At 55.8% G+C, this 55535-nt stretch overlaps 1 protein-coding gene across 1 annotated transcript; it reads right to left on the bottom strand.

Annotated features, from left to right (window-relative positions):
• Positions 1-8835: 8835 nt before the first annotated feature.
• Parp1 (poly(ADP-ribose) polymerase 1) lies at positions 8836-35089 on the bottom strand. The gene is made up of 23 exons (XM_042701207.1): positions 34862-35089; positions 30732-30897; positions 28386-28501; positions 25842-26056; positions 24596-24695; positions 23417-23533; positions 22803-22979; positions 21627-21771; positions 20237-20377; positions 19459-19698; positions 19312-19380; positions 19042-19174; positions 18460-18655; positions 17103-17231; positions 14927-15010; positions 13979-14101; positions 13453-13581; positions 11814-11912; positions 11117-11269; positions 10433-10560; positions 9972-10033; positions 9538-9652; positions 8836-9246 (listed from the first exon to the last, which is right to left on the bottom strand). The coding sequence occupies exons 1-23, from the start codon at positions 34979-34981 to the stop codon at positions 9165-9167; spliced, it is 3039 nt and encodes a 1012-aa protein (XP_042557141.1). The 5' UTR covers positions 34982-35089; the 3' UTR covers positions 8836-9164.
• Positions 35090-55535: the final 20446 nt, after the last annotated feature.

The raw sequence follows: 55535 nt of genomic DNA, 5'->3' as shown, positions 1-55535 counted from the left end.
ATCTAGCAGTTCCATTTTTGGAATTACATCCCCAAAGAATTGAAGGCAAGGACTCAGACATATTAATTTGTACAGCCATTGCAACATAGTTGCAATCCAGGTGTCCAGTGATGGGTAACTGGGGAAAGAAAATGTAATACATACAAACGAAGGAAGAAAATGAAAATTAGGACATACAGGGTGACATGGGAAAACCTTGAGGACATGCTAAGCAACATGAGGCAGTCACAAAAGGACACCTTTTGTACGGCTCCCCCTGGATCTGTGATGCCTAGAGACGCCAAATGGGAGGCCATTGCCAAGGGCACAGCCACAAGAATGACATACATGAAGTACTTCATGGCACAACTATACACTAAAGATGGTAACTTCTATGGTATACATTTTACCACTGTCTCAGTCTGTTTTGTTATGCTATAACAGAATTCTAGGTGCTGAATAATGTGTAATCCTGTAATCCTAGTTACTCAGCAGTCTGAGATCTGAGGCTCAGTTCAAAGCCAGCCTGGGCAGGAAAGTCCATGAGACTCTTACCTCCTCCAATAAACTACCAAAAGTGGTAGAGCTCCAGCATTCAGCACAAAAGCTCAGAGACAGGGTCCAGGACCAACATATACATACAGACACGTACCACATAGCACACCACCACCGCACCACACAAGATTGGGAAGTCCAAGGGTGTTTTTGCTCCTTCATTCAGGGTGTGAGGCAGGAAGGAGGGGCTGAGCACACCCTTCCCAGGATCCATGGCCACCCAGTCACTGCACCGGTCCATGAGGACAGGGCCCTCCTGCCCTGGCCACTTTTTTTTTTTCCTATTTTCCTTTTGTTTGGTTTTGAGACAGGCTGGTGTCAAACTCCTGCCTGGGCCTCCTGAGTGCTAGGATTACAGGTCTACACCACCTTTCCCTGATCCTAAACATTCCTTAGATAGCTCTCCATCAACACTGTTGAATTGGGAAACAAGTTTCTACCGTATGACATCTGGGGACCCATTCAGACTGTATCAATCACCATGAAAGTAAATACTATTTCCTTTAAGGTTAATTTTTTCCCCAAAAGTCAGATTTCACTGGCTTTTGAGTAATCATGTTCATCTTGAATGAACCCTGGATGATTTATTAGTCACTGTACTGAAGGTAGGGAGGCCTATATTTCAAACGAGTGGCAAGCCAGTCTGTCCTCAGTTCATTCATGTAGCCACAGTGATCATTCTCCATCCACTGTCATTTAAAGTTGAGGCTTTTAAGGAAATGTTTCTTCTTTCTCTTTCTTTTTCTCATTCTCATTCTCTTTCTCGTGTGTGTGTGTGTGTGTGTGTGTGTGTGTGTGTGTGTGTGTGTGTGTGTGTGTGTTGAGAGTCTCACTTTGTGGCTCAGGCTGGCCTAGAACTGGTGATCCTGCTGCTTCAGCTTCTGGAGTGCGAGGATCATAGTATCTGCCACCACATCTGACTCTAGGCAGATGTTTCCATTAAAAAGTAATAAAAATTATCCTGTCATATATTTGATTATCAGATTATGAATAGTTTAAAACTCATCCTTGGAAGTAAAAAGTTGTACTATAACCAGAAAAAAATACTTTACTACACCAGCAATTACAAAAGTAAGAGTATTAGCATCTTTAAATTTGCTACTTGTGTTGCCAGAATTGTCATAGGTACATATTATACTTTTGTAATAGGGGCTAGCTAAGGAAGGAGGTGAGATGGGGGAGCTGGCAAGGGCGTGGAAGAAGATTGGAGCCTATGCATGTGATGGTCGATTGAAAGTTTTTGTTTTTTTCTTTTTTGTCGGTCGTGGGGCTTGAACTCTGGGCCTGGGTGCTGTCCCTCAGCTCTTCAGCTCAAGGTGAGCGCTCTACCACTTGAGCTACAGTGCCACTTCCGGTTTTCTGGTGGTTTATTGGAGATAGGAGTCTCACGGTCTCTCCTGCCTGGGCTGGCTTTGAACCGCGATCCTCAGATCTCAGCCTCCTGAGTAGCTAGGATTACAGGCGTGAGCCACCAGCGCCCGGCAAAGGCTGATTAGGCTAACCAAATTATATATTTTTTTTGGTTGTGGGGCTTGAACTCTGGGCCTGAACGCTGTCCCTCAGCTCTCAGCTCAAGGCAAACACTCTACCACTTGAGCCACAGCACCACTTCCGGTCAATTGAAAGTTTAAAAACAACAACAAAAAAGACTCACGGGACTGTGAAGGGCGAGGCAGCAATATGGTGGTGCCAGGAGCTGGTGACCTACTGGATGCAGAAATGAAAAGGCCCTATTTGCTCAGTGCATCAACCCAAGGTGGGAGAAATTGACTCCAGCTGCATTTCCTGTGGCAGGTGCAGCAAGCCCAATGGCTCATTCCTGTAATCCTAGCTACTCAGGAGGCTGAGATCTGAGGGTTGCAGTTTAAAGCCCGCTTAGGCAGGAAAGTCCATGAGAGACTTATCTATCTCCAAGAAACTACTCAGCAAAAGCTGAAAGTGGCAGTGTGGCTCAAGTGATAGAGCACTAGTCTTGAGCACAGAGAGGCTCAGGCATAGCACCCAGGTCCAGAGTTCAGCCTCAAAGCAAGCAAAATAAATAAATAAATAAAAGAGTCTCACTGACTTCCCTGCCTGGCTTGCTTTGAACCCTGATTCTCAGATCTCAACCTCCAGAGTAGCTAGGATTATAGGTGTGAACCACTGGCACCTGGCTTGGCCTTGAGCTTTTTCACTCAAGGATGGTGCTCTACCACTTGAGCCCTAGTTCCGTGTCTGGCTTTCTGGTGGTTAATTGGAGATTAGAGTCTCCTAAACAGACTTTCTTGTCTGGGCTGGCTTTGAACTGTGAGCCTCAGATCTCAGCTTCCTGAGTATCTAGGATTACAGGTGTGAGTCTCTGGTACGTCGCTGTTTTTTCAACATTTTCTATAGATTTTGATGTAATTTTTTAAATAAAATTTTATTGTTTTGATTAAGGTGTTGTAGAGGGGTTGCCATTCAATAAGGCAGGTGATGGGTCCCACTCGGGTATGTTGCTGTGGACGTCTGGATGCACTTGGCTCTGTCAGTCCAGTGCTGCAATGACCAAAGGAGAGGAAAATGAATGTTTGGTCACCTGACCTTGCAATGCCCTGCAGGCTCAACTGAGCCCTGGGGTTAAAGATGTCTAGTTGTTCTTCCTGTCCTAGGAATGCTGCCAGTCTACTTCCTGTGGCCTTTTGATCACCTTAGGAGCTGCAGGACTGTGAAGAGAAAAGGTCCGTGTTTACCTGGTGGTACAGGCAGAAGGGCCTTGTCAGCCCCAGGATCTAGGGGCTGCCCTAGAGACCTCACGCCTGGCTAGTCAAGCATCAGTGTGTCTGTGTGTCCATCCCATCCTCGCCCCTCCCACTCCTGAAGCAGACACCATGTGTCATCTTGAGAATGGACAGCAGGGCCAGGCCTGTAACCCACACTCACAGCAGCCCAGCCAGAAGCTCCTGGTCTTGATGGGGCCGTCCACTTAGTGCGATTTGTAAGGAGTGGGCCACACTGGGGCTGTGCATTGTGGGCAGCGCAGACCTGGCCTCCCCGCTGCTCCTCAGGGTGGTGGTGTGGGCTGCGTCCCTCTTCATGCTCCTGTGAGAGGCAAATCCACGGGCCCCTCCCCCACTCAGGAGCCTTTCCGGGGTCACTGTAGGGAGCAGTGGTAGTTGGCAGTCACAGCAAACATGGGTCGGCTCCGTGGGTACAGAGACTCGCCAAGTTCTTCCAGCGTGACTCCAATGCATGGGCCACCCTCCCTTCTGATTTTATTCACATTTACTTTGAGACTCAGTTTCTCAATGTAGCAATTGAACTTGAAATCCTCCAGCCCCAGCCTCCTGAGTGCCAGCATGACAGGAGTGTCCACCAGGCCCAGCTCTTACCTTCAGTTGCCCAGCAGGGCTCAGATTCTATACCCTTCCAGTCTACCTTTTGCCAAGTAGACTTTGCCTCTAGGAAACCCATCTTCCCAGTCAGAAGTGACGGTCCATCCTCTGGACTCATTCAGGCAAAACAGTGAGTGTTCCTTTGTCTTAAACCATGTAGGGGTGAGGCCAGCAGGGGAGGAGAAGGGGAGGGGGCCTCAGACCCCAAGGTCTTTCAGGCTTGTGTTGCATGGGGTGAAGGCTAGCAGCTTCTTGAGATGAGCAGGTTGCACACGCTCAGCCTTGGAGGACAGGGGTCGGGGAGGGCTTAGTTTAGTGCTGCTGGTCAGGGGACTTTGCACACAGCCCCGGCTGCTGTGGTCACACGCCACGCCTGTGCCAGGCACACCTCTAAATAGTTCACATCTCATACAGAAAAACATGCCAGGAGCTGGTAGGTCATATCCGTAATGCTAGCTGCTCAGGAGGCTAAGAGCTGAGGATTAAAGTTTGAAGCCAGTCTGGACAGGAGCGTTCATGAGACCCTTGCTGTCCAGTTAACCACCAGAAAGCCAGAAGTAGAGCTGGGACTCAAGTGATAGAGTGCCAGCCTTGAGGAAAAATAGAAATGAAACACAACAACAACAACAACAACAACAAAAAACCTTGACAGCACCAAGCCCCAGGACCAGTACAAAACAAAAATCAAAGAGCACAATTACCTGTTGGACCTCAGAACTACCAAGTTTCCTTGTAAGCCATCTGCCGGGGGTACCACAGACCAGGACCAGCCCCCTGCAAGCGGGACTCACTGCTCAGCTGGGATAGGGTGCAGTGCCACTGGGCTGGGCTGCTCAGGGTAAGGGAAGTGACTCCTTGGGCAGGTCACTTTCCTCTTGTGCCAAAATATCTGAAGCAAACAGCATGCAAGGAGAAAAGGTTTATTTTGGCGGATACATCGCCCTCTGAGTACCCAGCAGAGTCCCTGAGAAGGAAGCCGGTGTCTGTGCCTTGCAGAGCCAGGCTGGCTAGAGCCAGTGCGGGAAGTCCTGTCCTGCCTCTTCACTTCTCCCTGCTGAGAGGGCAGTACAATGGGAAGGCCCATAACCTTTAAGAGATGGGACTGCTGGGCTTGGGTGGCCCACACCTGTAACCCCACCTGCTCAGGAGGCAGGCACCTGAGCATCTTTGTTGGAAGCCAGGCTGGGCAAGAAAATCAGTGAGATTCCTTATCTGAAGATAAAGTGGGGATGTGGCTGAAAGTGGTAGAGTGCTATACTTGAGCAAAAAGGCTCTTGGACAGAGCCCAGGCCTTGAGTTCAAGCTCCATTAAAAAAAAAAGAAAAGAAAAGAAAAGGGTGGACCCTAGTGGAAGGTTTTAGGTCATTGGGGTGTGCACTCCAAGAGGATTGTGGGACCTGGTCTCTTCCTGTCTTTTTTTTTTTTTTTTTTAAATCCTAGGGCTTGAACTCAGGGCCTGGACACTGTCCCTGAGCTATTTCCTGCCAGGGCTGGCCTTGAACCACAATCCTCAGATCTCAGCCTTCTGAGTAGCTAGGAGTATAGGTGTGAGCCACTGGTGCCTGCCTTCCTGTCATCTCCTGGCTTTCTAGTTCATGAGGTGGGGATTTGCTTGGTTCACACTCCTGCCATGTTCCTCATCAGAAGTGTCAAAGCAAAAGTGCACTTGATCTTGAACTGGAACCTCCCGGACTGTGAGCCAAAACACCCCCTTTCTCTGTATAAGTAACTTGTCTTGGGCATCTGTCTTAGTGATGAAAACTGGCTAATGCAGAGTGAAGGAAAGGCTGAGAAATAGAGAAGACAGGAATTTCTTTTCCTGTCCCAGGCTTCCTGCACAGAGGAATAGCAAAGCCGGATCAAGAGCAGAGATGTGGGCCAGGGGCAAGGCTCAAGTGGTAGTAGAGTGCCTGCTTAGTCATAAATCAGAGATTGTCTTGGGCCAGTTACAAGGCTTGCAGAATACAAAGAGTTCATTTCTCAACCATTCTAGAGGGCCAGTGGGAAGAACTCTTTAGTGTTGTCCATAAAGTGTGCTTGTTCAGGATAATGTAGATGGGCTGGCTCCACCACATGTCCGCAGGGGTGTCACATGCCCTTCCTGTGTTGTGATAATCCAGAGCCTACCTGGATGGAGATGGTGTCTATCCTGGGGATGATGCTGGGGACACTGGGGAGACCAGACTTCAGGTCGACACCCGCCCACTCTGCCTGCGCCCTTCCCCCTCCCCCAACAGCTCCACACAAGACATGGTGGCTGGTCCCGGTCAGTCCCCTAGCCCTGTGCAACACAGTGGCTACAGAATTCTCACCAACACTAGAATCCAGGGACCACTGAGGCAAATGATTCTGACCTGACAAGCTGGGCTGGACCACCCCCTTGGGCAGTTTCTGGAATTCACACATGATGGGGAGAGAACCTTGATTCTCTGGGCATTTCTGAGTGTACCCATGGACAGTCTAGTGGATCTATGGACCCCCTGCCCCAAAAGGGGTGTGTGCCACCCGAGACTGCACGTTCTGTCCAGGATGTGGCAGCCACTCAGCACCTCTTTACCTCTTAAACCCTCCAACTCCATCAGACACTCCATGCCCACTCTCCCATGGCTGGGCCACGCGTATCCCAGCACCAGGCAAGAAGATCAGAAGAGAGGGGAAGGACTCTTTGGATATTGGTGCTAGGAGTTCAGTTGGCATCTTGCAACTGTGGGAAAACCAAGAGAAAGAGATACAGAGAAAGAGATAACAGGGGTGTGAAGGCAGCTTTGTAATTGCTGGTCAGTGCACTACCCGCTGAGCTCCACCACCAGCCCTCTGTCTCTCCCGACATAGATGGTGTTTTCTTGCTCAAGCAGGATATACTTAGGCTTTTCTTGTGGCTGAAAGCAGCGAAATTGACAGGCCATGCAGGCATGGAAGGTGCCCAGCTTCCTCAGTGGCTAGACATCCATCTGGAGAACATGGTGGCCGGCTGGAATGAATACAGGATCCCACTGCACATGGCTGCCACTCTGCTTTAGGGAGGGTGTGTATGAATGGCAGTCTTCTAAATGGGGGTGGCTGGGTAAGGACCAGCAAACTGGCACAAGTAGAGTGTTCCCCTACTTGGCCGGTTAGCTTGTCATGACATGAGGCTGTGTGTCAGTTGCCAGAGAAGGTCCTTGTTGGACTTGGGTTTTCTTCCTGAGGACAGTTCCGTAGCTCCCAGGGGCTGCCCGGCTCACCCAGGACTGGCCCAGCGGGTGATGTGGAATCGAGGACCGGGAGAGCACCAGGAAGTAGAGGCAGCACTGGTGTACTCTGCTCCTCACCCTCCTCTGTACCCCAGCAGCTCAGTTGACACCCGCTGCTCCACAGCCTGCTCCTTGTTGGTTCAGAGAAACAAAATCCTTCAAGATTTCATTTCTGGAATTCCTATACAGTGCTAGGCAGAGACCACAACACAAGGCTTTGTTGGTTGTGGACCAGAATGGCACGTTGGCTCATGTAGAACACTCAGCCTGCTTGCTGGGCGAGCACCAGGTGGTTAAAATTAGCCTGGCCATGTGCTGAGACAGCAGTTGGGCTATTCTGAGCCTCAGCAAACCTGCCTGGAAGTGAGGAGGGCCAGGGTCAGTGCTGGCCATGTTATGTCACGGGGATGGAGGGCAGGAAGGACTGGAAGCCACATGGAGGGTGGTTGGACACCACTGAGATGGGGAAAGCACAGCAATGTCCTCCCCTCCTTTCCCAGCTTCCTGCATGCATTCAGATTCCTGCAGGACCATTATCTACTGAGTGCTGACCACGACAGGAACCATGCTAAGTACATTCTCCACAATGCTGAGTGCCAGATTTGGGAGACTGCTTAGAAATGACTGATCGCTCATGTAGTCCTGAGAAAGTGCCAGACAGACAGGAACCAAGGCTCAGATGGTCTAGGAATGCAAGGGCTCAATCCTGCAAGCCTGATCCCTGATTTATATCGGAGTTAAGGACCCACTGAGCTAAGTGAGGAATTTGAGGGCACAAATGTAAGTTAAAGGTACTTGGGGTACTTCATAGGCATCACTGCTATTGGCAAACATCCACTGTGACCCAAATCACACTCATGCCAGCCGCTGGCTGGGTTCATGAGAACTTTCCAATGCAGACGTGGTCCTGCAACTGTTTCCCTAACTAAGAAAAAAAAAAATGCCAGTGCAACTTCTGATAGGAGACACATGCTGTTACCTCTCCTTTGCTGAGGAAGCTTCCAGAACCCACTTGCAGGTTCCCTTCTCTGGCCTGTGATTCCATCTTCTGCCTTGAACTTCCTATGCCCCTGTGACAGGCTGAAGTGACAGATGCCTGGCTTCCAGAGAAGTCCCACACAAACGCCTACCCCTAGAGGGTGTGACGGGGTGGCCCCAAACCACAGTGCACATGGCACAGTGAGGGAGAACGCGGGCGCTGAGGGGCTGCAGATCTCACGTGATGACGCACTGCCCAGGCGACACAGGTGTGCAGAAACCATGTGTGCTTTACGACTACAAACCCGTGTATAGCTTCCTCAGTTTGGTCTGAATTTGGAAGACAAAACTGCTCATAGGCAAGTGGAGAATTCCGAGTGCAACTGTTCATTCGCTACAGTATATACTAAGAGTTTCCACTTGTGGGGCTGGGCGCCGGTGGCTCACACCTGGCATCCTAGCTACTCAGGAGGCAGACTCTTATCTCCAGTTAACTACCAGGAAACTGGAAGTGGTGCTATAGCTCAAGTGGTAGAGCACTCGCCTTGAGCTGAAGAGCTGAGGGACAGCGCCCAGACCCAGAGTTCAAGCCCCATGACCAACAACAACAACAAAGACTCGTGGGAGGAAGATCTGCTCTCCTCCTGTTGTCTTCCTGTGTCCTTCACCAAAGCAAAGGATACAGAGCTACCAACCAGATAGGGCAATGAGTCCAAGATGGAAAAAAGGAAAGGACATAGTACCAAATTAGATTTTATTTTTAGCTCAAAATAAATGCTTAACAGTTTGCCAAAATCAAACTAAAGACTAATGTGTAGGAAAAGGGAGGAGGCACATTTCCCTTCGCTGGGGATCAGGGAGGCAGATGCTGGGCCCTGGTGTAGGGACTCCTCTACCTTCATCTGTGCCAGGGCAGGACACGGCCCTGGCGCAGCACAAAAAAGGCTTGAAACTCTTGGACCTGTTCATACAAAACCCTTGCGCAGGGCTGGGCTAGAGGCAGCTCTGCAGCTGCGGAGTCCCTGCACACTAGCGCCCGGCAGACAGCAGAGTGCCACCTCCCTCCTCACCACAGGGACGTCTTAAAATTGAACTTGAGCTTCAGCAGGTACTTCAGGTTCACCTGAGCGATGTCATAGACGATGTACCTGGAGGGGAGCAGGTCAAGGAGCCAATGGTGCGGTTGTGTCCCTCCCTCCCCAGAGAACCTAAGGCCTTCCAGCTCTAACCACAGGCTGGCTACTGCAGGACATGGCCGCAGTGCGGGAATGGCTCTGGTGGTCTGTGGAGAGGAGGGAGGCTCAAGCCTGGGGACCAGGCTTGCCGGCACACAGGCACCTAGCTCAGCTGGGAGCTGCGTACCAGGCATCCCGCAGAACCCGGTGCGAGCAGCCCCGGGGCCCCACGGCACTGTACTGTGCACTGGAGCGAAAGGATACTCATTGTACAGCAGGCAGGTGTCGCTGACACCCGAGGAGACCCCTGGCCCGAGGGGAACCTCCACCCCGTCCAGGGTAATGCTGGCAGAGGGATCAGGTGTTGTTTTGCCCAAACCTGCGAGACAGAGGCCAAGTGTTAGGAGCTGAGAAAGGATGTGGAAATGGCGAGCTGCAAGGCCTACTCCGTGCTGGAGCCACATGCTCCAGCCTGCAGACCCGGAGCACATCTGGAGGGCTGAAAGCAGAGCTCCCCTGCTTCCATGCTGGATGGCCCTCCGGCCATCCAGCATCACACCGGAGGCCCCTCCCTCTTGCAGTACAGTGACGTCAACACCCAAAGGCACCACATGCCTGGCTTAAACGAAGCCCCAACAACAACAGCCTTTGGAGGGCCCTGACCCCGACTCCCAGGGTGCCATGCAGCTGGACAATACCTTTGACACTGTGCTTGCCCTTGGGCAGTTTGCTGATATGTGAAGCATGCTTCAGCTCATACCTGTGGGGAAGGCCATTGGTCACACAGCAGGAGAGGCGGGGGACCGTCCCCCCGCGTGCCAGGTCCAGCAGGTGGTTCTGGCTAAGCACGTGCTGGGCCCAATGACACTGCCTCAAGGACCCTCTGAGTGGCAGCTGCCAACCAGACTGCCAGGCCACAGCCATCACATGGTCTGGCTCTTCCGGTTAGACGGGATCAGGTGGACCAGCCCAGTGCAGCCACACTGGGTTGCTATGGAGACTGTGGGTCCGAGTGGTGTTTCCTTTCACTCTAGCAGCGGGGAGGTGGGGACATCCTGCTGACCCTTGATGGTGCAGACCTATTCTGGATCCCTTCACCTAACACATATGGGGTCTGTGCTGCTGTCCTCTCTCCTCTGTCCAGGGCCAGGTGACTCACATGTTTCCCAGAGCAACCTCTCCTAGCAGGATCAAGCCGATGGGGTCTCCTTGAGACGTGTGGCAGTAGTTGGCACTCTTGGAGACCATGTCAGCGAAGTAGATACCTTTCCCAAACATGTAACCTGTCTGGAGGAACAGAAGGGGGCAGCTCAATGCTGGGGCCAGCTGGGGGAGTTCTACACGGCCACCCTCCACCCCTGTACCACCACACACATCCACCCCAGCCTGTGGGCCCATGAGGGCCTGGCTAGTGCCCACCCCCACGCGACCACCTGTAAGGTTTTGCCTGCTGAACCCTTCTAGAATCTTCAGCTGACACTGTCTGCACGAGGATTTGCTTAGTACTATCTACCCACTCTGCTGATGGCGGCCAGGACTGTTGGAAGGTCTGTTCTTTGCCTACCAACACCACCGATTAACGATCCCAGCAGCCTGGTCTGGACACTCAGTCCCTTCATGTTTTCTGACTGAGGTACTTGGGCTCTCATTTAGCTTTCTGGTTCATGGCTGGTGCTCTACCACTTGAGACGCCTCTCCTGGACACTGTTCCAGAGACTGAGGCTGGTACAGGATAAAGGACTGGCACGATACAGTGGCACCCACAGCCAAACAATAAGCTCATCTGTGGCTGAAGACCCACAGGTGGTCCAGCTCTCCCCGCATCCCACAGGCCAGCACCTACCACGGGGGCTTCAGGGGGGGCTATCCGCAGCCCCTGAGACAGGATGCCAGCGAAGTTGGTGGTCCTGGACCCGTGCCACAGCAGCCTGCGGTTGTGAAGCTGCCGGAAGGGTTTGTAGCGCTGGCTCTCTCCTTTGCGGTCAATCCTGAAGATCTGGGAGGGGAGAAGCCATGACTCTCAGGCTCCTGGACACGGGAGCTGCAGATGCTGACCGCTGCTCTTCTAGCGGGTGGAGCCAGCACTGTGCAGGGTGGCAGGCACTCCCAGAAGGATCCCCACCCAGGGCCTCCACCAGCAGGGAGTGGCTGTTAGAAGCAGCACTGGTGTGACACAGGCGCCCCCGAAGAACACTTCTCTTCAGTTGTGGCAGACTCTTACATAACCTAAGCTGGCCTCAAACGCTTGTCTTCCTGCCTTGGGCGAGTGCTGGAATCATGGGTGTGCTTTGACCATGCCTGGCTAATTTAGTCATGATAAATTAGTTCCTAATAACCATATTCTTACTCTAAAACTAGTTCTGTGGACAGTAAATATCCTTATAACCAAGTAAAAAACCACTCTCAAAGATAAGAGTAACTTTCTGCTGCCCAGTAAGCCACCTCCTCTACTTGATGAAGGCAGCTGGTGCCTCCTCCCGGGCCCAGGCTGGCCGGGTGGGAGGGAAGGCGGGAGACGAGCAGGGCGGGAGAAGTCTTACATCCACCACTTCCAGGTCATAGGCGTTGTGTGTGGTCGCATGGGTGTTCCTGACGTACTTTCTGATGATCTCGGCTTCTTCAGAATCTTTGTCCACCACCTGGAGAACAGGCCTCAAGGATTAGAGCAAGGAGACATGAGAGCGCAGGGGAACGCAGCTCAGGGGCAGTGGAGGAGGGCCAGGCGCGGGGCCGTCCACCCGGAGGCCCGGGCTTCTGCCCCACCCGCGCACCCTTCCGTCTTAAAACCCCATGGCCCAGCCAGGCCAGTCCCAGGCCGCTCAACTTTCATCCTAGCTACTCAGGAGGTTGAGATCTGAGGATTGCAGTTCAAAGCCAGCCCAGGCAGATCTCCAATTAACTACTAGAAACCTGGAAGTAGTGCTGTGGCCCAAGTGGTAGAGTGCTTGCCTTGTGCTGAAGAGCTGAGGGACAGCGCCCAGACCCTGAATTCAAGCCCCACAACAGACAAAAAATAAACTCCAGTGGCTTGAGATGTCAGTATCGTCAGTGAACCAGGACTCTAGAACAGGAGAGGGCTCATGGATGATAAAACCCAATGTGCACTACCCATGCAGAGGACAGGGGGGAGGGCGTAGGTGCCTGCCTGCTTTCTCGTGGGGCTGGATGGGACCCAGGGCTCTGGGCATGCAGCTCTACCACTGAGCGGCACTCCAGCCTCACCCAGTCTTTAGAATTCGCAGGGCCATGCATTCTGCAGCTGGCTCTAGCATGCCACAAGTGTCACAGTGATTAAGGCACATTAGATAACCCTGGGCACCGAGGGCACGCATGTGCTTGCACGCTTTCATTTTGATATGCACTCTGGGAAGCCTAGGAATTCTGGTCCTTTTCATGGTCTCTCAATTGAAACAACCTTGTTTTGGAACTTTCAAAATGGGGGCTGGGAAGGTGGCTCAGTGATAGAGCGCTTGCCTTGCATGCCTGAGGCCCTGGGTTCGATTCCTCAGCACCACATAAGCAAAAAGAAAAGCTGGAAGTGGCGCTGTGGCTCAAGTGGTAGAGCGCTAGCCTTGAGCTGAAGAGCTGAGGGACAGCACTCAGGCCCAGAGTTCAGGCCCACAACCGGACACCCCCCCCCAAAAAAAGAACTTTCAAATTGCAGTCTCTCCTGAGACCCCCAAACTTTTCCATCAGAATAGCACCAGTGGGTAAAAGCACGAGGTGTGTCCTAAGCAAGGAGCCCAGGCTCTGGGTCCGCAGAGCCAAGCGAAGGAAGCGGATGCACAGGGCTGTGAAGGGCAAAGGCGCAGCCAAGCTCTGGGCCAGGCCAGCAGTAGAGGCCCATGCCCCTGTGTGGTTGGCTAATACAGGATGAGTTCTGCCTGGTGTCCACACGCGAGAGACAACACAGGCAATAGGCAGCCTGTGCTCTGGAGAACACCAACCCCAAATACTGCTTTCCTTACACCAGCCGAGCAGTTCCACTTCAGAAAATTGAGAAGAAAACGAACTTTTGGCAAAACCCCCAAGTCTGGGCACCAAGCTCAGTAGGATGAGGGCATTCCAGCCAGTCATCCAAAGCCCTTGGCTGGAAGCCAGCCCTGCTGGAGGGTCTTGGAGCAGCTCTGGGCAAGTGGGAACTGAGATCGGTGAGCCCAGCCCAGCTGCGCTGCTAACCTGAATGTCAGTCTTGAGCTTCTCGTAGTTGACGTCAATGGGGTCCTTGCTGCCATCATCAGACCCGCCCCTCAGCAGGCTGTAGGCCACCTCGATGTCCAGGAGGTTGTCCAGCATCTCCACTTTGGCCTGGGAGACAGAATTAAGACCTTGATGAAGCACCAAGGTGAAGGAAACAGGCCCCTGACCCTTGAACAGACTAGAGACCCTGCCCCCATGTGGGACTAGGACCCTCAGGCACTGCTGGGGAGCTAGCCATGCTGCTGCCCACGGGGTGAAGACAGCAGAACTGCCAGTTTGCAAGCATGAGGATGCCAGGGGCCACGGGCAGAACCAAGGGCGCCACGTGCACACTGCTGAGCTGGGAACGCGGGCCTGTGTGGAGGTGGAACCATAGCACAGGAGTCAGGCAGAGCTGGTCTGCCCCGCTGTTCACCAGTGTAAGCTGAAACTTCCAGAGGAGGATGGGGAAGTGGCCCTGCTGCAGGGGCCGCCGTGCCCAGCCGCAGCCCGGGCCCTGAGCTACCTGCACGCTGTCTGTGTTGTTCAGGAGCGGAGGCTTCTTCATCCCAAAGTCGTGAGGGATCAGCGTGTAGAAGCGGTTTGAGAGGTCCAGGATCTGGGAGCTGTTGCTGCCCTGGGACACCACCTGGGGGAGGGACAAAGGGACACAAGCCGCCAGTGACCAGCGTCAGGACACACAAGAGCGGGGAGTGAGTGCCCCCTCGCCCAGGTCTCACCAAGGAGCTCTCAGGACAGCTCGCTCATGCAAAGGACTGCTACTACAGTCCCTGTGGCCTCCGCCCCGTAAGACCTCAGCTGGGCTGGGAGTGCGGCTTAGTGATAGAGTGCCCCTCCAGGAAGCTTAAAGGCCCCGGGACTGAGGGCTTCCACCTACAACTGCAATATAAACTCACTCAGTGTCTTTCTTCCCTTACACAGAGTCTCACAGTGTAACCAAGGCTGGTCCTGAACTCATGGTCCTCCTGAGTACTAGGGTTACCATGTCCAGCTGAGCCTTTGTGTGTGCGCGCGCGCACGTTCGCATGTGCACATGTATGTGCCAGCAGTGGGGCTTAAATTCAGCCTCACGCTCCCATCCAGCTTTTCTGCTCGTAGCGCTACCCCTTGACCACCCCTCCAGTTGCTCGTTTTTTGCTGCTTATTTAGAGATGAGAGTTTTCAAGATTTGTGTGCCAGGCTGGCTTTGATTTTAGCCTGAGTCTTAGGATTACAGGTGGGAGCCATCAGCATTCAGTCTCAGTCTAACTCTTAAGGACACACAAAACAAAAATCACATATTTAAGAGGAGGAACAATTTACACGGAGTTCATGACTTGTGGTAACTGAAGTTACTGCAAAGCTGTGGCAATCCCTGGTACTGAAAATCACCCATCCTCCCGAGCCTGTCACTGAGCAGGTGTCGCTGCCGTCCTGCGGGCGGGCAGCTGGGGGAGCCCACACCCTATCTCACCTGCTGCACCTCGCTCAGGATGGAGTACGCTGCCTGGATCTGCCTTTTGCTCAGCTTCCCCAAGGGCATCTTCTGAAGGTCGATCTGGGAGACAGAGGTCCCTTCTGAAGTGGGGGGCTCAGCAGCACCAGGACAGGAGAGCCGGACCGCACCCCTCCCCTCCAGACCCTCAGGCCCCCACGAGAAGCAACAGAAGGCCACTGAGTTTTCAAGGAGGCCCAAGATTCCAGCTCCCTTCATCGACAGTGGGAAAGGCAGCCGCAGCTCCTACTTCCAATACTTCTGAAGGCACAGTGCAACTCTGGCCAATGCCCAGGGACAATGAGGGCCTGGCCCCGGGCTCTGCATTCATGCCGCCATGCCTGGCGTCCCAGAGCCCAGGAATGTGCTACTGACAAGTGTGTACCTGCCCGGGCCCTGGAGACTGCATCTGGAGAGGCTGTGGCCGGAGGCGGGCCACCATTCTCAACCTTTGTTTCTTCTCTAGTTTGGATCTGGAGTGACCCGCCCCCCCCCCCCCCAAACCCATGTTAAAGGACTGTTGAGAGGTGATGGGGTCTCGTCACTGGGACATGACCCCAAAGTCTTTCCTGTCTCCCCTGTACAGCCACTGCACACTCTGCCCCCTAATGCCTTGTCACCACAGGCCCCAATGACAGAGCCAAGTGACCACAGATGGAGCCTCTGAAACTGCGCAGAGAAACTTCTCCTCGTAAGGTGATCTCCTCAGGTCTTCTGCCAAAGGGATGGAAAGCTAAGGAACCCCCCCCTCCCTGCCCCCATGAAGTGTCCAGCTTTCCACAGCACCCGCTTCTCCCCGCCCGTGAAGTGTCCACCACTCCAGATGCACCCCTCCCCCCCACCCTTCCTCCCTCCTAGTGGTCCGGCCTGTGCTGCCCGCTCAGCCCAAAGCCAAGACCTCTGTCTGAGCCCGAGGCATGCTGACACGCTGTGCTTCTCCAACACCCTCTCTGTGCCCCGGCCCTGCAGCCCTTTCGCAGAGCAACAGATGGCACTGCCCAGTAAGATGCTGGAAGCTTCTGGGAAGAGGTCTGGGCCAGGGACAAGTACTGGAGCAGTGAGTGAGTGCGTCGTCGATGCTGGCGCTTATACAGATGAAGGGGAGACCCAGTCGCCTCAACTAGACCTGTCAAAATCCACACACAGCCCATAGTTCTGGCAAAGGCCGCATGCACAGCACTGAGCACCTGCACAGGGCACTGGGCACATGGACGTGCACTAGCTCAGGGCTGTGGTGTAGGAGAAGCACCTGCTCCCCACGTGCCCCATGTTGCCCTCTCGTCTTTCTCCTGCTTATTAGCTTCCCACCTGTGTTAAACCAGCAGCGCCGTCGGCAGACTGCCATGGTCTGACACCAGGAGAGTATGTGGGAATCGCATGTGGGAGCAGAGCAGGCTGGGAACGGCCCTGAACTCGCCCGCTTCCCTGCTTTCTTGGTACCCACCACAAGGCATGCCAATGACCAAGCCTCCCAGACGGGGGGGGGGGGGGGGGGGGGGGGGGGGGGGGGGAATGGGGATGGGATGGAGTGGCTGGACCCACTGACCACTGCCCAGCGGAGGAGCCAGGGGCTGACTGTCCATGCAGCTCTGCTGGGCGGGCCAGTATCTATGGGCCGGGGAGAAGGTGCCTGCCAGGCGTTTATAGGACCAGGTTCGACACCCGTTCCCCCCCCCCCCCCCCCCATGGCTGCGGGGAGGGAACACGGGAGGACAGTGGAATGGGCTCATGGTGTCAGGGAAGGCTCATTAACGGGAGCCTCGTGCAGTACCGGGTACCACCCAGGAGCTCACCCCCGCTGCTGTGGGAGCCTCAGGGCCCGGGTGCCAGGGTCCCCGCACGCGCGTCTCTGGGAAGAGCCGTGGCGGGTATGGCGCGTAGGCACTGCCGCCACCCTGGCCTCTCACTCTACCACCAGCGACACCACAGCCCCGCGCGTCTTCTGGAGGAGCTCGATCCCCTGGCACAGTGCTGGTGACCGGTGGCAACCCCAGCTGGCCGTTCTGCTCTAGCAGGCCAACACAATGCCGGGATGTGCAAGGGCACGGGGCCCAGGAGCTGCTCCCTACAGCGCTGCCACGGCAAATCAGATGACCCTTGGCAAAAAGCAGGCTCTGCGGCCCAGGCACAAGGTCTTGGCCAGCTCGGTGCCTACCTCATACTCCACCATGGCTTTCTTCATGCTTTCGACATCAAAGATCATCCCGACCAGCTCCTGCACCGCCTTTGGGAGCTTGGATTTGGTGCCAGGGTTCACTGTCAGCTTCCTCACTGCCTCTTCATCCTTCAGGAGAGACCAGACCCGGTCACTCACTGGCTGTGGGGCAGCTGCGGCAAGCATCCCCTGTGACAAGCACTGCTGCGGCCAGAAGCTCCACAGGCTTGCCAATAGCAAGTGCCTGCCTGCCACCAGATGCCTGCTCACCCCTCCTTGGAGGCCTTCCGTGAGGGCATGGCTCTAATCCTAGCATTTTGGAGCTGGAGACAAGAGGATCTTGAATTGAGTCTGCCTGAGCTACACAGTGAGACCTTGTCTCAAAAGCAACTGCTTTCTGATGAAGGTTTCAACCAAGAGGTGAGCGAATATAAAGCACCTGTGCGAGGAGCCTCACCTCCAGACAGGTAACACTGGGAGTAAAAGCCAGCCCTGGCAGAGCACACCACCTCTGCAATCCTACCCCAGATACGTTCTGGGAGCAACGTCAAAGCCTTTCTCAGTGTCTCTGACTACCTGGGTGTGCTGTTCACACCTCTAATTCCAGCTCTTGGAAGCACCTCAAAGCCTTCCTTAGTGTCTGACTAGCTGGGTGTGCTGCTTACACCTGTAATTCCAGCACTTGGAAGCCTGAGGAGGCAGCCTGGGCTATCTAGCGAGATACTGGCCAACAACAAAATGTGTTTGTCATTATTATTTTTGTTTGTGCCTGTACTGAGGCTTGAACTCAAGGACTGGGTGATGCCCCTTAGCTTTTATCACTCAAAGGTTGACACTACCACTTGTACCACAGCTAAACTTCTGGTTGTACCACAGCTAAACTTCTGGCTCTGGTGGTTAACTAGAGACAAGAATCTCAGACTTTCCTCCTGAGGCCAGCTTTGAACTGCGACCCTTGGATCTTCTCAACCTCCCAAATAGTTAGAATTACAGGTGTGAGCCACGGTGCCTGGCTCCCTCTCAGGCTTCACTAAAAGTGATTTTCTACACTCGATCCTGTGGCTTGTCCGAAGCTGTGGAAGCAACCTTGCACTCTCGGCCCCTGGCGTCGGCTGCGTGAGCCTCAGGTGCGGCTGGCTTAGTGTCCGTGTGGGGAGGCTGCTGCTGCACTGAGCTGTCGCACCGACCCAGCGTGCCTTGTATTACGATGAGAAGTGTCTCCTCCGGGAACAATCTCTGTGGCCTAGTATGAACTCTGCACTCGACAGCTGCCACTGTTCACGGGCATCTGACCCGCGGGTGAGTTCACAGAAGCAGCCCCTTCCTCTTACTGGAGTAGACAGCGTAAACGTCTTACCTGGCCATAGTCGATCTCCAGAGGGTAGAACTTCTTGGGGTATTTGGTGAAGTTTTTTGAGTGCCAGGCGTTCCCTGTCTTCTCCTCATAGAGCTTCATGAAGTGCTCGACGGCGTCCTCCTTGGATGGCATCTGTTCCAGTTTGTTACTGCCAATCACCGTGCCCACGCGGCCCCAAGAGCGGAATATCCAGTACCTGGGGGTGGGGGTGGGGAGGTGGTTGGGGAAGGGTGGCTTCCTGCTGCTGGGGCGGAGCCCAGGGCCCGGTGCATGCTGGGTAAGCCTCACCGCCAAAGAGCTTTACAAAAACGCTGAAGATCACTGTACTAACTAGGGGGTCGGAGATAAAACTAAAAACGTCAGAGTCGCCAAAGCTTGTGTCAGGAACTATAACACATAGGACGAGGAGCTCTCGTACCTTTGGTGACTGACAGCACTGGCGCCACCGCCGTGACCAGGGCTTCCTCCGCTCGCACGCGTGGTTTTTGGAGGCGAGGCGTGTGCCCCAAGCCCTGCAGCCTCCTCACGACAGCAAGCGACAAAGGACAGCCCCCCCCGCCCCGCGGGATTCTGGGCCGACACCTGTTCTCCTTGTCACCCTCCAGCAGCTGCAGCTTGTAGTAGGAGTTGGTCCCTTTCACGATGTCCACCAGGCCCAGCGTGGCGCTGAAGACCCGCCCGCCTTTCTCCAGGACGTGTGCAGAGTGCTCCAGGCCTGGCAAGGAGGAGAGCCAGCCCCTCCTCAGAGGGCTGTGGCTCTCAGCAGAGTGGAGGGGTCCTAGGGGTCCCAGCTTGTTGGGGGTGGGGCCAGCTTCCTGCTGGCCAGCACGGGCGCTACCGCATACTACTCACCTGAGTCGGGGTCGACAGCCGCCCCTCCCTTAAGAGTTAGCTTCATCCTCTTTTCAGACTTGTTCGGACCTTGGGAGGGGACAGAAACGCTGTGGTTCAATCCCTCTGGAGGAGCTGGATGGTGCTCCCATGCATCCCGGGCCTCACCTTCCTCCTTGGCAGGACCCTTGCTCTTCTTGGCGAGCACGGCACCCGACTTCCCCCGCGGGGCCTCTTCCACAGGCTCTGTCTTCACCTCTGCCCCCCAGGGGGACAAGATGTGTACTGAGAAGAGCTCCTGGAGGGTCTTGGTGGAGGTGGAGACATCCTGGAGGAAGTCCTCCGACACGACGCGAATGTTGGCTTCTTTTACTTCCTCCATCTTCTTACTCATCTTGTCTACCTCCTCTGTTCAAAACCGGAAAGAAAAACGTAAGTGGTAAATTAAAACCAGCGCCTGATCTTGGTTATGACTGCAGCACTGTACTTCCCCAAACCGCGACCCTCCTCCCCGTCTCTTCCAAGTCATTCCCTCTCAGCTTCGGCAGCCAAGCTGCCCAGTGTGGGGCACCAGCAGGTGTTCCCAAGAAATAGGCCCTGCAGACGAGGGCATGGGAAATGGGTGTTCTGGTCTTGAAAACCCAGACATCTCCAGCACAGCACTCCCGCCAAGGAACAGGCTAGAGTGTGGCCCAGCAAAGAGCTTAGCACTAGCAGAGCACTAGCCTTGCACATGTGGGGCCCTGAATTTCACCCTCAGTAGTAGCAACGAGTCAAAAGCAGCTAGAAAGAAACCTATGCCCCTAGTACTTCCAAAGCCTCCCAGAGGCATAAACTTCTGCCTGGCAGAGAATCCACGCCCACCCTGTGCAGTTCTGAGCCGTGGCAGATGCAGGCTACAACGGCAGCACGGAGGGCCCAGCACAGCGGAGGGCACCGCACTCACTTTTAGTGCTGATGCACAAGGAGGCCTTGCTGGCTGTCCCCGTCACCTTGCCCCCGAGCTTCTCAACCTCCGCTTTCACCTCGTCTTTGTTCCGGGACAGCTTCCCGAGTGTCAGGACCTTCATGTTGGACAGAGGCTTATCTGGGATGGAGAAGAGAACCATCAGGCTGGGCACATGCTGTGCATGCTTCCCAGGAGACAGGCAGGAAGACCGAGCAGCGAGCCAGCAGCGAGCCCATAAGAAGTGTGGGCAGGTGCGGGGTCTCAGGCTGGCTCGGCGCGCTCACCCACTGAAGGCTTTCCCCTTGCGAGGACAGAAGTGGCAGGCAGAGGAAAGGCCGCACAAGGCCCTCAGTGGACAGGCCGGGTAAGAGGCAAGCCCGTAGTCAGGGTGGCCACAAGAGGAAGGGCTAGGAGGAGGGCAGTCCCCAATTTCTTATTCTGTTCTTCCCACCTCCCAAGAACAAACTACTATTCTTATTTATAAATGAGACACAGCTGATAGTTCATCAACACAGCATGCTGGTCAGGCTGAGCGAAGCCGACCCAGGCAAAGCAGCGGGAGGGCAGTGGCGGGAGGCCCTGCTAGGCCAGGCACTCTTGCTGCAGGCAGGATGCAGTGCAGAGATAGCCCCAGAACCAGGCCCACGCGAGCGGCGAGCCCTGCTGCCACTCTGCTGGTGCAGGCCCCATCTCGAGAAAAAGCCACAGGCATGCATTGGAATTGCCAGGGGAAAAGTACTGACTACCACACTGCCTGACACCGGGCAAGCTAGACGGACCTGTGTGAACCCCAGGTCCTCCAGGAAAGAAAGCTCCACCCACCCAACTAGGCTGTGTCTGATTAAAAAAAGAGACCCCTGTGTTTTTTTTTTTGTCGGTCGTGAGGCTTGAACTCTGGGCCTGAGCGCTGTCCCTCAGCTCTTCAGCTCAAGGCGAGCGCTCTACCACTTGAGCCACAGTGCCACTTCTGGTTTTCTGGTGGTTTATTGGAGATAGGGGTCTCACGGACTTTCCTGCCTGGGCTGGCTTTGAACTGTTATCCTCAGATCTCAGCCTCCTGAGTAGCTAGGATTACAGGCGTGAGCCATCAGCGCACGGCAGGGGTCTCTTCTTTCAGAAGAGCACTCTCTCTTCTTGTCCCCACAGGCTTGGACCAGACCAAGGCTGGCCAGCCATTCCCTGCTGCACACGGCACACCCTGCAGCTGGCCAGGTAGGGAGGAAGGCAAGGCCTGCGGAGACCAGAGGAGACTGCCCACTGCCCGCTGGAGCTGCCCCTCCTCTGGGATGCTAAGCTTATGCCCCTGGGGACCGAGGGCATGGAGGGGCGGTGGCGGGCAGGGCGGAGACCCCAGGGCTGGGGGCAAGGCAGGGTACCCTGAGCTTACCTGGCAGGGCGGAGTCCACAGAAATGGGGGTGGAGGCTGAGGAGGGAGGGGGTGCGGCTGGTGTGGGGGTACAGGTCTCTGGGGGAAACAGGCGGTCCTGCTTTTTGATCTTTAGTTTCTTAAGGTAAGAGATTTCTCGGAATTCCTAAAGAATAAAAGCTTTAGGTTTTGAGAAACAGCTTCCATGAAACCACCACCCCACAGACCAGGATTTAGTCCATGCCAATCCGGTAACAAAGAACAATGTGATCAAGAAAACAATGCAGAACACTACTTATCACCACGCCCAGGCACGGCTGCCCCTCCCAGGGGATCCTGCGGGCTTCTGCCTCAAGCCCACTGACAAGGGTCGGGTCTGCACTGCTGGAGCTCAGTGGCGGCGGCTGAGGCATGGGTGGCTGCTGGTAGATGCCCAGGGCCCGCTTGGCACCATACGTTCATTGTGCCCTTGAGAAAGGCACAAAGGAGCGGCGCTGCCAACTAGGGAGGCTACAGTGGGGGGGGGACGCTCGGGCCAGCAGGCAGGCCAGGGACACCAACACCGCAGAGCACCTCGACCCTCCTTGCTGTGGAGGACACGTGGGGCGCGAAGCGGTGGGAGCAGGGCAGAGCACTGCAGCGTCCAGGAAAACCCAAGGGCCTGTGTTCAACACTGGGGGGACGGGTATGAAGAAGTGGGTGCAAGAGTCAGAACACCCAAACCGCACGGGCGGGCAGGAAGCATCGGCACAAGCCCCTTATGAACAGACAGACCCGCCACACTTGGCAAGCACAATAGAAACCAGCTCGTCATTCCCCGTCCTATCACTGCTCCCAGCAGACACCACCACCAGCAGGCCACGCCACCACACAAGAGCTGGGAAGACTTGTGTTGTCAGAAAGGTGAGAAATCAGGGACAGCCTTTAGAGCTTTAAGAGGGGTGTGGCGTAGAGGTAGGGGCGGGGATGGGGACGTGGGAAGGTCAGGCTTGCTTCATGGCAGCCCCCCAGGTCAGAGTGCAGGAGGCGGACTGTGCGGTTACTTAGTGAAGCGAGGCCGTGAGGAGTGTTCACAGGATGCCCACCGTGTGCAGGTGGCAGCAAGGGTCAGGGGCAGACCAGTCTGATGGCCGGAGCGTGGAGAAGCCCTAAGGAGCACGTGTCCTGCACAGATACTGAGGTGCTCTGGACCCTCACCTTTGGGGTCACCCACGCCTTGCGGCTGGGGGTCTGTGTCTTGACCATGCACTTGGTCCAGGCCGTGACGTCTCCGGTGCAGTAGTAGGCATCGCTCCTGAAGACCAGCTGGCCCGCGCACTCCACACAGGGAAGGAGCGCCCCGAACGCCATGCCATCTGCAACTCGGTCCAAGATCTGAAGCCACAAAGAACATGTCGGAGCAGAGCGCTGGGGAGGCAAGCTAGTGTTAACAGCCTGCTCTCTGGAGAGAGGACCTGGCCGGGAAGGGGGGGGGGGGGGGGTCCTGCCCCGCCCAGTGCAGAGGCCCCTGGGCCTCCACCTTGGAGATCTGGAGAACAAGGGCCCAGAGCACCGAGGGCTGGCGGATGCCGTCTCAGGACAGCCTGAACCAGGGCAGAAGCAGCAAAGCAGGGCGCTCAGGCCAAAGCACATGGCGTGAATGTTCTGGCAACGGTGGTAGGCCCAGAGAGCCCGCCCACCTGCTCCACCTGAGGCCCAGGCAGGGCAGGCAGGGCGGAGCCTGGCTCTCCACCAGCTTCAGGGAGAGGGCCTCCCACTGGGGTGGGGTGGGGGAGAAGGGGCCCAGGCCTCCCAGCCTCAAGGCAGCGCACCGCAGACTCTCCCGACGGCACTTGCTGCTTGTTGAAGATGAGCAGCTCCTTCAGGTCGCTGGTGGAACACACCTTCTTCAGCTCGTCCTTGAGGTTCCAGATCAGCTCATTCTGGGCCTGGAGAAGAGACCTGCAGCTGAACTCCCAGCTCTCCTGCCTCAGACTCCAGAGTGCTGGGGTTACAGGTATGCCCCTCCACGCGTGGCTGAGACCTGCCCTTTTCAATGAGGAGTCCAGCTGGGGTGGAGCCTCTGCCACATCCCTGTGAATGAGGCTGACCCTCCCAGAGCTGGACTAACACCCCCCCACACCCCCTGTCAGGACTCTGCTGCTGAAAACCTTCCGTGGGCATTAGTCAATCTGGCTAGGGCCACCCCAGAACACTCTGGAGACCAAGGGGCAGGAGCTCTGCCACAGCTACCTTTGCCTTTTTAGTGCCCTGCTGAAGCACGCTCAGCACAATGTCCTCCTTACTGCTCCCCATACAGGGCACCGCTGGGCACCAGCAACGGACACCAGCAGCACCAGGAAGGGTGCGAGCACAGTAGAGGCTCGGGGGCAATTGACTCTTCCAACTCCCCCTCCACCGGCAGCACAGCTCTGGGCTTCTGAGTTTTTAACAGGAAAACCTAAATATTCATACAGGAGCCCAGCAGATGGCGCATGGAACTCGAGTTCCATGTTTCTAAAAACCTAGTTCTCAACATCCAGCCTTTCTGAAGGATTAAATTTTTACTTTGCTTCCACGGGCCTTTCCAACAGTGATGAACCTCTGGTTCACGACCACTGATTTAATGGGCAATCTCTTCCCCCTCAATATACACCACCCATCCCTTCAGTAAAACTGCTTTAAACTAAGAAAAAGCTTTCTTCAAATCACCTATTGAAGAAGAGCCTCAGTCACCTTTGCACTTAAAACTCGGTTTAGGCGTAAGACACGGTGATGCCTAAGGGGTCCAATGTGGGGTTCTGTGCCACCTCCATGCGGTGGTCTGATACCTGTGGCCTAGTATGGGCTCTTTCCCCAGTCAAACCTGTTTTCTTGGGGGCGGGAGAGGAGCTGGGAGGAGAGCCCAGGCCCTCCGCCAGCTTTCGCTGTGGAAAGCTTCCCCTGGTAAGCAGACCACCCTCTCAGGGCCCCCTTCCTGATGAGGAAGAGAACTCAGTTCTAGAACCCACCTTGAGAGCCTTTTCCAGCTTGCTGTCCTTGTCTTTTTCTTTCTTAGACTTCTTCTTGACTACTTCATCTGTGCCATCCACCTCATCTCCTTTCCTCTTCCTGAGACACAGACACAGATCTGGCCACTCAACGGACACCTGAGACCCGGGGACACTCCCACTGCCAGGCAGGAGAAGCTCGGGCCCCCAGCGCCCCCTCTGCTCTTGCATTCCAAGAGATTCCATCCGGCCCAGAACAGGATCTGCGGCCAGGGAGGAAGGAGGCCTGAGGGCCACACCAGCCTTGGGCAGCCAGGACAGGACCAGGGGCTCAGGTCCTACTTTATGCTCCTTATCTTTCTCTCTCTCCCTTTTTTTTTTTTTGTCGGTCATGAGGCTTGAACTCTGGGCCTGGGTGCTGTCCCTCAGCTCAAGGCTAGCGCTCTACCACTTGAGTCACAGTGCCACTTCAGTTTTCTGATGGTTTTTTGGAGGTAAGAGTCTCACGGCCTTTTCCTGCCCGGGCTGGCTTTGAACCTCAATCCTCAGATCTCAGCCTCCTGAGTAGCTAGGATGACAGGCGTGAGCCACCAGCACCTGGCACCCCAGCTCATCTCTTGGAATAACCAAAACAGACAGGAGCTGCAGACAGACACATGAGCACCAGAACGGAGCCAGTGGTGTGGAACATAGGGCAGGTGGCGCTGCCTTGTAGAGTCAATCAAGAACAGAGGCCAAGCGCTGCTGGCAGGCTTGGTCACACGCAAGCCCCAGTCGCCCTCCCACTCACGCCCTACAGCCACAGGCAGTCGGCTAAGTGCAGCTGGCACACCAAGTTTGGGTGACCAATCCAGGTGTGGCAGTAAGGCCGCTGGGTTCCTCCAGCTGCTACCCGGCTGTCAGCCCCGCGGCCTGTGGCATGAGTGGGAAGGTGCGTGGCAGCTGCCGGTGACCACCGCCCCGGCTGCCCCACAGGCGGCACACCAGCATCCAGAGGCCCCCTGCCCCCCCCTCCGCCCCCTTGGCCTGTCCATCAACACAGCCCTGTAGACGACAGAACACATCCCACACCATGGCAAAGGCTCCGAACACCTGATGTGGAATGCTAAGAAGCGGAGGGGGGGCCAAACATGGCCACTGACCTGCGCAAGGGGACAGAAGGCTGGCTCCCAGGAGTGACCCTGGCCTGCCATCTCCCTGGCTCTCTGGCAGTCAGCAGAGGGAAACGTACCCCCGAGGTCCCACGCGCCAACTGCGCTCCACCCACCCTTCACTCTTGACTCCCGGCAGCTGCTTCTTCAGGGCTTCCTTGTCCTCTGTGGCAAGAAGGCTGAAGCCTTTGAGCTGGCTGGCACTATACTCAGGCCAGAAGCCCAGCTCCTCCCGGTTCTTGGCAAAGCAGTTTGGATGGTACCATCGGTCAATCATACCCAGCTGTGGCTTCTCTGGGACCAACATCTTCTTGGACAGGCGCACCTGGCCCTGCAGGAAAAAAACCGCAAGTGTGAAATGAACCGCTGTGAAACGAACGGGAGGGGCTGGATGGGCCCTAACTTGGGACCAGGACAAGACCTAGCTGGCAACTTGAGTGCTACTGGGAGGTTCAGGCTCTCAGGATGGTAGGTAACCCTTAGGTGTATCTAAAATGTTAGCAGTTAAGCAAGCTGGGCACTGGTGGCTCACGCCTATAATCCTAGCTACTCAAGTGGCTGAGATCTGAGGACTGCAGTTCAAAGCCAGCCTAGGCAGGGAAGTCCCTATGAGACTCTTATCTCCAATGAACCACTCAAAACACCGGAAGTGGCTCCCTCTGTCAAGTGGTAGAGCACAAAAAGGCTAAGGAACAGTGCCTAGGCCCTGAGTTCAAACCCCACACCCAACAAAAACAAAACAAAATGCAGTTAAGCTAGGTACCAGCGGCTCATGCTTGTAATTCTAGTTAGTTAGGGGGGCGACAGCCTCAAGAACGCAACACACGCTTGCTGACATGCAAAACTCTGCTTCAGGCCAATCAGCAGCCCGTGGCATCTGGCACCCGTCGGAGCAAGGGGACCTTAAGGTTTTGTAGTGCCAGTTCTGGGGCTTGAACTTAGTGCCTGGGCGCTGTCACTGAGCCTTTTCTCTCAAGGCTAGCACTCTACCACTTGAGCTACAACTCTACTTCCGATTTCTTTGGTGGTTAATTGGAGGGAAGAGTCTAAAGGACTTTCCTGCCCAGGCTGCCTTCGAATTGCCACCCTCACAATTCACCCTTCTGGGTAGATAGTGTTCTCAGTTGTAGATGCTGCTGGAGATGGAGAGACCTATTACTAGGAGATAGTAGAACTTTTCAGAGGTGGAGTCTGGTGGGAGGAGGTTAGGTAACTAGAGGCAGGCCCTGGAAGTGGGGCCTTGTGGGAGGCAGTGAGGTCCCTGGGGCATCCAGCAGGAGGCATGTCCCTGGAGGGAACTGGCATGTCCCTGGAGGGAACTGGCATGTCCCTGGAGGGAACTGGCCTGCTGGGCTTTGTTTCCCAGTTGCCACGTGCTGCACAAGTTACTTGCTGCGCCTGCCAAGCTCTGTGCCTCCACATGCCCAGAGCAACAGGGCCAAGCAACCACTGAACTCCTTGCTGGGCACTGGTGGCTCACATCTATAACCCTAGCTACTCAGGAGGCTGAGATCTGAGCTCATGGTCCAAAGCCAGCCCGAATAGGAAAGTCCATGAGACTCTTATCTCCAATAAACTACTCAGAAAAAGCTGGAAGTGGCACTGTGGCTCAAGTGCTAGCCTTAAGCCAAAGCTGCTTAGGGACAGCACCCAAGCCCATAGTTCAAGCCCCAGGACTGGCACAATAAATTAATAAATTAATTAAGGTCTCTAAAAATTTGAACCAAAACAGCCCGTTCCTCCTTTGAAGACAATGATCTTAGGTATTCTTAGGTGTCTGGTCAGAGACAGAAGCTGAGTAATGAGCTGTACAATACTTAGGGAGGCAGAAACTCTCAGCAAATCCTCAACTGAGCCGATGCGTGTGTGCCGGGAGGCACAGGGTACCTTCTACCCTGGCTTCCTGGGCAGCCATCCATTTCATCCGACTGGCCGGCAGTCTTCAGGGACAGAACTGGCAGGGCAGCTGGTAAGTGGAGGCCTTTGATCAGACAGGAGATGGCAGAGGCTCCTACCAGGGGACAATGCCCTCAGCAGGACGCTTGTGCGGCCTGCCCTCCAGCCCAACATACCTACTGGGCTACGTTCGTTCTCCAGACCGCTCCAGAGGCCACCATACACTGAGGACTGTGTGCCCACAGGCACAAGCCTGCCGACAAGGGCATTTTCCATCTCCAGTCTCCAAGAGGACTTTATTATTTTGCCAGTTGTGGGGCCTGAACTCTGGGTCTGGGCGCTGTCCCTCAGTTCTTCAGCTCAAGGCTAGCTCTACCACTTGAGCCACAGCGCCAATTCAAGCTTTTTCTGCTTATGTGGTACTGAGGAAACAAACCCAGGGCTTCATGCATGCAAGGCAAGCGCTCTACCACTGAGCCACCTTCCCAGCCCACTTTTTTATTTTTTGACAGTACCAGGGTCTAAGGCCTCGTGGCTGGTGGTCTACCACTTGAACTATGCATCTAGCCCAGCTTTTTGGCTGGTTATTCTGGAGATGAAGTCTCATGGACTTTTCTGCACAAACTTGATATTCCAGATCTCATTCCCCTGCGTAGTTAGGATTACGGGTATGGGTCACTGGCTCGTGACCCCTGCTTCTGTCTCTCCTGCAGACAGCGGTGTGGCCAACACAATTGCACCCAGCTCAGGTACCCACCGCTCACCTTTTCTATCTTCTCATTGCAGCCCTTGCACGTGCTTCGGTTGGACTTGGCGTACTCTGCTGCGAAGTCGCCCAGCATCTTCTCCGCCTTCCCACCTGTTGCATCTGCGCCTTTGCCTAGAGTCAAACACACGGCAGTATTCACCGCAGGAGCTCGCAAGTTGCTCCCAATGCCCAGCTCCCTCTCCATCTCTCCACTAGACGCCTGCACTCCAGGCAACCACGACTGACACATCTCATCCCCTGTAACAGCGGTGGCTGCTCAGCAGGGCAGCAGAGAATAAAGAGAGCGGCTTCCGAGTGCGTGAGTGGCCTGACTCCCGCTGTGCTCCTCTGGAGCCCTCTCTATGAAGAGCACTGATCAGAGACGCACAGCCCAGGCCTCAACAGCACCACAACAAGGCAAACTGGGTCAGTCAGCTGGGCAGAGAAACAAGGACAGTCGCACATGACTTTCTTCAAAAGCTGCTGAGAAAGTTTAAGGCATTCAGCTAGTTTGCAGACATGATAAGTAGAGTGTGATGGAGAGCACAGCGCCAGCCATCAGGACAGGACAGACAGCAGATAAGCAGAACGAAGACGACACAGTCGTCACAAAGAAAGACTGTCTTCAGCAATGTGGGAGTCTCACAAAGAGCTCTAAAAACAAAAAAAATAGAGAGAGAGAGACCTAAACTACTGAGATTTTTGTAGAAGAAGCCTCTGGAATCCGTGCAGAAGATGAACCAAGTCAATCAATGGAGCTGGGAAAATCAAGCTGCCACCAGAAAGATAAAGCTCACACCACACACCAGGATAAACTCTAGGCAGACCCAGTAAGCTAACAGGGACCAATGGCCTAAGGCCACAGCTGTTCCCTCTCCCCCACCCTGTACTGGATCAGGGAAGGGCCAGGCTTCGGCACCTGACCGCGGGCAGCAGCCATACCAGGAGGCTCTGAACCCACACCCCAAGGGCAGAGCAGTGACAGCCCTGGGAGTCAGGGCCATGCCAGACGAGACAGAAAGAGCCTTCCCCTCCCCCTTCCTCTCCCGCGGATTCTCAGATGATGGCAGGAGGCTGTACTATTGGATGTCTCTTTAACTACTGTGGCTGTGGATTTCCTATCAGCGGAATATTTTTTGCCAAGCCAAAAACATTTTTGGAAGCCAGGCACTGGTGGCTCACTCCCATCATCCCACTGAGGAGGCTGACATCTGAGGACTGCAGTTCAAAGCCAGTCCAGGCAGGAAAGTACACAAGACTCTTATTTCCGATCAACTACCTACAAACGGGAAGTGGAGCTGTGGTTCAAAGCTGTAGAGCACTGGCCTTGCACAGAACAGCTCAGGGACAGTGCCTAGACCCCGAGTTCAAATGCACAACTGGCCAAACCAATTTTGTTTTTGGTGGAGACTGTCTCTATAGAACACAGGTACCTCTTTCCTGGTTGTCATTCCCTCTATGACACAGTATATTCCCTTGTATATAGTCACCTTGTATTAGCCATCAGCAGCAATCTAGAAAAAACTAAAATATATGGGAAGCAGAACCCCAGCTACTCTGAAGGGCTTGGGGCTACCTGGGGCACCTTAGTGAGATACTACCTCAAAATAAAAGGGCAGGAAATGTAGTTAGCCACAGTGTCTGTGTAGGTTCGTGTAGCAGGCCGCACAATCCTCAGTACTGCAAACAAAAGACAAACCAACCTCTGCCACTGCCCTAGAATCCAGCGTACTAAGACAGCGTCTAACAGCTTTGTCCCGAGCTGCTCGCTAGTACCTGGCATGATGAGAACCAGAACATAAAAAGGGAAAACTGGAAAGACAGCACAAAAAACTGTAGTTTTCAGGGTTTCTGGAGAGGGAGGACGCTGACCTGAGCCCAGAAGGTGCCAATCTCAGCACTGACTGGGGCGTGGCCATGCTACCCCACACCATCCAAAGCGAGGAACACCATGCAAGACTGCAGATGTACCAGCTGCAGCAGGTAGACCAGAGAGGCACCGTCAGACACAGGGGATATTCTGCTCAGTTTTGCTGCAAACTAAAACTGCTCTAAAAACAAAACGACATAAATCTAGACTGCACTTCAAGCATGGAGAGAATGAAATGATAATCACCAAGTAATAGGTGTTGTGTTCTTAAACAAGAGAGAGGCTAGCGAGGTGCTCAGGAGGCTGAGATCTGAGGATCGCCGTTCAAAGCCAGTCCTAGCAGGAAAGCCCGTGACCCTCATCTCCAGTGAACCACTAGAAAACCGCAAGTGGTGCTGTGGCTCAAGTGGCAGAGCGCTTGCCTTGAGCTACAGAGCTGAGGGACAGCGCCCAGGCAGGCAGGGTGGGGGCAGCCGGGGCTGCTGTACCTACCAACCACTCCCCCGGCCTCCGCGGTCCTCCTCACTTTCTGCTGGTCATCCCACCGCAGCTCGGAGAAGCCGTCCACCTCCACGTCCGGCTGCCGGATGCAGTGGCCCATCTTCCAGAAGCAGGAGAAGTGGTGCCAGTGGGGGACCTTCCCATCAAACATGGGCGACTAGAAGAAACCAGAGAGGCCGCTAGCCTGGGCTGGCTGCTGTCCACTCTGCCCCCAGCCCTGGGCATCACAAGGAACCTGGTTTCAGTGCCCGGAGGACAGAGGGGCCTGGGTCCTTCATCTGCTACCTCGAGAGCGACACATGGATGAGCAACAGAGCAGTGCTCACATTTCTTCTCCAGCTTTGACGGCCGAGAACCGCTACTGAGCCCAGTCTGGGGGCGCGGTGCGCCCCGTGGCCTCGGCGCCCCTTCAGTGTGCAGCACTACAGGGCAGGGGCCTGCTGCCGCCAGAGCCATGTGCAATCCCCGGCATCCCGGGCCTGCACCCATGCCAGAGGCCTGTGGGACCCAGCAAGGGCCCTGCAGCACAGTCCTGAGAACGCAAGACCCAGATGCCAAAGAGAGAGAAAGTGGGTCAGGAAAAGCACCACTTCTCAATCCTGCTGCCGAGAGGGAGGCAGGAGCACTGGCGAGCAGCGAGGCTGGCCGGCAGCGGCACAGGCAGGGCAGCGTCTTCTGCATGGTGGGATGCGGCACACTGAGGCTGCAGTCAACCCTGCCGTGACACAGCCGTAGCTCAGTAGCAGCTGACAGCGACTGGGAGGAGGAGAGGGTGCGGGCACTGACAGCTGAGGGGCATCCACAACCAGCCCCCCCCCCCCCCCCGCCTCACACACACGCCTACAAAAGCACAACCAAGAGTAGCCCCAGAACGCTTCAAAAGGACAGGAAGCGAAAAGGGCACACCAATGTAAAACAGCATTAATGACAAACACCAGCCAGGCACTGGCGGCGGCTCACACCTGTAATCCTAGCTACTCAGGAGGCTGAGATTGGAAGATCTTGGTTTGAAGCCAGCCTGGGCAGGAAAAGTCCCTGAGACTCGTATCTCCAATTAACCCCCAGAAAACAGAAAGTGGAGCTGAGGCTAAAAGTGAAAGAACACCAGCCTGGAGCAAAAAAAGCTCAGGGACAAAGCGGAGGCGCTGAGCTCAAGCCCTAAGATAGATAAAAACAAACAAACAAACATTATATTTTGCCAGGCTCTGTTGGTTCACACCTACAATCCTAGCTACTCAGGATGCTGAGATCTGAGGATCATAGTTCAAAGCCAGCCTAGGTAGCAAAGAACATTTGTGAGACTCTTATCTCCAATGAACCAACAGTGGTAGAATGCTCAGCTTGAGCTGAAGAGTTCAGAGATAGCGCCCAGGCCCAGAGTTCAAGCTCCACAACCAACAACAAAAAACAAAAACACCATTTTTTATGTCTGCTGGCGTGGCGTGGTGGGAAAGCAGTGCAGAAGAAAGCATCAGATAAACGCTCTAGCTCGCTCAGGACCTTCACATGCCAGGCTGACTGCAGGCAGAACGGCTTTTTTCTGGGTCTGGAAAGCTAACCACAATCCTCAGACCTCAGACCACACTCAGTGCTTCCCTTCCCCTGGGTCTCCGTGAAGGCGTGCCTGGGCGGGCTGACTCTACTGTGTTTCAGACTGGCTCAGAGGTGTGCCTAGCTCAGCTGCAGGCAAAGGGCCATTGAAGGCCCACCCTGCAGCCAAGAAAGGAGGGACAAGGCCTGGTGTCCCCCACCAGACGGCAAAAGGCATTTCTGGGTGGATGTGTTCCAGCTCTCAAGCTCTCCCAAGGCCCAGGGTCCATGGGAGGCCCCGGCCATCCCGTGGCCATGCCTGTAGTGGCCCTACCCAGCTCTGCCAGGGCTGGCACCTACAGCACCTGGGTCTAACGCTGTGGCTGCTGGCTAAAGGCACATGCAGGCATGCATGCACACACACGCACGCACACACACACACACACACACACACACACAGCTTAGAGGACAGCAGAGCACAGACCAAGGTCGCAAGAAGCATCTCCACGATGATGACCAGGGGTGCAGGGACTGTGAACCCATACACTGAGCACCTACCTCCTGCCAACATCCCTCATCCAGTTCCCAGGCCAACAGCCAGCTAACCACAGACAGATCAGATTACGGATGGGGATGGTGGGCTGGGAGAGCTCAGGGCCTTGGAGGGACCACTCATCTACACCCACAGGACCAGCGGGAAGCCTTGGGCCGGCCCCTCCCTCCAGGGCTGCTCTACCAAAGGGCCTAAGCAGAAAGTCCTTCCCTACAAATGTAAAGGAAGGATTTAATTTCACACACCCAGATGAACAGCTGCTTCCTCCAAGACCCAACCACAGCTGTGTGGTCAACTTTAAATTCTGAACACAAACTCCCAAGAACCACCACAGAAAATCCACCTTTACTTTGAATAACCCCAAGTTTTGCTACCGGGTAAAACCCCAGGAACGAGGTCCCACACAAAGGCTAACCTGTCCATCAACCCAGGTAACTGTTTACCAAGCCCTCACACACCAGAGCTGTCCCCAGAGTGGTCCTCTCGTGGGCACAATGCCCAGGATCAGCTATAGAACTACACTACAGGGCTTGCCACTCTCTACGTGGGAAAGATCCCTATGTGGGTCCCCACTCATGTCCAGGTTCAACTCATTACTTCCTCCAATCTCAGATTTAAGCAACAAAGCAAAGGCACGCTAGCTGCGTCTCCTGCCACCCCGGGAATGGGGACATTGCCCAGCCCTGACACGGCTTAGTGGACTTGTGCAGATGAGTGGAGCCAACCCTGAGGCCTCAAAAATGACAGCCCCTCCGGGCGAGAGAGCAGAAGGGGAGCGCCCCAAGTGCTCCTCGACCCAGGTGCTGGCGGCCCACTAAGCGCCTCAGGTCACTCCTGAGACAGGGACAAAGCAATGACCGTGGCCGTTAGCCCGGAGCTTGCAGGAGCCGGGTCGGGCAGACAAATGCGCGCAGACCTGGGAGGCAGGCACCGCCCGGCCCACCCCACACCTGCTGGCCGCCAGGCCTCGGGGAACCCCGGAGACCCCCGACCTCTCCTAAAGCCCCCGCACCGCCGACTCCAATCAGACGGCTGCAGAAGCGCGCCTGCGCCCTGGGGGCGGCCGCGGGCCCCGGCAGAAACCGGCGCTTCGCGAAGCTTCGCAGAACTGAGCAGAGCACCGGCGAGCCGGCAGACGACGGGGAGCCGCCTCCGGGCTTCCCGCGCCCGAGGCCCGCGCCCGCGGCGAGGCCCCGCCCCGGCCGGCGCCGGAACTCCCGCCCCGGAGCTCCACAAAGCCTGGGGCGCCGGCGCCGGGCTCCGGTTCCCGGGCCTTTCCTGCAGGACCGGCGAATCCCCGCTAAGGCCGGCCGGGCGGGGCGAGAACCGGCTGCCTGGGCCCCGCGGCGCCCGGACCTGGAGCAACGGGCGGACGCCGCAAGCACTGTGACCGGCCTCGGCCTCGGCCACCTCCCTCGGCCTCGGCCAGCCCCGGCCCCCGGCCCGCCCCGTCCTCCGGCCCCGGCCTCCGGCCCCCTCCCTCGGCCTCGGCCAGCCCCGGCCCCCGGCCCGCCCCGGCCTCCGGCCCCGGCCCCGGCCCCCGGCCCCCGGCCTGCCCCGGCCTCCGGCCCCCTCCCTCGGCCTCGGCCAGCCCCGGCCCCCGGCCCGCCCCGGCCTCCGGCCCCGGCCCCGGCCCCCGGCCCGCCCCGGCCTCCGGCCCCCTCCCTCGGCCTCTGCCAGCCCCGGCCCCCTCCCTCGGCCTCTGCCAGCCCCGGCCCCCGGCCCGCCCCGGCCCGGCCTCCGGCCCCCTCCCTCGGCCTCGGCCAGCCCCGGCCCCCGGCCCGCCCCGTCCTCCGGCCCCGGCCCCGGCCCCCGGCCCCCGGCCCGCCCCGGCCTCCGGCCCCGGCCCCGGCCCCCGGCCCGCCCCGGCCTCCGGCCCCCTCCCTCGGCCTCTGCCAGCCCCGGCCCCGGCCCGCCCCGTCCTCCGGCCCCGGCCCCGGCCCCCGGCCCCCGGCCCCCTCCCTCGGCCTCGGCCAGCCCCGGCCCCCGGCCCGCCCCGTCCTCCGGCCCCAGCCCCCGCCCCGGCCCCCGGCCGCACCTGCACCATGATGGCCATGCGGAGCGAGTCCTTGGGGATGCTCTCGCTGCATTTCTTGCAAGAGGCGCGCCCGCTCTTGGCGTACTCGACTCGGTAGAGCTTGTCCGAGGCCTCGGCCATCCTTCCGCTCGTGCCGCTGAGGCTCCCGCAGCCCACACCGCGACTGGAAACACGCAGCCGCCGCCTCGCCGCCCCTCGTGCGCGTGCGTTCCCGCCGGCGCCCGGCGCGCCGAGTCGCGGCCGCTCGCGGTAGATTGGTGATGCCTGGCGACGGGCACGCCCCCTCCCTCCGAGCGCGGGGCGGGGCCTCAGGCGCGCGGGGCGGGGCCCGAGGCGCGCGGGGCGGGGCCTCAGGCGCGCGGGGCGGGGCCTCAGGCGCGCGGGGCGGGGCCCGAGGCGCGCGCTTCCTCTGCGGGCGGCGGCGGCGCCATTTCCGGGCTTCGGCCTCCGCGTGCGCCGCCCGTTCCCGCGCGCGAGGCCGGGGCTGAGGCGCGCTCGGGTGCGCGCGGAGCGGCGGGAAGGACCTGGCGCGCCAGGGCGTCCGGCGCCACGTCCCCTCCACGGAGCGCGACCGGAAGGTTCTGGAAAGCGGGGAGGCGCGCACGTGTCCCTCACGACGCCTGCGGCCGGCCGGGCCCGGTCCTCACGGACTCCGGACCCGCGCCCGTTATCCTGGCCGGGAGGCGAGGCCGGCTCTGCCCTGGAGGGCGGGAGGAGCAGGGGAGGGCGGGAGGGAGGGCGGGAGGGGCGGGGGGGCGGGAGGGGCGGGGGGGCGGGAGGAGCAGGGGAGGGAGGGCGCCTGGAGGGCGAGAGGAGCACGGGAGGGCGGGAGGGAGGGGGGGGGGAGCGGGAGGGCGGGGGGGGGGGCGGGAGGGCGCCTGGAGGGCGGGAGGGAGGAGCAGGGGAGGGCAGGAGGAAGGGCGGGGGTGGGGCGGGAGGAGCAGGGGAGGGAGGGCGCCTGGAGGGCGAGAGGAGCACGGGAGGGGGGGGGGAGCGGGAGGGGGGGGCGGGAGGGCGCCTGGAGGGTGGGGGGGGAGGGCGGGAGGGCGCCTGGAGGGCGGGAGGGAGGGCGCCTGGGGGGGGGCGGGAGGAGCAGGGGAGGGCGGGAGGGAGGGCGGGGGGGGGGGCTGGAGGGTGGGAGGAGCAGGGGAGGGCGGGAGGGGGGGCTGGAGGGCGAGAGGAGCAGGGGAGGGTAGGGGGGTGGGGGGAGGGCCGGGGAGGGAGGGCGGGGAAAGGGCCGGGCAGGGGTAGTCCAGTGGAGGCCGCAGCAGCGCCTGGGGCCAGCTTTATTTTTGGGTCCAGTGGGGCCTGAACTCTGGGCCTGGGCGCTGTCCCTCAGCTCTTCAGCTCAAGGCTAGCCCTCTACCACTTGAGCCACAGCGCCACTTCCGGGTTTCAGGTGGTTCATTGGAAATAAGAGTCTCACAATGTTCCTGCCCGGGCTGGCTGGCTTTGAAACGCGATCCTCAGACCTCAGCCTCCTGCGTAGCTGGGATGACAGGCGTGAGCCACCTGTGCCCGGCTCCGTAGCACCTTTTTAAAAACTGTTTTCAATGATTGTAAAAGTGACCTACAGAGGGATTACGTTTACGAAAGTCAGGTCAAGGGTACACTTTTTCTAAGACAGTGCCCTCCTTTTTTTGCTCTCCCCGTTTTTCCCTCCCATTGCCACTTAAAAGTTGTGTAGATCATTTTCAACAGTGTCTAGTGGGTGCCACTCCTGCATTTGTTTACCCTTTGTCCCTCCATTTCTGTTGCCACTCAGTGCTTTTTTTTGGGGGGGGGGGTCATCATAGGCTTGAACTCAGGGTCTGGGCCCTGTCTCTGAGCTTTTGTGCCTCAAGGTTAGCGCTCTACCACTTTTTTTTTTTTTTTTGGGTCCAGTCGTGGGGCCTGTACTCTGGGCCTGGGTACTGTCCCTCAGCTCTTCAGCTCAAGGCTAGCGCTCTACCACTTGAGCCACAGCACCACTTCCAGCTTTTTTTTTCTGCTTATGTGGTGCTGAGGAATCGAACCCAGGGCCTCAGGCATGCAAGGCAACTGCTCTACCACTGAGCTACCTTCCCAGCCCGCACTCTACCACTTTGAGCCACAGCTCCACTTTCCCGTTTGCTGGTGGTTAATAGAAAGTAAGAGTCTCAAGGACTTTGCTGCCCAGGCTGGCTTTGAACCAGCTCAGATCTCAGGAGGCCACTAGGATCACAGGCATGAGCCACCAGCTCCTGGCTTGGTATCATCTAAACTAACTTCCTAGCCTTGTTGGATGGGGTAGGTGGATCCTGTGATGGAGCTTGTTGGGAGTTTTACATACTATTGGGATCAGAAGCCTCGTTCTATCCTCAGGGTTACAACCATGCCATCGATAAGGGTTACTCACTAAACCTACTTTTGCATGCATGTGCTCTACCCAAAATGCAAATAAACATCCTGTCTGTGACTCGGCTGGTTGGTGAGCTACAGCTGTGGCACATGTGATTGTCCCAGGCCTTTCTGCTAGAGCAGGTGTGAGACAGCCCCAGGTTACCTGTATTGAGTCACCTTGAACCTCCTGGGCTCTGGGGCTCTGACCACACAGTCCTAGGATCCAGGTCCAGGCTGTGTGGGCCTTCACTCAAGACTTACCTACTCCTGGCCACAGATGGGCAGATGGTTTAGATTGGGGTTTCAAACAAATTCAGAACACTATGGGGTTCAGGCATTTGGTCCATGAGGTGTTCTATGCTAATTCTGGGATGGGCTGCCCCACGGTGGAAGGTATCATTGCAGTAAGTTTCCTGCATGCTGTTTGTTCTGGAAAGGCTCTGTGGCACCGTGGGACTGTTGGGAGCATTCTGTGCACACACACAGGACCTGAGGAAGCCAGCTGCACGCTGCTGCCTCCGTGGCACCTCCGTGGCACGTGGCAGAGATGAGAGCCATCTACATTTCCTCTTTTTAAAAATGCTTTTTAGTTTTTCCTTTCAGTATGGAAAATAAAGCCTGTGGCCTCACACGTGCTAGACAACTGCTGTGCCACTGAGCCACGCTCCCACCACTGCCAGCCTTTTCTGAAGTCTGTGCTTATGGCTTTCAGTACCAGGGATCTTCTCCACCTCCCATAAAAACTAGTGAAACCGAGGAGGATGGAATATTAGTGACCGATGGGTAGCAGGTTTTAAGATCTGATTTTTTTTTATTTAGTTACAAGAGAACTTTATTGGGATGTGATTTGTCTAATATTGGGAAATAATTTGGTTCCCTTGGAGACTGCCGTGCAGCAAATTGGAGGCTTTCAGGACATTAAGGACAGTTCCTGAGGTTTGCAGCTGAGGCCAGAGGTCATTGATGTTCCAAAGGTCAGGTGAAGGCAGACCAGGAGAGAGCAGAGCCGCTGGATTTGGGGCTGGTGTTCTGGAAGGAGGCATTGGGTAACTGTGATGAAGGGAGAGGTGCCAGACGGTGGCAGTGATCGTGACAGGGAGAGGGTCGGCTCAAAACAGACTTGCTTCCCTAGATGATACCCGCAGAGAGGCACGGAGGGAGGGCATGACCCTCTCTAGAGCCCTGGGCATTCCACCTGCAAGGCTGATGCTTGCCTACAGCCTTGTCTAAAGTTCATGGATTTCCCTCCTTCCTGTTCTGAATCCTGCTTCATCCTCCTCACTCAGGTGACAGTCCATCTGTCTCAGTCTGTTGGTTGGGACTACCATAACAAAATACCATAGAAAGAACAGGCTGTCGGTGACAGCAGCAGCCCATGCCCAGAGCCTGGAGCCTGGAAAGTTCAGTTCCAAGGTGGTGGCGGACTTGATGTCTGGTGAGTGTGCCCCTTGTGGGTGGACTGTCTTCCCACCATAAGCTTCATGTGGTGGAAGAGACAAATCTCTGGGGTCTCATAAATAAGGAAGCTAGCTAGGTGTAGTAGCCCATGCCGTAATTCTAGCTACTTGGAGGAGGAGATCAAGGAATCATGGTTCAAGGCCAGCCCAAGCATAAAGCTTTGAGACTCCTGATCACAGTCAGTGGCTGGGAGCAGTGGTGCGGGCCTGCCTCTCCCGAGTCGGGGGGGAGGGGGGGTACAGGTGGGAGGGCCACAGTCCGGCACGAAACAGGACCCTACCTCAACAACCAGGCTGAAGGGCTGGAGGCGCGGTTCAGGTGCTAGAGACCCGCCTTGCAAGCTCCAGGCCCTGTCCTGGTCCTCAGTCCTGCTCAAAAAGGAGGCTCGTGCTGTCACCCCAGCTACTCAGGAGGCTGACATCTGAGGATCACAGTTCAAAGCCAGCTGGGGCAGAAAAGTGGTGAACCTCTTACCTCCAATAAACGGCTCAGAAAAAGCTGGAAGTGGCACTGTGCCTCAAGTAGTAGAGCACTAGCCTTGAGCAAAAAGAGGCTCAGGCCCTGAGTTCAAGCCCCAAGACTGGCAAAACAATAACAGGGGCTGGGAAGGTGGCTCAGTGGTAGAGCGCTTGCCTTGCATGCATGAGGCCCTGGGTTCAATTCCTCAGCACCACAGAAGCAAAAAGAAAAAAGCCAGAAGTGGCGCTGTGGCTCAAGTGGTAGAGCGCTAGCCTTGAGCTGAAGAGCTGAGGGACAGCGCCCAGGCCCAGAGTTCAGGTCCCACAACCGGACCAAAAAAAAAAAAAAGAGGAGCACTAGTCCCGGGCACAGGGGCTCCATCCTCAAGACCTTCCAAAGAACCCCTTCTGATACCCTCCCCTTCAGGGCTAGGGAATCAACAACTGCACTTTGCCAGTCCATTGTGACCGCTGACCTGTGAACTTGAGTGTAAATGTCTGGACATCTTTGACTCTAGTCCCTGCCTCTGGCAGAATGGAGCTGAGTGTGAGCAGAGACAGAAGGCCTGCAGACAGCTAGGGGGCTTTTCTCTTCCACTGCCTTCTGGCATGGTGGTGTCTGCTGGCACATTGATCTAGTTATGGAGTCAAGAGTTAAAATTTTCATAGTTCTGGCTTTTTAGTAAATCTTTGAAATGAGGAAAATTGAGATGCAGAGTTTATTCCACAACCGGGAAACAGATACCCCTCTGTCCACTAGATGGTGTTCAGTGCACACCACAGCCCTGCTCCTGGCCTCTGGAAATGGGCTTGGAAACCCAGCTGGGGTGAGCTGCTGGGGAAGGAGACCCAGCAAGCCCAGGCCCCTGGCTCGGGCGATCTGTGTGCTGGCAGTCATAGTTGGAAGCTCTGGGGTGGCCTGTGAGCCCCCTCCCCCCCGCCACGCCTGCCGCAGGGGCAAAGCCTCTGGGAATAGCAGCTTCCCTGCTGGTTTGCCCTGTGTGTCAGATGCAAACAGGTTTTCATGAAATGAAACGTGCTGAGAGGAGCTAAAGTGGTAACGAAGCGGAAGCGTCTCCCTCAGGAGCCCGCATGCTGCCGCCCCACCTCCTGAGCGTGAGAAGAGCTCCGTCTGGCTTGGGACCCACCCTTTTCCTTCCTGGCCTGGACCCTCAGACACGGAGAGGCACCCAGGTTGTTGGGCAGGCTGTCGACCCTGCCAAGTGGGTCATACCGACCCCACCCCTCCCCCCAGATCCCCACTTCCATCTTCTGTGATCCCACTCCCTAGTTGGGCTGTCTAGTTCTAGTCCAGGAAAATCAACTTGAAACAACACTGCTTCTTGAGGGCTTGGGGCGAAAGCGCCAAGGACTGATTCCCCTTCAGTGTCCCACAGAGGGCCCCGCGGAGGATGGGCATCTGTTTGCAAGCCTGTGAGGAGGCGGTGTCACAGGAAGCCGCCTGCTGAGCCCGGCAGACATCCCAGCCGCTCCACGGAGGAGCAGACTTTGCACAAGGGCCTTGAGACACAGGAAGCCACGGAGAAGCCACGGAGAACCGGGACATGCGGGGAGGGTTCCAACGTGCACTGTGCGTGTGCTGCGCTTGGTGGGTCTGTTTTCAAGAGCCTCGCAGCACCTTGAGGATGGGTGTGAAAATGCACTTCCCTGGCCTCTGCCATAGCTCCGGAGGGCAGGAGGTCTGGGTGGGATCTGATTTTCACAGATGGTGAGACGCATCAGATCAGATCAGAGCTTTGTGTCTTGATTGTAAGCATCTTACAATGCATTCTTTCTACAAGTCGTGGGAGAGGCAGCTCCCGCTTGAGCTGTGGTGGACTGGGGAATGCCTGGCATCTGGACACTTCACGATCACTCAGAGGACACTCCAGCTGCAGGCCACCACCCAGACCCCGCTCCAGCTCCAGCCACAACCACAGCATCCCAGGTGAAATAGACCTTTAAAGGGCTGGGAAGGTGGCTCAGTGGCAGAGTGCTCGTCTTGCATGCATGAGGCCCTGGGTTCGATTCCTCCGCACCACATAAGTGGAAAAAGCCAGAAGTGGTGCTGTGGCCCAAATGGTGCCGAGGCCCACCCTACTCTGCTGCAGTGTAGTGGTAAGGGCTCAGACCTTGCGCATGTAATTGTAACCCCTCTGTATGGTATTTTCACAATAAGAACAATAATAATAAAAAAAAGAACCGGGAGCAACCGAGTTTCAGTGTGCCCGGCAGAGTGGTGGGTGGTGACCTGGGACGGGGAGGTGAGAGGTCATGCGGCCAGTCGGCTCAGGGCTGCTGCCCTGGCCCAGGTCCTCTCTCCAGCTTTCCCTCACCAGTCCCCAGGTCATGGTAGCTGGGGAGCCCGTGGCTGGAGGTTGAGTAAGTCTTACAAAATGAAGTCAAAGTCTTTCCATGCTTGGTTTTCACACATTGTCGAGTTAGCTTTGTCTTGTCCTAGCTGTTCCTATTTGGAGTCCCATTTTCTTTTTGTTTTTAGTCGTGGGGCTTGAACTCTGGGCCTGGGCGCTGTCCCTCAGCTCTTCAGCTCAAGGCTAGCGCTCTACCACTTGAGCCACAGCGCCACTTCCGGCTTTTTTTTTCTTTTTGCTTATGTGGTGCTGAGGAATCAAACCCAGGGCCTCAGGCATACAAGGCAAGCGCTCTACCACTGAGCCACCTTCCCAGCCCTGGATTCCCATTTTCATTGTTCAAGTATTTTAAAGGTATTTTGGAGGGTCTTCCTATCTTAGGGATTTATGTTTCAAAGAGAGGCTGAAGCAGTTTAAACTGGGAACGCCGTGGGGACAGAGGAGATCCTGGGTGTCTTTGGGCTGCCTTTTAGAATAATTCTTCCCCACTCCATCGCCCAGCACTGAGGGACCGCTGACCCCAGAGACCCCACAAAACAAACCCCCTGCCCGAGCCCCACGGCCCCTCCCTGCCCTTGCTCCTGGTTGTGGAGCGCGTGTTGGACGGAGTGAAGTTGAAAGTTAGCAAGTTGTGAAGGTTTGGTTGTGAGGTCCTTGTTCCCTCCCTATGTCAGCTCGGTCCAGCCGCATGCCCCCGTGAGGCCCAGCCCGCGCTCGCCCAGGACGCCGAACCCCACCCCTTCAGATGTCCTCAAGCAGGAGACCACGCGGCCAGGGCCGTGAGCAATAGAAGACAGGGTTCAGCTCCCTCAGGAGCCAAAAACAGCTGCTGACCTGCACAGCTCCGCACGGGGTGCGCACGGGGCCCTCCTCTGCGTTCCTGCTCCCTCGTAGGCTGCAGCCCCAGGGGAGCCCCGCTGAGTTCAGCAGGAAAGGCCCCAGGAAGAGGGGGAGGCTGACGCCCACATCTCGCTCCACCAGAGATTGGTTTGTGGGAATTATATAACAACTCTGCCTTAAAGGAAATGAGGAAATAGCTTATCCTGAGTTACAACAGTCTGGGAACATGGGTTCAAATTTCCTGTAGGACAAGGTCCACTGTGAAGAGGTGACCTGAGCTTTTAGAGTCACAAAACAAAGTCAGGATAGACCCTTTTGCCAGTTCCTCGGGTGGGGCTCCGGGCAGGGACACAGCAAGGTGGGCATCTTCTCTGGCTTCAGATGCCATCACCTTGCGTGCTTGGCTTGAGGGTTGGTGGAGAGCAGAGGTCTGTGAGCTTAGCGGCCCACTGCCACAGTACTCAGAAGACAGGAAGATGTGGGTCAGATACAGAGGTTGATAGCGTATGGCTATTAAAAAAGACTGAAGACAGCTCAGGACAGCTTTGACTCCTGGTCTGAAGTTCTCTCCTCATAGAAGTGCAGCTGCTTAACCTGGGCGCTGATGGCTCATACTGTAATCCTAGCTACTCAGGGGGCTGAGATTTGAGGATGATGGTTTGAAGCCAGCTAAGCAGACAAGTCTGAGACACTCTGATCTCCAATTAACCGTTGACGCTTCAGCTTTAAACAAAAAACCAAGCAAGTGGGGCTGGGAAGGTGGCTCAGTGGTAGAGCGCTCGCCTTGCATGCCTGAGGCCCTGGGTTCAATTCCCCAGCACCACATAAGCAAAAAGAAAAAAGTGGTGCTGTGGCTCAAGTGGTAGAGCGCTAGCCCTGAGCTGAAGAGCTGAGGGACAGCACCCAGGCCCAGAGTTCAGGCCCCACGACCGGACCCCCCAAAAAAAAAAAAAAAAAAAAACAAGCAAGTATGAGAGGCTCCAGAGTTCAAGACCCAGTACTGGCACAGACAGCTTTAGTTCACAGGCTCAGGGTTTTCTTCTTCCTGGTTGCTCTCTGCTGAGCCTTTTTAAAAATCCACCTGTCTGATGACAGCAACTCGCATAGCAGGGGCCGTGGTGTGGATATATACGAACGTCTCTCCTTCCCTCCCTCCCACCTCTTCTCCCTCTCTTTCCCCCCTTTGCTTTCTCCCTTCTTTCTGTTGACAGCGTCTCACTATGTAGTTTAGTCTGACTTGAAACTTGCACTCCTTCTGTCTTAGCCTCCTGAATGCTGGGGTTATAGACATGCACCGTGATGCCTGGTTTGTAAGGATTTCCAGAGAGCCTTCCGCTGCCTGTCCTCTGGGAGTGACGGTCTTACTGCTGGGTGCACATGCGTCACCTGCTAATGTAGTGCTTGATAATGAGCCAGGTGGCTCCAGGACCATTTGTCTCAATTCATAGTCTCCCATTTCTTCTTAATTAAATTTCTACAGCAGCTTTCCTTACAAAGAAGACAATGTTCAGACTGGCCTAAGTAGGTTTTCTCATTCTCTTGTCAGTTAAATACCAAATGTCATATTTCTCATTCTAAATGAGTATTCTGTTTCCTCGAGCAATTTCTTTGGAATTTTAGTTGAGTCAGTTTGCCGAGGCCTGATCATTTTTGGTGCGTTAAAGAGATAACATATATTACATATCTGGAGCGTAGAACTGCAGACGTTGTTGTGATTTTGTTGTTGTTGTTGTTGGTTGTGGAGCTTGAACTCTGGGCCTGGGCGCTGTCCCTCAGCTCTTCAGCTCAAGGCTAGTGCTCTACCGCTTGAACCACAGCGCCACTTCTGGTTTTCTGGGGGTTTATTGGAGATGAGAGTCTCATGGACTTTTCTGCCAGGGCTGGCTTTGAACTATGATCCTCATATCTCAGCCTCCTGAGTAGGTAGGATGACAGGCGTGAGCCACCAGCGCCCGGGCCAATGTTGTGATTTTTTTTTTTTTTTTTTTTGTGGTGGCGACTGAGAGATTTAGACGACTCCAGCACACTGACTCGCTAGGCCGACCCCTCCCTTTTTTTCAGCCTAGTTATACAAACTTGTGCACCACCCTGGCTTTGGAACCCAAATGAGCATCTGCGAATGCCGTGAGGACACGCCACCCGGGCACACTCTGCCGTTGCCACCCAGGTCATTTTGCATGCCCTGTGGTCGCATGTAGCCGAAGGCATGCGGTGGAGGTAGGAAGCCAGGCCCCGAAACTCCAGGTGATTGCAAGCTCGAGCTTTGGCTCTAGGGTCTGATTTCACCCCTCACTGCCCAAGGCTACGGGGAAGGGGAAGTCTGAGAGGTGTGCTTCCGTTCTGTTCCAACAGACATTCAGAGTATTTGTGTAGTGAACTTTATAAATTAGGGCTTAATGCCAACTGCAAAGGGCTGGCTGTCTCCTAAGGACTGGCATTTCATCTTAGGTACAGCGATGTGTGGGGGTGGTCTAGTTTATGCATTCTGAGTCGCTGAGTTTGCTGTTTTATGACTCATCCTGTAAGGGTATGAGTGGCAAGACCCCCGGGCACCAGTGTCTCCAGGGAGGAGCTGGGTGTAGCCAGTAAGGCCTGCAGCCTTGAAAGCTCCCAGCGCTGTTCTGCTAAACTAGTTAAGCCAGCACCTGCAGGGTCTGGGTAATCTCTGAAGAGCAGCTTCACTGGGTCTGCTCCACCTGTGAGACCTTGGCGGGGGGGTGGGGGGGGGTGGTCAGCGGCTGCGGCTGCGTGTAGGTGAGTGTATGGATGTTTTAATCACTAAGATGATTTCATACTAGATGACTTTTGTGATGCTGGACAGGGCAACAACAAACGTTAGTGATTTGAAAAGGCAGCCTGCAGTTGGTTGGCTTCCACTTGAAGCAGTGGCTGCGTGGGGACTGTGGGCTGACCTACCCAGCTCCACCTGGATGGAGAGCTCTCTCTGCCCAGTTTGAGCCCTGTGCTGTGTCCCCTCTTCCCAGCTTGGGAGGGAGAGGAGGCTTGGGAGGGCAACTAGAACTCCGAGGAGATTACAAAGCCCAGTCAGCAGGGGCAGCCAGGCCGGGTGCTCCTGAGCCAGGAGGTGGTCCTGGGGCTAAGCCCCAGCGCCAGCTCCCACACCTGCTTCCGCTCTCCCTGGGGGAAGGCCTGCCCTGCCCACAACTCAGCACAGCCTGCCCTCAGCACAGGTGAGGGTGGTCACCAGCACACCTGGCTGGGGGATGGGCCAGGTCGAATCATCAGGCTGGGCTGGTGGCTGGCTTGGATCACTGAGCCACCCAAAGCTGAGTACTACCAGAGGAGGGAGAAAGCCCATTTGCAGAGGTAACTTCTCCAGAAAGATCTCTGTTGCTGTAGGAAGTCTCTGAAGAACAGGAAATGGTCTGGCATGTGTGTGTGTGGTGCGTGTGTGTCTCCCAGGACATTTATCAGCGCTTACCATAAACGGGCCCCGCCACACCCAGGGCAAGCTGCAGGAGAAGGAAGAGTCTGTGGAGCCTAGCTCCTTCGGAGGCAGGATGGAGAGTTGAGGACATGGAAATTAAAATAATGAATATTACGAGAGCCAGACTCAGATCATAAAACCAGGAAGTAAACGATGAAAAAGCAGAACAAGTAGCTCACCCTCTGCCATGCCTGAAAAAAAGCAAAACAAGTAGCTCACCCTCTGCCATGCCTGCTTTGAGGCACGCCGTTGTAGAACAGGAGCGCAACTGCTAACTGCGCGTGCCTTCCAGGAGATGTGGAAGCCATAGCGCTTCCAGCTGAATTCTGAAGTCACCGATTCTCCCCATGTTTTCTGGGGGCCTTCTCCGGTCTCACCGTGTAAGGAGCGGGTGCACCCCCTGCTCGGAACGTGTAAGAACCCCATATTGAGCCTGAACCCTCCCTTCCTCCGTTTCTACTTTATCTTGTCATTCGACAGTAAATCCTCACTAAGACCTGCATCCTGCGGGGCGTGTGGAGATCTCTCGACACGCTTCTCACCAGTCGCTCTCCAGGGCCTGCGATTCGTTCTGCATGGGAGGGAAGCGGGCAGTGGTGAGAGCCCTCCCTCACCCACCCTCGGGGCCCTTCCCCACCCCGGGTCCTCCCCCTCTGGTACCGGGGGGCTGGGGTAGGAAGGACTGCAGCTTCGGGGCTCAGGAGAGGGGCAGTTGGTGGCCGGAGACCTTGCAGGGGCCACGGTGCCCTTTCTGGAGAGCAGCCTCCATCTGCTTCTCATTTTAGAATCCTGGTTGTGTTCTTAAAGCCTCCCCAGGGGACCTGGCACCAGCAATGTTTCTGCTGCTCTTAGAGGCCTAGTGTGTGTGTGTGTGTGAGTGTGTGTGTCTGGAATGAGATTGTGTGTAGTATGTGTGTGTATGGCGTGAGATTGTATGTGGTATGTATGTGTGTGGTATGTATGTGGTGTGTGTGTGGAGTAAGATTGTGTGTGGTATGTGTGTGTATGGCGTGAGATTGTATGTGGTATGTATGTGTGTGGTATGTATGTGGTGTGTGTGTGGAGTAAGATTGTGTGTGGTATGTGTGTGTATGGCGTGAGATTGTATGTAGTGTGTGTGTGTGTGCGTGTGTGGTATATGTGTGTGTAGCACCAAAGGGGAATTGTTCCGTTTTCCTTTAGTTCTCTAGCACAGCCCAACTCCTGCCCTCTGGTCACCTTGAAGCAGGACAGGTAGTAGAGTAGACAGGGAAATTCTATTCTTTTAAACAAATATCAACAGAGCACAGAAGTTGAAACCAGAAAGCAGCTGAGACAGCAGTTAAGATTCTCTGTTTCGGGCTGGGAGTGGGGTTTAGTGGTAGAATACTTGCCCAGCATACATGAGGTCCTGGGTTCTACTCCTTGGTATCAAATAAACAAAAACTAAATAAAAGAAATAATTTTTAAAAGAGATTCTTTTTGTTGCTGTTGGTGGTGGTCATGAGGCTTGAACTCTGGGCCTGGGTGCTGTCCCTCAGCTCTGCAGCTCAAGGCTAGCGCTCTACCCCTTGAGCCACAGTGCCACTTCCTGTTTTCTGGTGGTTTGTTGGAGATAAGAGTTTCACAGCTTTTCCTGCCTGGGCTGGCTTTGAACTATGATCCTCAGCTCTCAGGCTCCTGAGTAGCTAGGATTACAGGTGTGAACCACCAGAGCCTGGCCCTGAGCTTCTTTTGCTCTACCACTTGAGCCACAGCTCCACTTCCAGCTTTTTCTGCTATATGCAGTACTGAGGAATCGAACCCAGGGCTTCATAAATGCTAGGAAAGCTCTACCTCTAAGCCACATTCCCAGCCAAATATTCCTTTATGTAGATACTAAGCTACAATCACTGGGAGACCTACAGGGACAGTCCCAATCTGCTCTCTAATCCAATCTGCTTTCAAATCTAATCTGCTTTCTTCTTTGAGAGGAAAAAAGCCTGCCAGTTCTCTGAGACTAGGTGGTGAACGGACAAGAAACTCACCTGGGGAAAGGAAGCTCTAGAAATCATCTGCTGTCCCAGGTAGGCCCAGAAACATCTCCATACTTAAGAATAACAAGCAGCCACCCAGAACCATTGTCTAGTGGTTGGGGGTTCCCGGGGGACATGGCCACATGTGTTCCCCGACTCAGAGAGAAAAAAGGCAGCAGGTGACAGCTGCCATTTTGTCTCTAACTACCATTTCCTGCCTGGGGAGCCGGAAAAGTCTCTATTTTTTCTGTATTTCTCCCTGTTATACTAAAATCCTTTCTAAAACTTCCACCTTGTGAGACTCTTTTATTTCTTTGAGATACCTCGAAACTCCTTTCATGAGTGGATCTCAAGGACCTGTGAGTCTGCGTGGGATCGAGGAGGCCGAGGGCAGCCCTCACCGGGTCCCCGCGTGACGGCAGCTAAGCCGCATGCACTCCGGAGTCTCCACTGGGTGACGGTTTCCTCCAGGCTCGTGGGGCGTTGGCATGCCAGGTCCTGCTGGTGTGTGTGTGTGTGTGAGGAGCCAGTTTGAGGCTGCCCTCCCCCCCCCCGCCCCATCCTGGGTCCCGGGTCCAGGCTGGAGCACTGTCAGGCTCTTAAGGCGAGGCCTGAGGTTCACTGAGGAGTGGAGAGAATCAATGGAAAAAACAAGGGTGCTGCGAAGGCAGGGGCCTCGAGCAAGAGAGCTGGCGGAGTGGGGTCACAGGGGGCCGCTCACGCCGGCCGGTGGGTGGAGCTCCAGTCAGTGATCACAGAGGCCTCGCCTGGGATGGGAGGAAGACTGGGATTGAGCATGGACAAAGAAGAAGTAGAAGCAAATACCCCGGCAGGAATGTGCTAGTCATATGCAAATCAAGGGCAAATGAACTTGAGACCTTGTTTCACATCCATTTTTGACCCTGGCTGTGCTATTCTGTATGCTTGTTGTTGTGGTTGGTCATGGGCTTGAACTCAGCCTGGGTGCAGTTCCATTTCCCATTTTTTGAGTAGTTAATTGGAGGTAAGAGTCTCCAATGAACTATTCCGCCTGGGCTGGCTTTGAAGATCTCAGCCTCCTGAGTAGCTAGGATTACAGGCATGAGCCCCAGCACCCTGCTTGTTTTTTTGTTTGTTTGTGTTTTGGTTGGTCACGGGGGTTGAACTCTGGGCTTGGACGCTATCCCTGCACTCTTCAGCTCCAAGGGAGTGCTCTACTGCTTGAGCCACAGTGCCACTTCCGGTTTTGTAGTGGTTTATTGGAGATAAGATTCTCACAGACTTTCCTGCCTGGGCTGGCTTTGAACCTCCATCCTCAGATCTCAGCCTCCTCAGTAGCTAGGATTACAGGCGTGAGCCACCGGCGCCCAGCCCTGCTTGTTTTTATCCACAGTTCTTGGCTCCTAAGTGACCTGCCTGCCTGACAGCAGGTCATAGACCCCACACACCCTGCTGCCCAGGGAGATGAGAGGCCTCCCTGTCTGCCAAGAAGATTTCATCTCGCAGGTGTGATTGATTGTTGATGGACCCCTGTATCAGTGATCACACCTGCGCAATGAAATCTTTGTAAAATCCCAGAGGGACTGGCTCTCTGGAGCTGCGGGTAGCTCAGCTCAGCTCCAGCAGATGTCTGGAGGGGAGAGTTAGCTCTGTCCTGCCTCCTTTGTACTATCCTGACAATAGGTGTTCCCAGAAGTTCTGTGAGCAAATTCACAGAACCCGAGGAGGGCATGTTAGTCAGTTTTTCTATACTGTAACGAGTACCTGAACCAACCTGTGATTTTGGAGGTGTAGACCGTGGCAATGACCTGTACTCTTGGAGGTGTAGATGACCATGACCTGTGCTCTTGGAGGTATAGATGACCATAACCTGTGCTCTTGGAGGTGTAGACCATGACCATGACCTGTGCTCTTGGAGGTGTAGACGGTGACCATGACCTGTGCTCTTGGAGGTGTGGACCGTGACCGTGACCTGAGCTCTTGGAGGTGTAGACCATGACCATGACCATGACCTGTGCTCTTGGAGGTGTAGATGGTGACCATGACCATGACCTGTGCTCTTGGAGGTGTGGACCATGACCATGACCATGACCTGTGCTCTTGGAGGTGTAGATGGTGACCGTGACCATGACCTGTGCTCTTGGAGGTGTAGACCGTGGCCATGACCATGACCTGTGCTCTTGGAGGTGTAGATGACCATGACCTGTGCTCTTGGAGGTATGGACCATGACCATGACCATGACCTGAGCTCTTGGAGGTGTAGACGGTGACCATGACCTGTGCTCTTGGAGGTGTAGATGGTGACTGTGACCATGACCTGTGCTCTTGGAGGTGTAGACGGTGACCGTGACCATAACCTGTGCTCTTGGAGGTGTGGACCATGACCATGACCATGACCTGTGCTCTTGGAGGTGTAGACGCTGACCGTGACCATGACCTGTGCTCTTGGAGGTGTAGACGGTGACCGTGACGATGACCTGAGCTCTTGGACGTGTAGACCGTGGCCATGACCATGACCTGTGCTCTTGGAGGTGTAGACGGTGACCGTGACCATGACCTGTGCTCTTGGAGGTGTAGACCGTGGCCATGACCATGACCTGAGCTCTGGGAGGTGTGGACCATGACCATAACCATGACCTGTGCTCTTGGAGGTGTAGACCATGGCCATGACCATGACCTGTGCTCTTGGAGGTGTAGATGACCATGACCTGTGCTCTTGGAGGTGTAGATGGTGACCGTGACCATGACCTGTGCTCTTGGAGGTATAGACGGTGACCGTGACCATGACCTGTGCTCTTGGAGGTGTAGACGGTGACCGTGACCATGACCTGTGCTCTTGGAGGTGTAGACCGTGGCCATGACCATGACCTGAGCTCTTGGAGGTGTGGACCGTGGCCATGAACATGACCTGTGCTCTTGGAGGTGTAGACGGTGACCATGACCATGACCTGAGCTCTTGGAGGTGTAGACGGTGACCGTGACCATGACCTCTGCTCTTGGAGGTGTGGACCATGACCATGAGCATGACCTGAGCTCTTGGAAGTGTAGACGGTGACCATGACCATGACCTGTGCTCTTGGAGGTGTAGATGGTGACCATGACCATGACCTGTGCTCTTGGAGGTGTGGACCATGACCATGAGCATGACCTGAGCTCTTGGAGGTGTAGATGGTGACCGTGACCATGACCTGTGCTCTTGGAGGTGTAGACCGTGGCCATGACCATGACCTGTGCTCTGGGAGGTGTGGACCATGACCATGACCATGACCTGTGCTCTTGGAGGTGTAGACCGTGGCCATGACCATGACCTGTGCTCTTGGAGGTGTAGACCGTGGCCATGACCATGACCTGTGCTCTTGCAGGTGTAGATGACCATGACCTGTGCTCTTGGAGGTGTAGACGGTGACTGTGACCATGACCTGTGCTCTTGGAGGTGTAGACGGTGACTGTGACCATGACCTGTGCTCTTGGAGGTGTAGACGGTGACCATGACCATGACCTGTGCTCTTGGAGGTGTAGACCGTGACCATGACCTGAGTTCTTGGAGGTGTAGACCATGACCATGACCATGACCTGTGCTCTTGGAGGTGTAGACCGTGACCATGACCTGAGTTCTTGGAGGTGTAGACCATGACCATGACCATGACCTGTGCTCTTGGAGGTGTAGACCATGACCATGACCATAACCTGTGCTCTTGGAGGTGTGGACCATGACCATGAGCATGACCTGAGCTCTTGGAGGTGTAGACGGTGACCGTGACCGTGACCTGTGCTCTTGGAGGTGTAGACGGTGACCATGACCTGTGCTCTTGGAGGTGTAGACGGTGACAGTGACCATGACCTGTGCTCTTGGAGGTGTAGATGGTGACCATGACCATGACCTGTGCTCTTGGAGGTGTGGACCATGACGATGAGCTTGACCTGAGCTCTTGGAGGTGTAGACGGTGACCGTGACCATGACCTGTGCTCTTGGAGGTGTAGACGGTGACCGTGACCATAACCTGTGCTCTTGGAGGTGTGCACCATGACCATGACCATGACCTGTGCTCTTGGAGGTGTAGATGGTGACCGTGACCTGTGCTCTTGGAGGTGTAGACGGTGACCATGACCTGTGCTCTTGGAGGTGTAGACGGTGACCGTGACCATGACCTGTGCTCTTGGAGGTGTAGACGGTGACCGTGACCATGACCTGTGCTCTTGGAGGTGTAGACGGTGACCGTGACCATGACCTGTGCTCTTGGAGGTGTAGACGGTGACCGTGACTATAACCTGTGCTATTGGAGGTGTGGACCATGACCATGACCATGACCTGTGCTCTTGGAGGTGTAGACTGTGACCATGACCTGTGCTCTTGGAGGTGTGGACCGTGGCCATGACCATGACCTGAGCTCTTGGAGGTGTAGACCGTGACCATGACCTGTGCTCTTGGAGGTGTAGACCATGACCATGACCATGACCTGTGCTCTTGGAGGTGTAGATGGTGACTGTGACCATGACCTGTGCTCTTGGAGGTGTAGACGGTGACCATGACCATGACCTGAGCTCTTGGAGGTGTAGATGGTGACCGTGACCATGACCTGTACTCTTGGAGGTGTAGACCGTGACCATGACCTGAGCTCTTGGAGGTGTAGACGGTGACCGTGACCATGACCTTTGCTCTTGGAGGTGTAGACGGTGACCATGACCTGAGCTCTTGGAGGTGTAGACGGTGACCGTGACCATGACCTGTGCTCTTGGAGGTGTAGACCATCACCATGACCATAACCTGTGCTCTTGGAGGTGTGGACCATGACCATGAGCTTGACCTGAGCTCTTGGAGGTGTAGAAGGTGACCGTGACCATGACCTGTGCTCTTGGAGGTATAGACGGTGACCGTGACCATAACCTGTGCTCTTGGAGGTGTGGACCATGACCATGACCATGACCTGTGCTCTTGGAAGTGTAGATGGTGACCGTGACCGTGACCTGTGCTCTTGGAGGTGTAGACGGTGACCATGACCTGTGCTCTTGGAGGTGTAGATGGTGACTGTGACCATGACCTGTGCTCTTGGAGGTGTAGACGGTGACCGTGACCATGACCTGAGCTCTTGGAGGTGTAGACCATGGCCATGACCATGACCTGTGCTCTTGGAGGTGTAGACGGTGACCACCGTGACCATGACCTGTGCTCTTGGAGGTGTAGACCGTGGCCATGACCATGACCTGAGCTCTTGGAGGTGTGAACCATGGCCATGACCATGACCTGTGCTCTTGGAGGTGTTGACCATGACCATGACCTGTGCTCTTGGAGGTGTAGACCGTGGCTATGACCATGACCTGTGCTCTTGGAGGTGTAGATGACCATGACCTGTGCTCTTGGAGTTGTAGACGGTGACCATGACTATGACCTGTGCTCTTGGAGGTGTAGACGGTGACCGTGACCATGACCTGTGCTCTTGGAGGTGTAGACGGTGACCGTGACCATGACCTGAGCTCTTGGAGTTGTACACCGTGGCCATGACCATGACCTGTGCTCTTGGAGGTGTAGACGGTGACCATGACCTGTGCTCTTGGAGGTGTGGACCATGACCATGAGCATGACCTGAGCTCTTGGAGGTGTAGACCATGACCATGACCATGACCTGTCCTCTTGGAGGTGTAGACGGTGACCATGACCATGCCCTGTGCTCTTGGAGGTGTAGACCGTGGCCATGACCATGACCTGAGCTCTTGGAGGTGTGGACTGTGGCCATGACCATGACCTGTGCTCTTGGAGGTGTAGACGGTGACCGTGACCATGACCTGTGCTCTTGGAGGTGTAGACCGTGGCCATGACCATGACCTGAGCTCTTGGAGGTGTAGACGGTGACCGTGACCATGACCTCTGCTCTTGGAGGTGTGGACCATGACCATGAGTATGACCTGAGCTCTTGGAGGTGTAGACGGTGACCATGACCATGACCTGTGCTCTTGGAGGTGTAGATGGTGACCATGACCATGACCTGTGCTCTTGGAGGTGTGGACCATGACCATGAGCATGACCTGAGCTCTTGGAGGTGTAGACGGTGACCATGACCATGACCTGAGCTCTTGGAGGTGTAGATGGTGACCGTGACCATGACCTGTGCTCTTGGAGGTGTAGCCCGTGACCATGACCTGTGCTCTTGGAGGTGTAGACAGTGACCGTGACCATGACCTGTGCTCTTGGAGGTGTAGACGGTGACCGTGACCATGACCTGAGCTCTTGGAGGTGTAGACCGTGGCCATGACCTGTGCTCTTGGAGGTGTGGACCATGACCATGACCATGACCTGTGCTCTTGGAGGTGTAGACAGTGACCGTGACCGTGACCTGTGCTCTTGGAGGTGTAGACCGTGCCCATGACCATGACCTGTGCTCTTGGAGGTGTAGACGGTGACCGTGACCATGACCTGTGCTCTTGGAGGTGTGGACCGTGACCGTGACCTGTGCTCTTGGAGGTGTGGACTGTGGCCAGTCGGCCCATTGCTTTGGCCTGTGGAGTCACAGCATGATGAGGTGAATGGTGGAGCGTCTTTTACTTCATGATTGTGGAGGAGAAGGCAGGAGGAAGGGCTGGGGTCCTGCAGCCCCTTTCCAGGACGGGGCGCCATGACCACAAGCCTCACGGTTGGCTCTACCTCTGAAAGCTTCTGCCACCTCAGCCGTGGACCAGACCTTTAACACAGGCTTTTGGGAGCCATTTCAGACCCAAGCGGCAGCTCCCAGCGTGTGAGCAGCTGGCGTGGGACCGGCCTCTGAGGGCTGGCTGGGCAGGCCAGCCCTCTCGTGGGTGGCGGGCAGGCTGGCCCTCCCATGGGTGGCGGGCATGCCGCCTCTCCGGAGCTCAGAGGGGCCTGCACCGTGCGATACAGCAGAAAGCAAGACGCAACAGGGAGAGTCACAGGGGGGCGGGCTTTCTGTGCCGGGCCAGGTGGGCTGGGAAGCCCTGTCTGCTCCTGGCACAGGCCAGCCACGCCGGGCCATAGCTGGCTGCTGTGTGTCCTGCTAGAGTTCCAGGCTGGGTTGCTGAGTCCCATCCTCTGCTCTGGCCCTTGTTTGCAGAGCAGCTGGCAGTGAGAGGCGCTGAGTCCAGCTGGCTTGAAACCCAGGCTGCTTTATTGTTCGTGGTTAAACCCTCTTCTGCAGGTCTCTGGTGTCTGCTTGTTAGGCCCAGCCCCAGGGGGCACAAACACTTCTGTAGGAGCCCAAACTCTGGGGCTACAGCCCCAGCCCCAGAGCCTTGAGCAGAGCAGCCCCCAGAACCCCATATGGATGGGGGAAGTCATGGTAGCCACCTCCTCTGATGCAGCCTCCCACCTGACCCTCCCACGCCCGCGTCTCCCCTGCACCGAGCTCTGGGTAGACCTCGGGAACGCCTGATGTCTGGGACAAGCTGTTAGTACATTTCCTTTGTCAGCTTCGTGTCTGCAAAGCACTCAGGCAATAATAAAGACAGCCCTAGCACTTGACTTAAATTGCTTTGTTGGCAGGGTACCTCTGCTCCTACAGCCTCTTGTTAAACAGTCCGATGATCGGGTCCCGAAGGGCCACAACTGTTTCTGGGGAGGAGAACCAGCATGGCGGGTCCCTGTCACACCGCGGGCCCAGCACAGACACGTGCACCTGTCCCCCGAGCCGCCTTCCCTGGAAGCTGGACACCTGGGCACCTCAAGATCTAGAGAGATCAGTGTTCTGGTCTCACCTTAAGTCACTCTTTCTTCAAAGAGGAAGATAGAAATGAATCAATACACATAAAAGCAGCTCA

Source organism: Dipodomys spectabilis, unplaced genomic scaffold, assembly GCF_019054845.1.
Source record: "Dipodomys spectabilis isolate Male_0828 unplaced genomic scaffold, ASM1905484v1 ptg000288l, whole genome shotgun sequence".
Classification (NCBI taxonomy): domain Eukaryota; kingdom Metazoa; phylum Chordata; class Mammalia; order Rodentia; family Heteromyidae; genus Dipodomys; species Dipodomys spectabilis.
Note: the sequence above shows the minus strand (reverse complement) of the source record. Positions and strands in the feature narration are given on the sequence as shown.

Coding starts and splice junctions, on each gene's coding strand:
- Parp1 (XM_042701207.1), bottom strand. CDS start 34,981: ATGGCCGAGGCCTCGGACAAGCTCTACCGAGTCGAGTACGCCAAGAGC. Junction 13,582..13,978: donor ACAACACAGACAGCGTGCAG/GTAGCTCAGGGC, acceptor TCTGTCTCCCAG/GCCAAAGTGGAGATGCTGGA. Junction 11,913..13,452: donor AGCTCAAGACTGACATTCAG/GTTAGCAGCGCA, acceptor CCTGTTCTCCAG/GTGGTGGACAAAGATTCTGA.